The sequence below is a fragment of the Typopeltis vanoorti genome, chromosome 6 (genome assembly GCF_054136105.1).
Source record: "Typopeltis vanoorti isolate ZY-2024b chromosome 6, IOZ_Tvanoo_1.0, whole genome shotgun sequence".
Taxonomy (NCBI): Eukaryota; Metazoa; Arthropoda; class Arachnida; order Uropygi; family Thelyphonidae; genus Typopeltis; species Typopeltis vanoorti.
This window is the reverse complement of record NC_143554.1, coordinates 74596832-74654109: the sequence shown is the minus strand read 5'-3', so window position 1 is coordinate 74654109 and position 57278 is coordinate 74596832. Positions and strand designations below refer to the sequence as shown.

Below are 57278 nucleotides of genomic sequence, written 5' to 3'. Positions count from 1 at the left end.
GAGCACGGCACACCCGTGCACTAACCCGGTGCACTCTATTCTAGGCCCAGTGAGCGTATGCATACAGGTACTTTTATAAAAAAAAACTGTTTTAAGCAGTGGGAAAGAAATCAGCTTTAATTCCTGGGGAATTTAATACTAAACAATAATTTTGCCATGTAACAAACATCACAGCTGTGTATTTATGTTTACTTTTATGGCTGCTTTATATTAGCTAAGCGTAAATTAAGCTAATACATTACGTATTATGTCTGTGATTTAGATGCTCTAAGATTGTTTGGTCTATTTTTTGAGACCTGAGCTTTACGCTAAGTGAAATTCACCTACGTTATATCTGACTTCGTCAGTTCAATACTCTTATAGTCATCGAGGAATTAAAAAGGAACTTGCACGTTGAATACTCTTTGATATAGTCTAACGAGTAATGAAATTTTCAAAAAATTTCATTGTTCACAAAACATTTTCACAACTTCCAAGACGGATAATGATTGACACACTTTGTAAGGCATCCCATGAGACAGATGCATATAAGCAAGGCTCTAAGGAATTCAGTTCCATAATTTAACTTCTGATGAGTGGCCAGATACACGCATGCTCAGGACTTCCTTCCAAAATCAAAACACACACACGTTTCATTCATTTGAATACTTCACACCATAAACAAGCATGGATTCTCGATTAGACAAAAGACTTTCTTTGATTTCGACTGCTTTAGTAAATCTTTCAAATACCAAATGTCATTAAATCCCCGTCAGAGGCTTTGACCGAACACGTGTATTCCTTTTCACATTAGAAGTGAAACTGAAAGTCATCGCGTAGTGATGAAATCTGAATTTAGAACCCAAGAAACTTCGCCATCCACAAGAACTTAGAAGGTGAGGTCGCACATAAATTCTGATTTCTTTAAATACATACCTAAAGTGTTAGAATTTTCTCTGCGAACGAATTACTAGATATTAAATGTGAACTAAAAAAAACAACAGCTATGGACTTGAAATAGATTGTCATTGCTTACCCAATTATATGATTTTTCGCCCTCCTTTTTTTCCAATCTCTCCCCCCCCCCTTTCTTTCATTTCTCGAGCTTGGTCATGTAGATCCGCTTCCTGCTTCAACATACTTAAACTGTAGCCTTTTTTTTGCAAGCTTGTCTAAACAAAAACAGGAATAAGATTTTGATAATATTATTTTTTTATTATTTTCATTCATGAAATAAAACAAATTTACTTATTATAAATTATTAATTTAATATTACATCCCTTTAAAATTTTTTTTTCCTTTAAAAGTCAATTGTATTTGTAGTTCTGATGGAATGAAACTTGCTCATTTCCGAATCTATGCATTATAGAGAAAAACCAATCAACTTTCACACTGCACACACACACACACACACACACACACACACAGAACGACTTCTTTTTTTTTTTTTTCTCTTCTACCTCTCATTGGAATGCTTAAAGTTTTTCGGCTCTGAGCTAAAGGTGTATAAAATCTCCTCAGCATCTGGGAGTAAGTACTTTTAAAATTTGGATCCATTATTCTAGCAAGATACTTAAAGAGAGACTTCCCCCCCCGAATTCCCGATTTTTTTCCCTTCACATTTTCTGATTTCTTACATCATTTCATATACAGTGCGCGTTAAATTATTTTCATATGCAAAGGAATGTCTACAGCGGAAGGCATCCCCCCCCCCCCGCTAGAAATTCCCGATCACGTTAACTAGTAATCCGTTTTTTTTTTTTTGAATTTACATTCAAATTTTATCCGTTTGACAATGGCTAGTTATAAATGATTATCATAGGAAACAAGTTATGCGATACTTTTATTATTAAAAATGAGAGATAAAATGGGTTTGTCATTTAACAAGTATTTAGTCCCCCGGGATTGATCTAATTCAAGGTAGCCTCTTCTGTATACCGAAGCAACTAAGCTATGAGACGCTCATATCCTGGGGGAGGGGGGGGGATAAATACAAGTTTCCGAGAGGATCTTTCGTATGGATGCACTCGTTCCAGCATTTGTACTGTTGGAAGCAGTTTTACAATGCTGGTTTTGGTACTGTTAAAAGTTACTCCGATATTATTAACATCAAGACTCCTTCAAGGTCTTGATGTTAATAATCTTGATGTTATGTTTTAGCTGACGTGGGAAGAAGGCATTTAGCACCATTTCTGGCGAGTTTATGCCACCGAGAACAAATGATAAAGCCGGGATGAATTCGCCCATCATATTCAGTATTCAGTCGTACTGACTAAAATTTTTATCATTTTACGACCGATGTCCGTCCTATCTTTAACAGTTTAACTGGGAAATTCTCATGTGGCTCAGTGTATCATTATCTTTATCTTTATATCATTATATTATCTTTATACTACTTACATAAATTTGACATCCAGTTTTTCCTTTTATAAAGACTTAAATGCTAAACAACCCAAAACATGTCATTCATAATTAACGTCCAGGACAGCTAAGACTATGAAGTGTGTGTGATATACGAGTGTCTTATGCAGTTCTTGACCGATATTGTTAGCTTTGAGATAACGGAAAATACTTTCCATTGCCGTTTCTAAATTGCTTAAATCGGCGTCGTTTTCTAGGTCAAAAAACTCCTCACATCCTTAAGACGCGAACCAACCCAGGTCTTTTCCAATCAAAGGGCATGCGCATGTTAGTACTGAAGATCGACTTTTTTGAGCAAAGCTGGAGGTGCAGACATCTCGAAATGCGATAACAGTGATTTGCATGTAATAGAACTGAGCCTACGTTTGTAGGCAAAGTTAAACTGTAATAACTAGAATTAGCAATGACGCCAACAGATTATCATCATCTTCGTTTCTCTAGTCCACCCTGTAGTGTACAGAGAAAATTTATTTGTAACTCAAACGTCGTATATTTTGAACTATGATCTCAAATAATATATTATACTTACCGAATATATTATCGAAACTTTTACCGATAGGAATATTTTCCGTTTTGTTATGTGAATAAGACTTAATTTTGATTACGATCGTTTAGAACCTACGAAATGATTCAAGCATCACAGCGTTATATCTGCTACTGAAGAAAACCAATGAATTTGAAATAATGCCGTCTGTTAACAAAAAAACATTCATGAAAGGCGAAAATAAAATTTCGAGTCAAGTGAGAATTTCATAAACGCTGTAGAATCATATGCAATCACAAGTTCAAGGATTCAGGAACATCTCTGAAATCATGAATATGAAAGTGAAATTATACTGTTAAATGCTGCATGTGTCGCAGAAATACGTACACTGATGAAGGTCAAGCACCCCTCCCCCATTAATCACAAATTTTATTTCTTCTAACTACAGTTTTGATTTAAGAAAGTGTAGCACATATTTCTGAAACGAAGGTTTCATTTCGTTTAGGGGGGGGGGAGAGAAAGAGGCAATGATTACTTTCAAAAACGACTTATTGCAAAATAAATACACAACAGTGTTGCCCCTTATATTATGCTTCTTTGGGCCACAGGATCTGAAATTACAATGAGCGACTAGTTTATTAAAAATATACCGAATGGTACATCACTGTGCCTTCAGAGCAACCTTGATTTGCCACGACAGGCTCCACAAATACTCCACAGCTATCTCAAGACGGACCTTACTAATTCCTGTAGTTCCACTAATGGAATTACAGATATGCATCTTTAAAGATGTATGCCTGTCACAAAAACATCCTGTCACAAAAATCATCTCTCAGTTATCTGCACGTCTCATTGAACATCTGAAAGATGTTCAATGAGACGTGCGATAACTGAGATTCCAGCCAGTCCACTAAAGTAAAGTCACGACTAGTTTCTGGTCATGACTTTACTCTTGGACAACACATCTTATGGTATTGCTCGTCAGTCACATGCAAGGTAAATGGACAACATGAACGATACAGTTGGTAGGCAATCGATGCTCATGTTAGCTTCACTATTCAATCCTTAGTTTACTGGTATCAAAAGTGGTCGAGAAGCGCCAGTAAAACTCGTTCCCAAATTACTTCACTTCCTCGAACGTTGTTGTGACCAAGTACGATGGATGAACCATTTGGTTACTATCGCTATACTCTTGTTGTTCCATGAAATAAAATAAATATCACCCCCTGGAAAGTGGAACAATTGTAGAATGTCTAGTGGATGTAATGATCCTGTCAATCCTGTGTCCTCCAAGCGTCAATCAACTGTTTCCGACCACATGTTCGAGGATGACTTAGTTTTCCGCTTATCAGTTCACCGGAAACATTGCTCACATGTGGCTACTTCAACAGCTTTCGAGATTCATTCTCTTACCCGACTCACTATTCAGTTTTTATTCAAAGGCACTCAAGGTCTGTGCCCGTTATTGCACGTTTGAACACAGACTGTCTCCTGGAAGTAATTACCACCTGTTTATTGTCAGTACCTGCTGGTAGATTCCATTAAATATGGAAGATGTGTAATATTTTGGCTAATGAGTGTATATGGGATAATCATATTATTATAAACATCAGAAATGACAACCATGGCTGAAGTATACTTACATATTGCGAAGTATATTTACATATTCACCTAATTAGGAGAATGAATAGCACTTCTTTATTTTTGCAATGAAACTTCCCAGAACGCTAAATTGAATACTCAATTTTTGTCTGATAATACTTTTTTTAAAACTAGACAATTCTTTACGCAATTTAAATGAAAATAACATCGATTCTTATGACATAAATTGCATTTATGCTAATTTTATAACAACCCAGTCAGTAATTTAGGGAAAGGGTGTTACAACAAGGAGTTGTTGCTGGCAGAGCATAAAAAAAACATTACAAATCAAATAAGAAGCAACGCCATCAAAGTTTAATTCCGAAATTAGTTTTTCATTAAAATTAATTTTCGTATTAAAACCTGGACGTCTACTTCCTGGAGGTTCAAGTTAAGAATATTAATAAACGAGCTTATTTTGAAATAAGATTGATTTAGAATTAAACATCTTTCATATAAGCAATTCAAGTATAATTATTTGGTATGTTTAAATGTACAGTACAATGAACATCATCCGCAATGAGATGAAATCTTGTATAAATAAAATGTTTTTATTTTTATAAATATCTCGGTCGAACATAAAAGGGTGGGGTTTTCCATTAAATCACCGAACGCAACTAACATTTATTTTTCAATTGTATAGGGATGTATATTATTTTCTTTCAAACAGAATTTCAATTCTAGTTAATTAACAATTTATTATTATTATTGCGAGGCCAAGAGCACAAAAATATTTGTGCTCTCGGCACAAATTGTAAGTTTAGCAATGAGAAAGACAGTTTCCGGACAGGAAGGAAACCGTTTTGTTTATGAGATCATCTAATTCACTTTCAGATGAAAAGATTTCTCGCATCTTAGATTTGTTCAGCGGCATCCGATAGTGTTGGTTTACACGAGAGTGGTAAGAATCTACTCATCTCTAAAATTTGTGGAGCTGGGGTTTTAAAAGTTCAGGTTTACAGTGTTGATTAATCTGAATTTATACGCATACATAGGTCGTATTAAGAAAATTCTACTAAGAGAAACCAGTTCATAACTAAAATCGATTAGTGACACACCCCAATAGCTGGAGGGGAAATACCTCTTTTTTTTTTTTTTTTTTTTTTTCGAGACTAGTACGAAGTGGCTTGTGAGAATGTGGCCAATAACAGCAAAAATCAGCCTATTTATATTATCCTGTAAACTTCTTGGTAGAAAATGGTCATATCCAGCCAAGAAAGAACTATCTTTTGCAATGATGGACAGTTAGCCAGTTTCAAACAACAATGCCAGGATCCTTCTCCCAAAATTCTGATTTGTCTTCCATAAACTCGATTTCTTTCCCTCCATCGCAAAACTAATAAAAAGAATAAACACATACATGCATGTATGTGCTTATTCGTTCTGATAGCTACTTAGTGAAGCAAAAGTACCATTTAAAAAATCTTTTTTCCACCATTGTAAACAGCAAGAGTTTGGATAATATAGTTATTACCGTTTTGTCGAATTTCGTACAATTTCAAAATCAGAAGTTTAAGTACTTAAATTTATTCATTAAAATCAAAACTAAGATGCGGTAGATTCTGATAAATGCAAGATCAGTTTTATGAGCAGAAAGATACGCAGGTAGATAAGATCCATACATAGAAATGTAAGTGTATAATGGACCTCACAGATACATAAAATAACCGAATCGGCAATGTCGGGGAATGCTAATAGATATCAAAAGGAAATGAATCCAAAAGATATCCGTTTAGGATATAACGCTCGCAGTATGGGATGTGTTATTGCATCTGTTCCAGGGCTAGTATGTTTGTGTTGCAGAGAAAGGAAACCAAAAATTTCTGGTGTGTGTGTGTGTGTGTGTGTGGCGGGGGGGGGATCTGTCATCACCACATGAAGTAGAGAAACATGCAGTTCGCGAATGCACTATACACGCGCTGAGATATGGGAATAGTGATGAAACAAAATAAATAAGTTCAAGACTCGGACATTCAGCATTACCAAAGGCAGAAGATAATGTCAAACAAAGTGAAAAGGGCCCAAAGCATGAATGTTATATTAAAACTAATTCTGGATCCCAATGTGCATGTAATTTCGTAAGTAGTCTTGAAGAGCATTGGCACATTTTTCTGGAGAAAAAAAAAAAAACAGATTTTAGAGTGGAATAGAGAATATTTGGAATCAGAAGGCTGAAAATAATTATTTAAAGAAGGAAACAAAGATTCAAGATATATATATATATATATATATATATATATATATATATAAAAAATGCAAAAAACATAAAATTCAATGGAAAGAGAAATTAAATTGTGAACTGAATTGTTAAATGGAGACCAACACCATCTGGAGCGTGTGTATACACACACACACAGTATATAAAAAATTTATTGGTCACAGTGGCCACAACTGTTTGATATTCTAGCAGACATGTGTACAATTTAAATGATCGTTCGTGGCAGAAGGCGTAGGGGGTGAGAGTTGCGAACATTAATATCTGCGAGAAAGATGGCATCTCTTTTAGGAAATTTCGTCTAGAGAAAAACCACAATTTAAAGAAATAAAAATAGAATGATTAGAAATTATTGGATGCATCAGAAAAAAACAAACGAATCTGACAAAACGAGAAAGATTTTTAGCCAAAGAAGATTAAAAATTAAAAAATTAAAGAAGAGCGATTCGATGTTGGACATCGGGGCATGGAACAGGAGTGCATTTGCACATGTGCCTTCACCGAGATAAATGGGAAGTGGAATGAGAAACTGATCGATGGTATACTGGTAGTTGAATCTGTTAGGAAGATTAGTGATGAAAATGAACATCACTGTGACTAGGGTATGACCCGAAACTACATATATTGCGAAAGAGAACTAGGAAACTTGAGAAATTTTCGTTTTTTAATTCCATAAATCTATTCGCACTGATTTTTAATGGCTTAGGCATATGTAGCGAAGGATTCGGCTACCACTGGCAAAAACAATGGCAGCAAAGTTCGATTCAGTATAAACCCAATTCTCCATTTACACGGTAGATTGGTTCTAGAAAAAATCGTGTAAATGAAAACCGTGTAAAAAGAATACACTGCATATGAAAAAAGAGAAGAATGGTTCCAGATGTGAACCCGATACGAACAATAAGTTATTTTCAAAATATCTCTTGAAGAACGTAGTGTGTCACTAATAAAACAGAAATTCGAAAAGTCCAAATACACCCGCACATATGGTTATTAGTTGAATTTTATTCGCCGTCACTTTCTGACAGTAGTCGAATTCTTTTGTGTGAGACTGGAATTAAATCACTTCAAACACTTTAGCCGTCCTGTTCGTACTGGAATGACGAAGAGTTTCCTTCAGTAAAAAGGAACTAAATTAGCACTAATTTTCAATAATTCTGAAGTTTGATTTTTTATCACGAACTCTGTAATTAATCAATGAAATCCTGTTTTTGACAAGATCTTTGTATAATTCTTCATATTGCACCGTACATGACTTCAGTTAACGTTTAAACTGACTGCAATTTTACTAGCCATTTGAAACCCTTCTTTAATTAATCCTGAAGTGAGTGAAATCGCTTCATTATTTTTTTTTCTTTTTCATCAAGATTCTCAAGGACAGCTTATATTATTTCGTCATCACTAACAATCTTGTCAACCATCAATTCTTCAATATCTGCAGACGAAAAATCATCAAATCCTTCTCAGCCGATTGCACGTGCTAATCTGGTGATATTGGGATATTCAGTTGTATGCAAAGGTACAGGATTTTTCTTTTTCACACATTCTGGCCAAGTAGCTTTCCAGCATGCATTTAAAGTTGATGGTTTCAATTCTGATAACACCAACTTAGCAAACAATTGATTGCAATCTAAAATAGAAAATTTCTTCCTCATATCAATAACTGTCATTAAATTATCCTTATCTAGTTTATCCAAAATGTAGAATGTTCTTATGTAGAAGTTTTGAAGCTAGCGTCACACCCTGCTCTAGTAGTCGTTATTAAGGATGTTGTATTAGGTGGCAGAAAACAAAATTCCACATTCGGGTGTTTTAAAACAGGATGGCCAGGAGTATTGTCTATAATCAATAAAACTTTAAAAGTCCAAATTTTTTTCCATCAAACAGTGTTTAACTTCTGGAACAAAATACTGATAGAACCATTGAAATTTTCTTTTGTAACCCAGCCTTTTTTTGCCTTCCAGTGGTGCACTGATAACGTGTTAAAAGCCACACCTTTCATTGCCCGCGGTCTTAGGGATCGATTAATGAGTAATGGTTTTAATATACGATCTCCTGAAGCATTGCTGCAAAATAACAGTCACTGGATCCTTAGCTGCTTTAAAGCCACCAACACTATGTGATTTCTCTATATAAGTTCTACTTGGCATTTGTCTACATTCTGTAGCGTAGAGTAATCCCTAATATTTAAAACATCAGGGGGGGGGGTTCCCCAAAATTCAAGTTTAATTATACAGGGTGTCCCAAAATTCACGCAAGATTTAAATTTAGCGCCGTTTGTGCGGTAAAGTGTTGCCAACGAGAAAAAAAAGACAGCGTGACAGCTGACAGTTCAGGGTTATTAAAAATGACCACACACAGCGAAGAGAGTTCGTTGAATGGATTATGGAACAACAACAAGTGGATGCTTATTTTTCGAACAAAATCATCTTCAGCGATGAGGCTCATTTTCATCTTGATGGCTTCGTTAATCGACAAAATTGTGGCATTTGGGGTTCAGAAAATCCACGAGTGATTGTTGAGAAACAAATGCATCCACAACGTGTCACTGTTTGGTGCGGATTTTGGGCTGGAGGCATCATCGCTCCATTCTTCTTCGAAATTGCGGCTGGTAAGGCAATAACAGTTAATGGTGCTCGCTATCGCGACATGATAATCCAGTTTTTTGTGCCTAAATTGCAAGATATGGATGTGGACGACATGTGGTTTCAACAAGACGGTGCCACATGCCATACAACCCGAGAAACAATTCAATTACTGCATGAGTCATTTCCTGGTCATGTGATTTCCCGTTTTGGTGATCAGAATTGGCCTTCCAGATCATGTGACTTAACGCTGTTGGACTTTTTTCTTTGGGGTTTTTTGAAGTCTAAGGTTTATGCCAACAAGCCCAAGAACACCCACGCCTTGAAGGAGGAAATTGAGCGCTGTATCAACGAAATTCAGCCACATTTATGCAAAACGGTCATGGAAAATTTCGACAAAAGTGTGCGTATGTACCAGCAAAGCTGTGGAGGCCATTTACCCGATATGCTATTCCATACATAACCCTATACTGTATACACACACACACACCGTACTAGGAAATGATAACTATAATGGAAATACCCTTTTTAACAGAAATGAATTCAAACAGAAATTTTAAATATAAGCACCATTTGAACCGTGTTAAATCAAAACTTACAGCGTAAAAATAGAACTGATTATGTTTTCTAAACGGTATTATTTCGAATTCATGTAAAAAAAGCCTTGTAAAAAGAGAATTAACTGCACTTTGATGGGAGATCTTAGGAATAACATTTTAAAGATGTATACTAGAAACCAGGAAACTATAAATATTAGTCAGACTTTATAGTAGAAGATAAGGAGAAAAAGAAAGATGTGAAAACTTTACTCAGGAGTGCAAGCAAAATTTATCGTTACCGAGAAAATATATTCTTAGAATTAGATTCCCCCCCCCCCTCTCCAACACAATCTATGAACATATGAATCTGCAAGGGGACAACAACCAGCAGGTTTTTTATGCTAATCGCAAAGTTTAAATGATTTTTTTTCCCTAATAAATAAATGAGCATTATCAGATAAATTACTGTTTTACTGTACATTGTTTAGAGGTTGTCAAAAAGTCAAATTAAATACTGATTATACTGATATTTTAAATAAAAAAAAATCTGACGTGTTCGGTAATAGTAGATTAATATTTTAGTCCGAAACAGCTGTAGTTTAGTATGAAATAAAAATATCAGTTTAGAAGAAAAAAAAATCAAATAAAAGTTGGAATACCATTTTATCCAAGGATTACAAGATATATTTACAATAAAGAAATAGCGGCATATAGGGAAATAAAAATCAACGTTTCAAAAATTAGTTTATCACTTGCAGAAAAGACAAAATTGACAAAATATGATAGGAATAACATGACAGAATATTTCGGTGTCTTTGTCTATAAATAGAATGTCTGATCTTCGGTTTTAGCCCTCTGCAATCTTGATGAGGTTATAAACTGCATCATTCATTGAAGTAAATAATTCACCTCCTCCCACACAACTATAAACGTAGTACAAGGGATCGTTGGGGGGAAAAAATTAAATATCTATACGCTAATACAAAGCAAGTGAAGAAAACTGACATATCCTATTATCAGATATCGGCTGAGCCTGCATTTATTAATTTCATTTAAATTGACTTCAAGTTTCTTGCCTTACCAGGAATCACCAGTTGCAGATGAAAAATTGCTACCATTTATTCAATATTTCATTGTTTTATCTTTCTTTTGTTTCCCAAGCTATTAATCATGTTTGGGTGCTTATCGACTTGTCTTGTCACTTTTGTAGATGACCACTTATAAGGTCATAACGTAGGGCCTTAGTTCAACATAACAATGGGCACCGTCTTCGTTGCAAGAACCATACCTCTCCGTGGGAGACTCAAAGACCTGTCACCTGTGGGTTTCTGATAACAGACAATTCACTTGCTGGGAAAAGCCCATAAAACACGACAGAAGTTGATAAAAGGAATTCATTAGAGCCACCCAACTGACGTTCCGTTCGATCAATCCTTCTACAACGGGGGGGAAGAAGAAAAAAAATGCAAACACCTGGGACCCGACAGAATGACAGCCACAAGTTCAATCTGCAAAAATAAGTTCGGATCCTTTTGACAGGGTGATACGGGAGTGTTTTTAAAGCAACTTTCTTTCCACCGAAAAAAAAAAAAAACATACGCACTGTGTCACAATGTTTGATGGCATCTTGTTCCCATTCGTTAGAAGCATAACTTAGGTTGGATGTAATTTACTGCAAAAAAAAGTCCTCATTACAAACTTTGAGATCTTTATTAAACTTCGTAACATTTCAATTACGTCTCAAATGACTGCATAGCTTATTCTCCCCCCCCTCAGTGGTGTGCACTACCCCCCCCATTGAGGTAGCAGTAGACGCAAAGCCCTTCCACGGCGGTCTCATCAAACTGTAGGAGATTCGGCCTTTAGACGACAATTGTCAATGGCCAGACACCCGCCCTTCGGAACCTTTTGCCTATTAGGTTTTGGCGTAACAAGCTGTACAACCATAAATAATTTAATAAAACGTAACAATCGATTGGCGCGTGAGGCCGCTGAACGTCATTTAAAGCCACGCGTTTGTGTTTGTTCTCGTGCTTTCCCCCCTCCATCACAACACGACCTGTCGTTATCGAGCTGGGCTTACCACTGCACGCTCCTGTTACCTCAGTCTTTATCAAAGCACGCGAGAACCTGTCACCAAGGCAACAGTTTGTGACAAGGCTGCTCTGGGACAAGAGAAGGTAATGATCAGAAAATGAACGTTTTAAACGCGATTTCGTACCGAGATGTGGGATGGCTGTTGAAGTTCCACTCTGTATGGAGATGCCTCATTTCAATGACTTTAGCCGTGAGGTGGTGTCCAAATGTGGAACATTCATGACATTTGCACTTCTCCGATAATTCGCGTGATAGTGTGACATACGGTGACAAACATTAGCTTCATTAATCAGTGCCGACAATTGCATTTTATAAGATGGTATTTGCAAAGTTATTCAAGTCAACCGAAGGCATCTCTACTTGTCTTGTTTGTGGTATTTTAAATTCTTTCGGGTGACGGAAGTGGTTTGCATAAGATGGATTCAATTTATCAAGTTCTTTCAAGACTGGCGAAGGGAATTTAAAGTATATATATTTTAGGTCACGACTTTAGGTCGCGAGGAAGCATGTTTTGGTTATGATTTATCGTACGCATCAAAGAAAACATGCGACAGTGCAAGAAAATACATATCAACGAGAACATTTGGAAGCAATATGGGAAAATTACAATATTTGGTCATACATTTTACACTTTTTTTTCTTCTTAATCTTCCATCTGTATTGTTCTCATGGCCTCGCAACATGAATTGCTTCGGCTGTAAATCCAAGATAACCAACCAACCATCCAAACTCTGTGTGTGTGTGTATTTTCAATGACTATTTCTGAGGAAGACTTCAAAACCTGTCATCAGCAGTTGAATTAAATGCCGATTCGTTTTCTCTCCAATATTTTTTCCGAGGGTGCTTGGGTGTATGTGTGGAGGGGAATACTCAAACTGAAATAGAGCTCATCCTAAATCATGTTCTTTTTGTTTGGTACTTTTGGGTCCTCTCGTATCATACAGTAATAAAAGTTTCTAAACTATAGGAATGGCATTAGTGGGTATGTCATTCTAATGAGCTCAGCACACTGAAATGAACAGTAATACTAATGAAGCAGACAAGCATTTTTATTTTTTATTTCAACGTTTGTAACATCGACAATTATGAATTGAATGATATGCAACAGGATTCTACTTGCGATCATTTTTAAAATATTTTAAGCTGTTTTTCTAATGTCGAAAATTCTGTTTTATACTATGATATCATTCTAAAAACATGCCATTCCCATCACAGTTTCGCATCTTCCATCACCCTCCTTCAGTTGAAAAGTCCTTTTATAGGACTTTTTAACTGAAGGAGGTTCACAATTGGTCCAATGCGAAGACAGCGGAGCTAACCCTTTAAAAAAACATGTAATCGAAGGTACAGTGCATTATATTTCGCAACTGCAACAAAAATGCATTTTATAACCACGCATATCTGATTTCTAGTTAGCTTTAAGTTATTCTAGCAGTGAATAACGATGTATCGAGCGGCATAGGATAAGCTTAATGACATCTCTACCAGTTTGCAGTAATTACATCGTAGACATCAAGAGGTAATCGAATGTCATACTGTCACACCTTCCTTGAAGTGCAGATCCATTCGAAGTTCGCGCACGAAAAAGAAAGAGAAAAAAAAAAACTCCCCCATCTCCCCCCCCTCCCTCGCGTTATAGTATTACTGGTATCAATAAGGTTGCGTTGTTATCTATTCAGCCTTTTATGCCCTTACAACTTCGCTACTCTTTCTTTTGTGCACAAGAGTCAGCTTTGCCAGGTCAGCGCGTGACAAACGATAAGTGACACAGCGTGTTACTATGCTTACGTCGAGAACGGTATTTATTGGTTCGAAAGTGAAAGTGTTCATTGTTGTCTTCGCTTTCTTCTGATTGGGCAAAAAGAATGATTTTTTTTTTTTTTTTTTGCCTTTATTGTTGCTACTGTTTTTGTTTTCCTTTTGAACAAGCGCGAGCATGTACGTATGTGCGCGTGTGTGCTTTAATCTGTATACATTAGCGTTTTTGTTGTAGGTTAGCACGTAAGGTAAATAAAGTAACTCTGGTGGAGGAAAAAAAAACTTTTTTTTTTTTTTTTTTTTTGACAAACTGAACGGACTTATTAGTGAACTGTATTCAATAAAAGCACGTTACTCTTTATATGAAAATATGAAGTTCTCACGAAATACCAGCTGCCATTATTCAGCAACAAAAGGTCAGTCAACAGAGCATGTGATTGTCCTGAGGGGCTTATCCTTTCCCTCTTTTTTGGTTTAGTATGTTGACTCATGAATCAACTCAGGGGCCTTCAATGCTTAAGTAATCGAATCAGGAGGATAACTCGTGACCTTATTGGCCTCATTTAGGCTTTTATTTCTTTCTAAGCTTTTTTTTCCTTGTAAATCCGGTGAAGCCATACATCCTCATTTCTTTTGTCGTTATACCCATGATGTTTTTTTTTTTTCAAAATTATTCCAAATTCTTGCATTACTGAGTACACAGTACATTGAATACTTTTCCAAATATACTAACTAATTTTAAATTAAATTCTTTTGCGTCATCTAAATGAACAAATATACTGAAATACATTTTATTTCCAATACTGGTCCGCTCATCCAAAAGTAAGACAAACGGTGATCCGATTCTACTACTTCTTTAATGTTTGCTCTTTTTTTATGTTCATAGAAATCAAATTAGCTTTTTTTTGTTCCTTTGGTAAGGCATAATTCTTCTTTAAAATTGATTCGCGTATAAAATAACTATTGGCAGTTGCTCAAATTAAGATTCCAGCTACTGCAGTCCATCTAGACAAAATCTCATTTATTTATTTTGTTTTACAAAAAGCTTAAAATTAACTGATCAACCTTAATTCTTTTTTTTTTTTTTTTTTTTTTTTTTTTTTGGGTACTTGGAGGTTCCGTATTTCCCATAATCTGTAGCACACAATACTCGTTTTACTAAAATAATCAAAAATTGCGAAAATTATAATAAATTTGATGTTTTTCTGTTTCAGATTTGTAAATTTAAATTTACGAAATGTCTCGAGTTGCTTTCCCAGGTATTGAGTCAAAAAAAAGATGCGAAAATTTTCCGGGACAGAAACCCTAATCCTCACTAATGCATAAATTTCAAATCCAGTACAGATTCAACAATGTGATATACGAGTTTGAACCGAAGTTATATAACTGCTTATTGATTTAGAAGCGGCTCGCCAAAGTGAGTTTTATTTATAAGTTTCTTTCAGCAAGACAGCCTTCCACGCTTTAAAAATGATCAGTAAGTTTCGCCCACTTTTATTCGTGCACTGGTATTGGAATTTTACGTAGTTGCACTTAAATGTTACGAACAATAACTAACAAGATTGCACTTTGAGAAGTCCTGCTGAATCGCTTAACTCAACTTCTACAACTAATAAGAATAACCAACATCAGTTTAAAAGATGCGTTTCCTCAAAATTTCTTATAATTCATTCCTAAGACTGAATTAATATAGCAGAAAATGACGTAGTGAATCTTGTTCTAGTTACCGCGATTTTTCAGCCTATTTTGAGGAGAAAGGGATGAACAGAGATAAATTTCAAAATATTTAAGTTTTCCTCTTTATTTACTGAACACTATTCATGATGGTGAATTCGGTACAATGTAAGTGATATGATTGAGGTCAAACCGAACTAATGCACAATATGTTTACCACATTTCATATGTGAGATTCGCTTTGCATTCTTTGTTAAATGCAGTCAATTCTCTATAAAGTGCAGATCTGATTCTTAATTTCTGTATTGATAAGGGCAGGTATTCTCCGCGTTGAATTTCACTTCAACACTACTTTTGATTTTTCTCCAGCATACAACAGGCTTCAAGTGTTTTTAGAATTAACCCTACTTTGTTTTTTAACACTTTTTTTCCGCTAACGTACAAACGACCGATTTTGAAATGATTAGGCATGAACAGAGATAAATTTCAAATATACAATCTCAAGCCAAATCCACATATATACTGAGCTATCAGCCTTAACCTATCTGAAATAAATGCAGAATTCTGACTTAGTTCACGACCTTGAAAGCGCCCAGTTAATTAATAATCACCGATTTGTTCTTGTAGAACAGGTAACCGTTCAAATATGGACAACATAATTGAACACAGGAGATATATTTGAAAGTGCTTTCTATTTCAATTAGAGAAATTATTGAAGAGTTCTACACCTCGCCGTTTAGGAGGATGGTTTCTCTGGATGTGCATTGATATCGAAGTATCACAAAACTCAACTGAATCCTTTCACGTATTTATATAATAGGGAGATATTTGTCAATTGCCGATGATAGTACTGAAATAGTTTTTTCATTAACGATGCATTTCCAAACATAACCTATAGATCAACTCCCTAAATAAAGATTTCCATATTCCTTTTTAATAGAAAGGAAAGCAATCTGGCTAATCAACAAATTAAGTACAATAGGTAATGCACGTAAAACTAAATCAGTCTTCAAAACAGAAGTAGGATTCACTCCCCTTGCACATACAAACTCTCAGTAACATTATTTTGATGACAGTGACTGATATCCTAAACAAGATCGAGTTTCTCTACTTGGAAAAAAAAAAATTTGTTTAATATCTTTTTGACGCGAGCATAGCGTCTACTACTGAAGAACTATTATCAGTACAAGTCTCAAATTTGCAATTAATACACTGGGCATAAATCTCCCTCGAAATTCTGGTAATTATATTTAGACAATTTTTACAATATGCGATATCACATTTGTGAAGAAAAATTTCAAGCATGAAAAAAAGCTTTAAGTCAAAACTCATAAATCCTTTTTCTTTAGAATGTGAAAACTAGATCAATGTAATGTCCAAGATTATCAAACTTTACCTTTCTTAGTACACGTTATGCAATTATATTACAAGAGGGTGCCTACAACAAAACACTGAACCTCAAAATTTTATAAATCTTATAATCGGTAACATCATGGTGATTATTCATACGATGAATTCACATTACACCAAAGTAAATGAGGCTGTTCTGTTGTGCATTCTCCAGCCTCTGTTCGATTGGAAGAAAACCCTACCTATTGAATGCCTATAGGCGATGTCTGGACCTCGGAAAACACGAAACAAATAAATGTTAAACTAAGCAGTATTTATAAACGGTGATGACAAGTATTAAAAATAAATAAACAGCAATTATCAATTAAAATGTAGATTCTCACATTATGTGTGCAAGGAAGAAAAGCAGATTTTTTAAGAATGTGTGCTCCGAAGAATGTTGAAATTCGTGATTTACAGCGATTGCGTTCCCAGAGCTATAAATTTTACATCACGAGCATATTGAAGTCACGTTGCAGTAGCAATGTCTTCAGTACGACAGAGCCTGGATTGTAACATTAACATACGAAGAAAAAATAATAAAATAATATTTTGAACCGAAATAGATTTGAGAATTGGAACGAGTTCCTTCTTCCTTTTTGTTAAGTCAGGTTACTGAGTTTTTAAGATCAAATTATTTTTAAGTATTACAGTTTTAAATACAGAAGAGCTAAAGTTTTAATTATTAATGACATGATTGTTTCATTTTAGCCTCGTTTCGTAAGGAATACATGAATCCAGTCCACGATAAAGATGTGCTATGTCGGGTGTGTGGAGACAAGGCATCTGGTCGTCATTACGGAGTTCCAAGCTGCGATGGCTGTCGAGGCTTTTTTAAGAGGAGCATTCGACGAAATTTGGAATACGTGTGTAAAGAGAGCGGCACCTGTGTTGTGGACGTTGCTCGTAGAAATCAATGTCAAGCTTGTCGACTGAAAAAATGTCTGCAGGTTAATATGAGGAGAGAAGGTAAGATTGAACTTTGAAAATCAGTTAATATGCTAAATATTACACTCCAGTTAACATAGACTGCTTGGTGCGGGCTCGAATTCGAATCCCACTAAGGGTATAGATGTATAGGAATGTCTAAGCGTCGACAATTTTTCAGAGACTACTTCCGTACTTACTAAAGGTATGAAGTAGTTTGAAAAAACGTTCATATTTAGTCACTAGAACAGGGATTCTTGATATTTAATGCTTACCCCTCCCCACGGTTCTAATTCGCAAAAATATTCCATTTAATATAGCGCGATGTCTCGTTATGACTGATACGAACAGAAGAACGACCCATGTCCAGTAACAAAGACCTCGTTTAAAATCTCCCACAGGACGCTACGCACATTTAGGATTTATATATATATATATATATATATATATATATATATATATATATATATATATATATATATATATATATAAAATCAAGTTCAAGTGGCCGATCGCAGATGGAGATATAAGTGTCTTCTCCTAAACAGACAACAAATACTATTGATAGCTAACGGCTTTAGCCATCTCGGTGACGTAAAACAAAGTGGTCGTATGCTGTGAAGTAGGCAATCTCCTCCTTGCTCATGTGCAATATTCACTTCGTTTAGTTTCTCTGTATTTAGTTTGTATATAAACCGTTATTGTATCCTTGACAATAAATGGAAACGTTTCTGGATCAGAAGCAGTTAATATCTTATTTTGCGAGTTATCTATGACAAAAGTTGGATCACGAAAAACTGAAGCGGACAATGCAGAAAATAATCTACGAGCGCCGAAATGTCATTTCTTCATCATTAATGGAAATAATCAAGTCGTTTGCATTAGTCAAGTATACACACAGTTAATCAGGAAGAGATCTTTTATTTTTCTAGATTTTGGAAGTTCTAGCTTTACTCTTCTCACTGTGTCATTATTGACATACTGTCTTCTGTTTTTAAATTTTTTGGCGTTCTTTACCAGAGAAGCTGGTCATAATACAGTTTATAGTTTTTTGTAATGACAGAACCACCTCCACCTTTAAACTGGTGGATGGATTTGAACGCTGGATTAAATTTTAGTACGATTGGCAGACTGTTTCGTCTTACGTGGGCCGTACCTACACGTACCTGGGCCATAATATATGAAAAAATATCGTTCATTTATTGGGCGGATTCTAATAATACACACAAGTTCCAATGGATATTGATGAAATTTTGCATGTCAGTTTATTTATTTATTATATAATATTTATTATTATTATTATTATTTTTTAATGCGAATCCCATTTCCGGAAAAACGGTAAATTTACAGTACATTCATTAGTACGGTTTTGGCCTATATCGCGACCACTGTTAACCCCACCACCAAATTTGGCATGGCCACTATTTGCCAAAGAAAGGAAGTAAGCTATGTCTGGACCCAAACTTTTAATTATCGTGAAATATTTATTCACTATTTTTTAAATTATTATTATTTTTTATTTATATCGATGAAGCCTTCCACTAAATTTTGCATGACTTTTAACCTTACATACTTATACCGTTACGACATAAAATAGAAATCTTGATTGTGAAAATAAAGAAAAAAAAAAAAAAAATCAGCTAACGCCTTTTTATTCCCGTATATACGGGAGTAGGCGAGGCCATTTAGCCCTATCTAACTTTTTGGAGACTGAGTGGGCAGTTCAATCTCCACTGGTACCCAATCAGAGACAGATGGCCCAAGGCTATCACTAATTAAGCGGTACGCAGTGAAGAGAGGCGGCTCAAATGTGCCGCCATCTCGTGGTCTCTAACCCTAACACAATATATTTAATGTCTGAAATAATGTGGGTTCTACGGTCGATTTTCTTGAATTTACAGGACGAAAAACCCGAGTTTCCGGGAGGAAAAACCTGCTTGCCCGTGCCAGAGATCGACTAACTCGGGAACCGGTCGAAAAAAGGCTTAGAAAAATTTCCTCTAGTCGCCGACTAGACTCGAAACCAAGACTTCCTTCGTGCGGCCTAGCGCGGTGGTGTGCAAACGCCACATCCACTGAGCTACACAGGCTTGAAAATAAAGAAGATATCGATAAGTACAGAACACGCTAACAATAAAACAATGCTTAAATACCACTTCGAACCTTGAGCTTTAATATTTCATACATAATAACTGTTGGAAAACAACAATCTTCAGATTTATGTAATGTGTCAAACATACAATGAAGAGAAAGTAGCAGTAATAGTATGAGATTCAGGGAGAGGAGAAATAGGGCGACTGTCTGTTATGTTCATAGCACGGCTCCCGCGAGCCTCCGTAGTTCAGTCGGTATAACGAAGCCCTTTGATCGGAAAGACCTGGGTTCGATTCCCGTCAGTGATGAGGAACCTTTATCTGGTCTTTCGACTAAAAGTGAGTTAACTGGTCTCATACGGGGTGTGTGTGGGGGGGGTCATCCCGAAATTCGGGTTTTTCGTCGGGACCGGCATATGGCTGTAATCCATATGCCGGTCCCGAGCCCAGATAAAATTGGGGGGTAAGGGGCATGTAATGGTGAACTACCCTGTAAAAATCTCACCAGGAATACTTTGTGGGCAATGCCCACAAAGTCACATAAGGTCGGAAATGACTGAAAGGGAAAACCAGGAACCGCTCCTCGTTGAGATCAAATGGACAAGACGTAATGTGCATTTATACTCATTATAAGAGCAATTAATTCAATAAGCGAATGTACAGGTACTCCAATATAGTGCATGTGTAAAAACCTAATGATATACACTACTCAGTGAACATAAAAAATAAATGAGATAGCTGCATCTGCATCAATATCGAGTTAAGAAGTGATTGTCACAACAATTTGCTGATGACAGTATACTACATTCCTCTTCGTGCGCAATCATTCAGAACTTCCACACAAACACACAACCAACGACCTGAACTCTGATTTCCTTGATCTTCAGTGAGACAGGGATAATCTTGCGAACTAAACGTTACCAAAACACGGCCCTCGCTTATATTTACTTTCCTTCACTTTTGATAATACCCAGATTAAACAATGAGATCTCTCTTCTTGAAAGGACCTGCACTTTTGGCCATTCGCGACAAAATGACATATTAGCTGTAACTTCTTCAGTCTCCAAAAAAACAGCTCAAGAAGCCACTTCTCACCAGTGCAACTGATAATACGGTGATAAAACCCAAATCCACCAAACACCGGAATACTTCTCGCACATTTGAGGTGGTGCACCTAAAACCTCTCTAAGAATGCTTAATGCTGTACAGAAGAGGGCAATCCGATTAAATGTTCCCTCAGCCCCCCCCTCAGATGTTTTGCTTCCACCTTACATCTTACGGTCACCATCATTCTTCCACCTATCTTCCAAGATTATAAATATACAAGAATAGTCCCCCAATCAACATCCATTTACTATTCAGCTTCAAATATACTGAACTTACATCTCTCTCTTCCTTCTTTTTTATTCCATCTACCTCTGTTGTTTGGACAGCTTCTCTCACTATCTTTCCCAAAGAGTGCAACCTTCACTTTACGCCATATATATCTGTTAACATTTTCAAGAAACACGTCAGATTTCTACTCCTTTTCTCCGCCAGCACGGTATTGATGCTATAAGTTTTTGCAGCCTTTCGTATGTGGTCTGATTACCTAAAAAAAAAAAAAAAAAACTTCAGTAAACGCTGCTTCTGTAACGTTATACCAGCAACTTATAATTTCTCATTATATAGCATGAAATCTTTGAAAATTAGTGCTAATCACTATCATTTTATATTACACACCATCTTTGTAGAATACACGAGGATCGAGAGTAAAAACTGGGACAGATTCTTTTGTATGTGGGGGGGGGGGGGTACTAGGAATTACTTTTCATAATCTCTTCGGTATGATCACCAGCCATGTGGATAACGTTTGATACATGCATGATAAAAAAAAAATCTGTATATTGGTGTTTCCACATACGACCGACCCCAGTTATATCGGATCGCTTGGGGTTTCTGTGAAAAATCAGTTATGTCCAAAGTACGATTCGACTACATTTTAGGGTATAAAATATCGTTAAACTGGTGTTAGTTTTGAATTTTGCGTGGCAAAATCGACTAACAGTAGTATGTTAAACACATTAAAAAATTGTTCAGTCCAATTAAAATCACTTAATTTTGTCTGTTTGTTCGTATCCTTCAACTTGAAAAACACCAACCCATAGGACTTAATGATACGTGAGCCCTTTAATGGAGGTGACAGGGCTTTCCATCCTGCAAAATAAAAGTGCTATGCCAGATCGAAGACGCTCCAAATATAGACTAACTCGATCCGCTGCCAATCCCCCCCCCCCCTTGCAGTATGGCTATCAGAAAAGGAACTCTGGCGACACCGAATACTGCCAGTATAAGTCTAGCATCATTTAGTTCGAAGAAATGCACGATATAATCAATTCTGTAGAAATGCTATGAACGTAAGGTATCTTACTTACTGAACTACCCATAGCCAGGTTAGTATCCTGAAATGGGGAATTTTCACTGAATTATGGACTCTTCGGAAAATAATAATGGAACGAAAAAATATACTAAATACTGTGACCTGGAATATAGAGAGGAACAACTTATAAAGAAATCAAATTAGATAAAATATTAAATACAGGAAGGTTAAAATTGCAATAATACGGAAGGAAAGAAGAAATTAAGAACCATGGAAACAGAGAAAACTATACAGCGAAGTCTACCGACTTAGTAGAGACCAAAGGGCACCGGAAGGCATCAATCTATTTAAAAACAATGCTACTACGAATATTCGAACGACAGAATAATAGAAGTTAGATTAAAATAAACTGAGGCTAATAAAGAATAATTGCATTATATGCTCCCAGTAGAGAAAACAGAAGATAATAGCATTGATTTCTTTGAAAAAAGAAATATATCTAACATAAAAAAAATCTAATATTAGATTTAACTGAAGAAATGGAAAAACAAAATTAATAATACTCGCCGAATATATGGTGAATATATCGTAAACAAAAATGGTTCAAAAATTAAAAGGTTATTTTGTAGCATATAACAATATCAGTAAGGAATTCTTTCTATAAATTAAGATCTACATAAATTTAGATGGTTAACAAGAGTGGAAATCAATTATAGATTACTTTCGTTTAGATTTTAAAAAAAAATCACAATTTTCTTTTCTTTAGATGTTTGAGTAAACAGAGGCTGTAAAAGAGGCATCGCTGCAAATAAAGTTTGAATTAGTCGATGAAACTAGCTGAATCAGTAATTTATTTCTTTTTTCTTTGGAATGTATTTGCTGCAATTGTAGTTTTTGTTACGTATCGTCGTTTGGTTTCAGTAGAGAGACAGCATGTGAAAAGAATACAAACAGAAAGATTGATTGCCCAAACAAGCACTTCAATATAAACCATCCGGAATCTACCAGGTTGTCCGCTGAAGAGAGTTGTCGATGGCTTAAGGTTGAAACAGGACACGGCTTCATGTACTACAGGCTTGCAATTTTTCGCGAATGGAATTCACATTATGGGGATAATTATTTTAATTACAATTAGTTTAATATTAAAATGAATTTTTTACTTTACTGTTTATTTCTCATACTATTGCAGACAATACCATAAACCCCCGCAGACACAACGGCTGTGAAATATTGCAATTATTTAGTCAAAAAAAAAAAAAAAATATATATATATATATATATATATATACACACACACACACGAGGCTGATCCATGGATCTACTAGTCGTTAAAATGTGTTTATGTTCGCATGGAGACATTTTACGAACTGGGACGTGCTTTTTTTTTTTTTTTTTTGTCTTTTAGAAATTTTCAAAATACTTGTATGAAAGTCTATGTAGAAATCCGTTATAATAGAGCTTGCCTACACTCCCAGGAAAACGATCTATGACGCATAAAATGTATTGCTGAAAGCAAATTCTCAGAGATGTTTAGGTCCTGGGGACTGCTGAAAAATTCTATTGAATGGCTTCGTGCAGAACGTGCAATTGAAGCAGATTGTCTAAGATTATTTGTGTTTGTAACACTGTTGCAAACTGAGTACTTTCAGCACTATCTGCAACGCTATTACAATCACTGAGGATAGAAACTATTCCACACGCCATACGTATATTCTTATACTGGATTGGTAATTTATGGCAAGTTGACATTCCTAATTGTTCTCATATAACTAATGATTATTACTGTACTGAATTCACTTTCCTGATATGCTTATTTTATCACTCTTTCTTCATAGTAACGCTCCCAATTTCATTTGAAATCTCTCTCTCTAGAAAAATTGCATGATACAAGTTTAGGTTAAGTGACTACAAATCATGGTACGAATCCTATGTATTGATAGTTACAAGTCCGATCCTGTAATTATCTAGTAATTTCGCTTTATAAACTAACTGTGGGCAATAATATCGATTAATCCTATTCATACAACAGCTATATCTACCTCGCATGTTCTCTCTAGTATTAGAGAGAGAAAGAATGTGTTACTTAAAAAGTAACACAAAAGTAAACCAGTTGAGAAACGGAATTTATTGAAATAAAAATTAAAACAACCACAGAAAAGATATTTAATTGAGTATAAAACATGGGAATAAATCACACAATAACAACAAAAAATCAGAACAGAATCAACTTAAATATAAGGATCCGATAGAAGGAGAGAATAGCGATGTAAAATGCAGTGGGGAGAACATTAAGAAAATAGCGAAAGGATGCGAGAGATAAAATTTGAACTGATGTCGCCAAAAGCTTAGGACAATGATAAGAAAACGTATGAAAGATAAAAGTTTTACTTTAAGTGACGTATAACAGTTTAAAGTTTCTGAAGTGTTTTCCTTTAATATAAATCGCTTTAAAATTTTACACACTTTGCCAGTTTCTCTCTAAAAGGGGTAAAATGGCCATCAGCATCCTACCGTCCGCTTTATCCTCTACCTTCTTCTCCTCTCCCCCCCCCTTCATTCCCCTCTTTGCTGCTTCCACAAGCCGAGGCACTACACGATCTGTTACACAGCACCGTGATTTGGCCTCGTACAACGGATTGTCCTAAGTGGAAAGCGTCGTTCTTTAAAGATCTCCGGCTCGTTGCACTTTTCCGTCACTCGTGAGGACTGCCATGTGCTGTTCTAACACTCCAGTCAATCCCTGAGCCCCCGATGCAGCTATGACAGATCGATGAGTCGACCAATTAGAAGCCATTGTCGGGAAGGCGCCGACGCACGTGCAACCACTTGTGCTTTTCCCACGAAGAAGGTGTCTAGTATCGGCGAGCAACGGGTAAGCATACGGCAAAAAGGGACTGACGTTAGTGCGAGCGGAATTTCGGACTTCTTGTGTTGCGCTCGTATGACCAAGGTCTCTTATCTTTGGCAGATGACTGTGACTTTTTTCTCTCTGATATGATCCTAGAAGAATTTACACATTGGAAAAAAAGAGCAGGTATACACGATATCACAAGCAGTTTGAGACAGAAACCCCAAGAACCGAAAGTCTGGTTTTCCTTTATTTTATTATTTTCAAAATGACTATGTCTAGGATTTTTTTTTTTTTTTTTTGCTTTTGAAATTTTATCATTCGCATCAACATTTAAGCTTTTAAAGTTATCGGGGCAGTGTCATCCAAAACAAGGGGAACTATTTAAAAATAAATGTCAATTAAGATGAGCCCAAATCTTCTTGATTTCATAAAAAAATTATTAACAGATGTTAAAATTTAAGTACAAGAGTTCATAATATATTCGACCACACATTTTGCAATTCTTACTGGTCATTTCTAATACTGGCTAATAGGTTAGTAAATGCTAGTCTATCATCTTCAAAGTAGGGATAATAGAAAGATCCACCGACGATAAAAACAAAAAACAAAAATATATAATAAATACATAAGAAAAAAAGATACTGACATAATAGCATAAATTTATTTAAAACAAAAGATTACTGTAGAAGGAGGGTATGGAGAAGTAATAATTTAACTTGATTGAGCAGCCTTTGGAAAACATTGAAATACTAGGCGAAAACATCCCATCTGCTAAGAAAAAAAAAATATGCATGATAGCAGTATACTTCTTGCATGATATATGCAAGTCAAACATGGATCATCTTGACAAAAAAAAAAAAAAAGATCAACAAGTTAAGAGGTACACAGAGAAAAATGGCGCGTTCACTGCTTGATATCCGAGTTGAAGACAGAAAACGTAAAACTTGGGTTCGAGCTGGAACCAGGGTGAGACAACGTAACAGCTATTAACAGACCCTTTTAGCAATGGGCAGAACACAGTGTAAGATGCAACATTAAAAAACGGACAAGAATATCATTCTTCAATTTTTAATTCATTCGAATAGTTTCTCAAAGATGGACAGAAAGCTAAAGGAAAACGAGATGTTGGAAGGATGAGATCAAAGAGATGGTTGGAACTCAGTGCCACAGGAAACTTCAACACAGACGTTAACGAAGAAATTTGGAGGAAGACTTAGTCTACAAAAATGGCTAATAAAGAAGTATGTCATCTAATGTTGGGAGAAATAGTGTGGCAGGATATCGTTGTGACCACCTATATATTCACGTGCGTTACAGAAACATACACGTATCAATAGGATATTTGATATATTTTTAAAAATGAATTCATTTCGTATTCTATTTCTAGTTTTAAATTTGTTCAGTTTCATACGAGAAGCTTGATCGTAAATGTATGACAATGTTACAGAAAAAACTGAAATAGAAATAATTTGGCTGTTGGTTGATAAGATTATTTAAACACTCCCGCTTGAGTGATAGACAATTACACAGTGTGGCTATGAATGTGCGCACATTATTTAGCATTACATAATTTTATTTAATTGCTAATTTCTCGCTGGCCGGATAAAAATTGCTAGCAGTCACATCTAATGGAAGATATCGCACACAACAGTAATTTTGTCAGTAATAAATTATCATTAGTGTCTTGGCAACGTGAATATTTATGTTTGATTATTATGGCGATGTTTAATGTGCATAAAAAAAGTTGTTTACTGTAAAACATTTTATTGAAATAGGAATAATAGTTAAGTGCCAAATGACAATGAGCAACTTTCAACGACGCTGTCAGAAACGACCCACATACTAAGGGATCATTGAAGTTTATTTGGTATGGGGGTTGTAGTTAATGGTCGCTGTAATACAATGGAAGGAGATGAAATCAGACGTACGCTAAATGCATAACAAGTGAAGAGTCAGAAGTGAGTAATACAAGAGTTTAATTCACAATTAATCAAACGAGTTAGGAATATTATTTATTTTGAAAATCTGATAACTAAAATTTTATTTTTATTATAATGTAATAATAAAAATTAAAATAAAAATTTATAAAGAAAAAAGAACGCATAGAAAACCATTCCCAAATATCGAGATAACAAAAAATATTAAAAATGTCGGTTGAAAGAAAAACTAATTGATAACACAGAATTGCAATATAGAAAAATAATGAGTAAGGCGAACGACACAAAAATAGAACAAAGAGAGAACGCAATACAAAGCAATGGTGTCTGACTAAACCAATTGTTTAGTGGATTGGCTCTCAGAATGTTTGATGGTCTTTCTCCGCGTAATGTCGATATCATGTCAAGTATAAAGACCCTGGGAAAGAGGCTGCTGTAAGTGACAGGTGAGACACCACACGGCGGTTAATAATAAGCCGCTTGACCTTAACGGGTATTGTGAGTTGGAGAGGGATTTGTAGCCACCACAAAGTACTAAACCAATAGTTTCAGGTTTTACTCCCATTTTCAACAAGGTAAGCGTACGGTGAAAAATTGGTTTGTTTATCCAAATAAATATGAAGCTGTATTAACTTGTATCCAATGCAACAGTTGCTTCATAAGGGAAAGTCATGTCGTGTACCCAAAATACTTTGCAATTATACTGCCATGTGTTTGGTTGTGGCTATCAGTATTTTCGCATAATATTTTTGTTGAAGTTGCAGATCGTAATAATAAACAGGTAGCGTCGTGCATATTAATTACTGACCAAATCACTACCTTATTTATGTAAGGAATGAAGGTTCTTAAGTCATTTTTCCTTTTAATAAAATCATCAATCTCACGAATTCATCAGGAAGCCTAAAGGAAACAAGCCATGCTAAGGGAAGCCTTCATCATCGATTTCTAATGTGTGTCTTCAAGGGATGTGCAGGATATCATGATTTTTTTTTATTTGATTTATATTCTAAACAGCTGTCAGTAAGTAAAATTACTTTTTATTTTACAAATTAAAAAAAGAAAATTAAATATCGATTTTTTTTAAAATACTGGAAGTTACTTCTCCATTTGTTAGTGTTTAAAAATAGGTTACTATCCCTGCACATGTCCCCTTGTTTATGTTTTATATTAGTCACATATTCTATGATAAATTAGTTTTTTGTAATAATAATAATAATAATACATAACTGTAGTCTGATTTCTAGTAACAGTCCAAACAAGCTCGCATGACACATGCACGCACACAGATGCCTGAAATGTTTAGAAGGTAACGAATGTGCCAGCTGAATGGGTGCGAGTTCGAATTCCAAACAACTTGACTCGTGTTTCGCTTAAGCTTAATTCATTTAAAGCGGAAATAACATGCTCTACTAGGGAAGTATACTCAGTTCAAGAAGTGTTTGTTAAGAATTCGTGATCTAGCAGAGGACCAAATCATGAAGCACAAAAACGTAGCCTTTTAATATCATCTGCTAAAATATTCTTCTTTTCCGCGCTAATTCAGGAATCTCGTGTATATTCCGCCAAATCACGAGATGTGTCAAACATACCTTAAACGCAGAAGCTATTTAGAACAAAACAACTGAGAAATTGTGTTCTAAATTGCCTTTTTTAAAATAATAATAATCACAACAAATTCACTTAAGGTAAAGCGCATACCATCAGTTATTGTATTAATCCCAACGACCCATTTAGTTTATAAGAAATGAAAAACTACGATACAGTTTCATTAAATATAGTGCTTGGCAATCTCTAGTAAGGGCGTTGAAGTTGTGAAATCACATTTTAAAACTACGATTAGCGAGAGATAAAGGGTTAAGAAATAATAATAATACTATCCTCGTCAGCTACGATGAGCCAATTTAATCAATGAACTATTTAAGCATAAGAAAGCGATCTTATATAAGGTGAATTTGTCTCGTTTCCGAACAATATATTTCTGGGGACCTTAGGTTTTCTGGAAAATTTATAAAAAAAAAAAAAATTCAAAAAATCAGATTTTTTTTATTTATTTTATCAGTTAAAATTATCGTACAGAATAGTTTAATAATACAAACAACAAAAAAGAAAATTTAACGTATATCTTTAATAACAAGAGAAAGAGTAATACAAAAAAGCATTGAGTGGCTGGCAGAAGTGATTACTACTCCAGTCCTTTTCTAGTCAACAGTCTACGAGGCTACTGTTATAGAGTTTACATCCTTCTCCCCCCATCCCCCACACACACCGTTAATTACCATTTAATACAGAAACTACTACTTCAAAGTATTTACATTTTTTATATTAAATTAATGAGTTGTACAATTATTAAAACATAAAATTTTAGTACTTTTTAGTAGAATGTTGTATATGCAAGTGAAATAATTCTGTTTATTCTTTATGAAAACTTGGCTTAATCGTCTATCCTTCAGGCTAATTACAGTGAGAGTGCCATACTCCGTCAGTGTTGGGCATATTTTTTCCAATATTGCCACCAAGCAATATGATCGCAGCTGATTATATAAAAAGTAGATAGTAAACGTTAATTAGCTGGTACACTTTTTTTTTTTAAGCGATGGTCGATGATATTCAAAAGCTCTCCAACTGAATTGTCTGTTCCGTAGGAATAACAACCTTACCACGTCTTTGAGACCAACTAACCTTCAGGTGAAATAATTTGATAAGGGTTCCTCGTGGCCTAACGGATTTGGACCGGCTTTTCATGCTAAAGGACAAACGTCATTTGTGCGACTCGCAATGAAAGCATTGGCAGTATGGATAAAGAAAGTTATATTAAGAAATTTGACAATGAGAATCATCACCTAAAAGAGAACTCAAACATGAATGTCGTGAAGGAATTCAACTATAATTTACACGTAAAATTCAACTAAGTGGTAAAAGAAATCGAGAGATAGACGATGTCACAAAATGGTTTCATTAATGAATCGATGAGTTGAAGGGGGTTAACCACACTTTTGGCCTAATAAGAATACAGAAAAAAAAGTTTAAATATGTACGTGTCAGCATAACTCCATTATAAAGCAACACTAGCGTTTCTTATAGCTACTTTAGCTTTTTGTTTTATAGCACATAAATGTCTCTTCAGTTGCTTTTGATTAGTAAACTTCGTATTCCAGACCTTTACATTTTTTTAAACGTCCTCTAAGGCGTTTTATTCTCTAAAAGAAAGTAGCGAAGCGATTTAGTCCTAACTTTCTGACGACTATTGGGCAACTATCCTTCATCCGTAGGCAATCACAGAACATCTAGCCTAAGACTATCATTTTTAATTGGCATTCGTAATAAGAGTATGGCAAAACAACTGCCACTTTCTCGTGGTTCCTAACACTATATATATTCTCCAAAATAGGTAATAAGTAGGTTACAATATACTGTGTGTGTGTATCCAGGGAGAGGAGACAATACACACAGAAGTAGAATTCGTTGGATATGGTATGCATGTCCAACAAATTCAACATCTCAAATCGGCAATGCACACACTAAAAGTAATTTAAGGGATTTCGGTTTCCAGCGAAGCAAGGGTTTTGCCGATCTAAACACACTAAGGATTTACATCGTTTAAATAATTTTAATGTTTAATTTTTTTGGGGGGGGGGGGGGGGTTGCGTCAAGTGATCTCGGCGATATGATTCCTTGGACTACAGCATAAAATATCGTCATCAGTCCTGAATAGGCGTTCAAAATTTATGCAAAAATGTGTTCGTTTATCAATAACGAAAATATTGGTTTTAATATATGAAATGTGGTATTCGCATTTTTTTTTTTATGAATAAGAGATTCCGCCATTGTTATTTAAATTTTAAATTCAAAATGGATTGCAAATATGTCAACGTCCCAACCTTTAAAACCTGCTACTGTATACTAGACCAGGGCTTCCCAAACTTATGGATGTAAAGGCCCCCTTGGAAAAATTAAAATATTTCAAGGCCCCCATCGAAAAAAAAAAATCGTAATACAGACATATTATTATAATATTTATTGTTTTTATATTCAATACAAAACATACACAGCGAATATCGCAAAAATCAAATGCAAATATTACATTTTGAGTATCTTGCATGCAGATTTGATATGGCACACTTAGTCTTGAAACATTTTAAAAATTTGTTTTCATTTCACGGCCTCCCTCAACTTTTGTTGAGGGGGGCCGCAACAAAAGAAGCGCTGTACTAGACAATAATTTTCCAAAGTGAAACAAAGGGGTAGAAATATTTTCAGGGAGATTTTTTTACTAAAAAAATTAAAGCTGGATTAAATAGAACTGTAAGAGATTCTGAATTCAGTTTTGAAAGTATCTTTATAATTTCTTTATGCTGATATTTTTTCTTGAGGTATTTTATTCATTTTTTGCAGTTTGAGTCATTCGCCAAGATAGCATCTTCAACTGAAATAATCAGAATTAAAATGAAAGATAATACTCAAAAGATATTTGTCGAGTACTTCCTCGTATTTTACCAATGAGCACAGCAGTTGTATGGGAAAAACAAAACGGGTAGTGACTTACTATTATTTAATGACAGACTGATTCAAAACAAAAATTCACACTTCGGAGTTATGAGAGACACCATTAACAAACATGTATGTTTTGTTAATAGCATAAAGAAAGTCTATATGGACATAAAGAGCTGCACGTGGAAGGCGAAGCATGGGATTTGCTGATATAAACGAACTAAGGATTTGCATCGTTAAATACTGACTAATAAATGAAAACAAAACACAAAAGACCAAGAACTGCACACAGTCGAATGACAGCAACATGATTATCTGTTGTTTTATTTCCCCTCTAACCCATGAGCCCGACAAATACAAGTTAGTCGGGCTCATGCGTAGATGCAAGGCCACACACACACACGAATAAATATAGCATAACTATGGAGATAACATTAACCTTGCTGTCAAACACATGTTAATGAAAGTTAAGATACTTTATAATTTTTTTTATTATCCTAATGTCTTGATTCGTCCACAGAATATTTAAATAGTAATCCAGTGAATACAATTTGTGCTACATACATAATTGGTCTTTACTAGTAGTTTATCAAAGATAAAATTCATCCTGGTTACGTCAGTCAATCTTCATTTTCCTTCCGAGCAATAAATATTACTACTTCCTTTGGAGAACACAAAAGAAAATTTAAGTAGTGTGGATTTAAATTTTAAGACATATTTTCTTAAGGCTGAAGTTGTATTTGATTTTTTATTGTAAATATTGTATTTCTGTTAAACGTGATATTCCATTTGTATGCAACTCACTCATGAAAGGTTGTAAACTTATATTACAATAGAACCGCAGGTGTTGTAAGTATTTTTGTATATTTTTATTAATATAAGTCATCCTCCAATGAATGGGAGGTGATCTCCCACCTAAAGACAATCACAAACGTCCATGCCCACGATCGGATTCGAATCGGTGGCCTGTTGGCTGGAGAGCGATACCCTGATCCTTGACCAACCAGACTGTTCCCATTTGGTGTTTGTTTAAAACAGAGTGCGTTAACAACAACTTGCCAATCCAATCCTTAAATTGTCAATGTTATAAGGGTTTGAAAGCGTCGATTTGAAAATTCATAAATTACATTCCACTCAGTTTCCAGTCAAACTAAACTAATCGGTCAACAATAACTTTGAGTTAGTCATCTAATAATGATTTTTAAAAAAATATTGTTCATGTTTAGTATTATAATATAAAAGTGCAATGTTAAAATATTAACAAAAAAGATAAGCATATTCTTATCTCCCCCCCCACCCCAAATTATAAACTTATGAATTAAGCAAAACTCCAGACTCACTGACATTAGCATGCACTTTTTACAAACATAAATAGAAGCAACAGACATTTAAAATGTTTATCTTTGGGACTAGTTCATTTCATAACAGTTCCCTAAAAAAATATTCTTTAATTTAGTTCATTTCGTTCCCCGAGTTCTTTTCTCAGAACATCGAATTTACGAATGAATTTCGTCAAATGACAACAGTTTACAGAAGTACAAATACGTACCCATAGCTTTGTCCGCAACCTCCATAAAATATTTCGGTGTTCCCCTGCTCATCATTCACTTAGTTTTATATACCCAACATTAGTTCATGGAAGTTTTGTTGAAGTTAAGAGATTCTGTAATCTGGAGGAACTTATAACAATACACGAACATAATCGCTAAACTCGCAACAGACGTTTAAATAACTATTCTTACAAAGTATTTTATCGTATGCCATCAAACATCAATATAATCCAATTCAATTTCCTGATTTATAGGAAATTGAATTGGATTATAAAAAAATTTATAAAAAAATACTTTGATTACCTCAAAGGATTTACAGGATACTGAGGCATGATTCACTTTACATTATTACCAACCTCTTGTCAACAATTTTCCTCCGAACTTATGTATTATTTGTCGGCACTTCCATACGTATGTAATATTTTGTTCATCTAGAGCAGCGCTTCCCAAACTGTGGGCAGCGGCCCCCTTGGGGGTCGTTAGTTTTGTTGAGGGGGGGGTGAAATAATGAAAACAAATTTAAACTGTTTTAAGAATAAGTGTGTCATGTCAAATGTGTATGTAAGAGGCTAAAAATGTAATATTTGCATTTGATTTTTGCAATATTTGCTGTGTATGTTTTGTATTGAATATAAATACAATAAATCTACCCTATATATATAAAACGATAAGCCTTTTTATGCAAGGTTTTTGTGTCACGTTTTTTGTCAAATTATTTGAAACTCAGGGGCTACCGGCTTCAAAATTCGAGTCATCAGAATTCAAGGAGAACCGGCCTACCAGTCCGGAACTCGGGGGGGGGGGGGGCTGTAGGCGCCAGGGGGGGAACCCCTTTCGAGTTTTCAAAATTCGAGTCAGAATTCAAGGAGAACCGGTCTACCAGTCCGGAACTAGGGGGGAAGGGAGTTGGGTGCCAGGGGACGGAATCCCCCCCCCCCCGTGTTCCGGACTGGTAGGCCCGGTCTCCTTGAATTCTGATGACTCGAATTTCGAACACTCGACACTCAGGGTATCCCCTGAGTGTCGAGTATTCAAAAGGGGGGGGGGTATTTCGCTTCTAACCCAATAAAATCGATCAACTAATGCTAGTGTTTGGCTAATTTCTCTCTTATTCCATATAAATTAATATGCAATCTTCATTAAAAATGGTGTCTCTGAATAGGTGAAATATTTTGCGTTTTATAGGTTCTACATTGAGAACGGAGTTGAAGTTTTCCAAGTCCATGCTGATTTCCATAGTTTTGGTATTTTTATTGCTGATTTTCATGTCATATTTGTTACAGCTGTTATTCGAAATTTCATTAAAGAATCCCAGAGATTTACAATAGATTTACTTAGGAGTACATCATCTGCATAAAGCAAAGAGTTAAGTTTGATATCTCCACTTTCTATGTATAAAATGGAGATAGTGCACCTTGTCTTACATCCAACCATCTTCCTGTATTTCTTTCAACTATTAACTTACAACTTAAATATAAAGCGCCTTTTGCAGTTCCATTTACCCTAATGTAGCCTTGTCGCAAGCTTTTTCTTAGCCGGTTGTCGCAAGCTTTTTCCAGACATACAAAACATATGTACAGATCCTTGTGATATTCTTACGATTTTTTTAACTAAGCTTTTGTAAAATTCTGATCTTGACAACCATTTGGCATGAACCCAGCGTGTCCTTCTCCAAGTTTCTCTTCAACAATTTTTCTTAGCCTCTTCTCAAGTATTTCTGCGAAAATTTTATCTGGAACATTCAGTGGAGTATACAAGGTAATAAAATTAACACTCATTCCATTTATTTCCCAATTTAATGTTGGGAACCATACCTACTAAATTATGCAGTGTAACGACTGAAAAACTTTTATACGCCCATATTTAAGCATTTTTGGTTGAAAATCATCTACTCCAGCTGCCTTTCTAGATTTCACGTTTCCGATGACATTTTTCTACCTCATGGATATGCGGATGGATTACACATTCCACTTGGACTTTTCCCACCACAACACAACTTATTCACCATGTGGATAGGTTGTGTTGGATGGCTCAGAATTACGGCCAAAGCATCTAAGGCTAACAGAGGTCAGTGTGCTGAAAAGCCTGTATAAAGATGGAATTCCGTAGATGGGATTCCATCTTTCGAATCAAAAGGTATCGTTGTTACAAACTTAAGCTACAAATGTATTAAGAGTGAGCAACTTGGGCTATCTTAACTAACTGAAATACCAGTTTTCGAACGGTGGAAGTTTACAATAATATTAATGGACCAATTAATGAAGAATTTTTCATTCGCATCATAGCTCAAGCATTAAACTGACTTCGTTTATATCATCATCTCTTTATAAACTACATTACGTGCATTTCCCTCAGAGTGTCCCATAAGTCTTGGAACCTTGTAGAAAGGGTCCGTCTTTGTGAAGCCCAAAATGGAAGGCGTTCACTTGACGTGGTTTTTCATAAGTAATAAAAAAATCTGGAGATGTTAAAAACTTATGCAGTTGCTTCACAATGACGGGTCTTTCGTACGGCATGTTCCATGACTTATGGGCCACCCTGTATGTGAAGAGCGTTACTGCTTCTCACCCTGTACACTGTTTGGAAAGAAGTCGCCCCGATGGCAAGGTGGATCATGCCATGTAACCATCATGCGTTTGTATCCGGCATGAATTGGAGGATTCTGATGCTCCCAAGTCAGTGCGACTGCATCCTAGTGAAATGGCTGCGAGAAGGGAACTGACGGAGTGTGAAAGAGGCGTTGAGATAGGATGTCATGTTACAGGTCTCTGTTCGGCAAATTGTTGATAAATTGGGCCATCCCAGGTGTCAGTTACACCACACTGTGATGGAAGGTCAGGGATTCAACTGCAAGTGCTACTCGCAGTGGACGACCCACCACACTCACCAAATGTGACCGTAAGGTGCTTCGACAGATAACATGTAAAAACCGCAATTCATCGACCGACACGTTGAATGCGGAGCATCGACTGAAACACGAATCTCACAAAATCATTTAGAACCGAGGCTCACAACATGGGTTTCCATGGTAGGACCGCAATATGCAGGCCCCACATTACCTGAATAGACAAGCAGAGTCGTTTTCAGTGGTGGAAAGAGCGTGTACAGTGGAGGCTTGGAAAACTGTTATGGAGCAGCGAATCACGCTACCGAGCAGATGTGGTGGATGCCGGTGAACGTCTCTTAACGAGTGCGTAACCACAACAATGAAATTCGGAGGCAGGGGTGTGATGGCATGGTCCTGTTTTTTCCTGGTTTGGCTTCTAACCTCTGTTTGTGGTGCCACGAACATTGAAATCCGAGAAGTATCTGAACAATGGAATGCTTCCTATTTTGTGGCATTTCTACAGAACTAACCGTTGTCTCTTTCACCAAGACAATGCCCAATGCTGCTGTAACTGAGCCCCCCAAGGCCTGCACAGAGCCCTGCTCTCAACACTATTGACCATCTGTGGGATCAACTAGAGCGTCGGGTGAGGTCAATGGACGTCAGCCTCACAACAGTCCAATACCTCATTACATGCCTACAGGATGAATGGTCCAAAATCCCCATTGAACTTTATCGCGCTTGAGGAAAGTATGCCCCATAGGATTGCTGCAGCGAAAGGCGGTCCTACATCTTATTAGGGTGGGCGCCATGGCTGATTGTTCCTCACACTATGGTGTCCGTTAATTTTTTTCCAAGCAGCTATGAATATGTAGTTTAATCTGCTATGGGAAAAGATTACATATTTGCCATTTTTAATCCAACATTACATTAAATGTTAAAAAATGTTAATTTTCTTGACCATAACAGTTATAAAAAGACTTCTAATGGGACTATATTGATCAAGTATATATAATAAACAACTATGCTTTACCAACTAGTTTCGCCAACTAAGGCTGTTGGCATCTTCAGGGTACATAACTGATGTAAGGCACTAAAAAGTAAAAAAACTGTTACAAACTATAATCAAACGATTCAAATTATATTAGACAAAAAAACATAGCGTAAAAACATGCATTGAGCGTGCATGATCTCACTTGTTATTTAGGAACGTTCTATGGTTGGCACCGTAATTCAATACCTCATTACATGGAAGACCCTTATTAGATCTCTTAACTCACCAGATCACGGGCAAGATTAGTCCTTGGTTCCTGTTAAGGTTTTGTGTACAGCGGGCAACTGCTGTGGCTTCTTTAATAAATCGGGAGCGGAAGTCCTCCTCTATATAAGGAATTGTGCTTCTATCCCACTCTATGACATGGTTCGTTCTTGAGAAGGGAAAAGCTAACCCCTATTTTTCTTCTCTGTTATTATTGACGCGCCAATGTGTTCTTTTTGCCTAATTTCAAGGCTCCTTGTAGTCTGGCCGATATAATTCAAGCCGCACGAGAAGGGTATGTTGTAAATTCCAGCATATTTGAAGAAAGGATGATTATCTTTTGGAGATCTTAAGAATTGTCTAATCGTTTCTGTAGGTTTAAAGGTCACTCTTATTCGAAACTGTCTCTAAGTATAGAATGACGATGGTAGAAATATAACGTATGTCATCTCGTTGTCTTTGTGGGGAGTCAGAGAAAAAGTATCTTGTGGACGAGTCTTCGAGGAAATCCATTCATGGTAAGGTTGTTAGATATCAGGGATAGTTCTTCCTGGAGGTCCTGTTTCTCTGTTAAGGAGAGCAGCACGGTTCTTCAGTATGTGCACAGTGCTAAGTTTCTGAGAAATATGGTGGGAGGAAGTGAAATGCAAATAACGTCCTGTATTGGTTGGTTTGCGGTAAACTGAGAGGAGGTTGATACCACCATTCGTTAGCTTCTTAATTAAAGTTTTTTTTACCAACATTACATTGCTATAATTTTAATTACTAATTATTTCTATTATTAAATACGATGAACTCGCTATAGTTTCGTATATGATGTTTAATATAAATCCTGAACCAAGTTGAAGAAATATAGCCAAATTACGAGTTTCTTGGCCGTTATTTTGTTTCATGATGCAGACGAACTAATCCAGTGCACTAAGATATATATATGAAAGACCACCCTAAACAAAGCTCCAAACTTTTATTACGATCCATTCAGCCATCTCTATGTGATGTCCGAATAAACATCATTTTGCCAAGAGGAACTTTGCTTAATACCCGTTTGTGTGTGTGTGTGTGTGTAGTTAAATGGTAATCCATTTTATTTATTTATTTTTTAGCTCTTCGTAAGAAGAAGTTAAAATATTACAACAGTTTTGCTCCAGTCTTCTATCTTAGTAAACAATTCATGAAAATCTCTTTCAATAAATTGCTTTATCTCCCAAAAATGAAGGGCAAGCAAATAATTGACAGTTGCCGCGAAGGATAACGATGGTATATCCAGTAACTTATCAATATTTAAAAAAAAATAATAATAAGTATTATTATTATTATCTCAATGACTCCGTGTTCAAAGTGAGGAGAACATATTTGCCACTCCTATGTTTTCATTATGATTTAAACACACACACAAAATAAAAATCTTAGCCCCGCGTTACTAATATACTGCGAATAGGCTAAAAAAAAAATTTTTTTTTTCAATTATTTCAATTTCGGAAGAACAACGACATGAACAAAGGTTGTAAACTAACATACTATAGGTTTATAATCTTTCGTTTGTAGGGGGGGGGGTTCGCATAAAACATTCCCCTTCAATTATCTTTACATAATTATATTACTTTAAAAAGTGTTGAAAAAAGAAATGTAAAACAGATATTCAAGTCATTTTTAAAGTGGATTCGGATTTATTTGGCCATACAAGCTCTCACCATTTCTTAAAAAGCAGAATTTGCATACATTAGGCTACATTAATGTGTCACCCTATTTAAATGATTAGATTTAACTTGGATTTTATTCCATGCAAGAGACCTCAACATAATTCAGTTGTATACCATTTAGATTAAATGCTTACATTCTCAAATAATTATATTTAGTGATTTTATTTAGCTGTTCAACATGAAAGAGCGTCCAGATGTCAACCACGAAAACGGTCTCGCTTGGTGTCTAGCACTTCTGAAGGGGGTCCTCCATCTTTTGTAGGTCCAGTACCACAAACTTGCCATCGTTCGCCACTCGCTGTAAGTTTAGCAACAAGTAACTTGTCCGCTCTGGGTCCCTATTATTCTGCTGCTTCGGATCTCACTATTGCTAGTCTAAGACGTCTACAACCGGCTCCCATTCTGCCTCCAGTCCCGCACGTTACGTCGAGTTATGGGATGGTGCCAATATCATTTAGAAACGAAGAGAATTCAAGGTTTTCTCATGGACAAGACGTGATACGAGGAGGTAAGCTGCATTTCTTTTTATAGACGCGAGGGAGGGAGACTTTATATATTTGAAGATGTTATAACGATAATCAGGTTTGAAAAACTACCAGAATTCGATAATGCTTACGACGATCTTCAAAACACATGTAATTACGCACAATTATAAACAAAATTGCAGTTAAATGCGATTACAACTATCAATTTCATACTTTGCTTCATCCGCAATTACTTTTTTTTTTTTTTCACTTTATATGCATCCTTCCGGTGTAGGTGAAACGCGGGCGTTTCACCTACACCGGTTAGTAATCGCAAACACACTTAGAAGAATAAATAAAAGTATTATACTACATTTAAGATCCAACGTTCTTCTATAAATATATGCAGCTATCATACACAACGTCAAGACATTGTGAGCTGACATTGTTATTTTATGAGCGAAAGATTTCCATGCTATTTCAGGACACTTCGTTATTTATAGTTCAATAAACTGTTCTTAATGCCAAAGGGAGAAAGATAGTTTCTTCCCGAGAAAATATGATCGTTTGGTCAAAGTGCATTTTCAACAGAAATCAAGCTAAACAAAAATGCTCATTTAATGTTAACGCTATTCATTGACTATATTACAAAGGACTGTTTTCTGATCATGACTAAAATATCATCTGAAGAAGACAATTCTCTTTTAAAACGATTATAAAGAATTGCAGACAAGCAAGATCTGAAAAGTTGAACAAAAAATAAAAAGAAACACTGACCAATAGCTTAACAATACTTTTTTCCGATAATTAACATGTGCTTAGCTCATTGTTGTGCGCAGCAGTGAAACTGAGAAGGGTTTAAATAAAGACTTTTTAAATGAGCTCATGATACACGCACGTGTGCGTGTTACAGGTTAAAAATAAAAGAAAGAAAGAAAACAGAAAAAAAAGAACGTACATGTCACTAAAACTCATGCGTTTTGTGTCGGACAGACGCATCGTCATATTTGATCAACGTGGCCTCCTTTTGACAGGTAATAATAGCAGGTAACACTAGATAGGCACAACCACATAAAGGTCATGAATATTAAATGATTTTCGCAGTGAGAACAGAACTGCTGGACCACCAATGACTTTAATGAGGTTGTGGCAAAATGCGAAATAACTGAAAAATAACTGCATTTATTGGAACCATAACATAATGCGTAAAAAAAGCTAGTCAGTTAATGACAAAGAATATTCGCAGAGTTTAGAAGGGCTTATGTTAGTGGAAATCAATTCCTATTCAGCGGCCGCGAATTAAGCGTTGCTAACAAAGATTCAGCGGTGCCATAATTTTCCAAATTATCAGATGCATGAAGAAGTATCAAACTTTATATTTTGCAGCATAAATGTCAAGCCTTAATTAAGACGGAACTTCATTTTGGAGAAGAATTTGTTCCGACAATTTTTTTTTTTTTTTTTTTTTTTTTGCGAGTTGCAACTGTGGGTTAATCTCCAACCAGTGTCCAGTTTTATTACTGAAAGAATGGAGCGTTTCAGTGACAAAGCTGGGTAAATCTAAGAGGCATGTAAAGATCAATTTTTTGTTGAACGATGTTACCAAAATGCACACTCCCCCTCTTGACTAAATGTGACCATTTCCTTGTTCAGTTTCTCGGTTTTATGCACTGAGACACACGTTTTGTTTTGCCTAATTGTTTTTCTAAAAATGACCCGATCAAGACCGAAATTGAGATCTGCAAACAGATTCGAAATATATATTTTATTAAATTCTATCTAACCAGATCGGCTGAAAGGCGAAAACCAGTTATTGACTTTGGACTTGAAACCCAAACCAGTTTTCGCTTCTAATATTTACATATTTAGAATAAAATGTGGCTGGGAGTATAATTATTTTCATTGATTTTTAAATGCGAAATAGGCTAGAGTTTTAACTTACTCTTGCTCGTTTTTAAGCCCATCACTAAAGAACTGCCATATTTTTAAAGTTGAAATAATATTAACTAGGTGATATCAAGTTCTATTGAGTAATTGTTAATTGCAGATCCAACTCCTTCGAACTCTCACCGTAAATCACTTACGGACGACAGCATTTCAAGTGAAGACTCGAGAGATTCTACAAAACCTTCACTGAACTTAGAGGGATCTCAGTTGTCTCCACATGCAGGAAGCAGCCTCCGAAACATCACCACCTCAAGAAGTGACATCTTATGTTCAATATCCAGGCCATCTTATATAACTTCACTAGACAACAGCGAATGTACTGCAGGTGGTAGCACTATCACTACATCAGTGCCGACGACAGCAAACCTTCCTCCGTATCCTCCAGCCCCTTTAGAAACTATTTATGAAGCTGCCGCAAAGTTATTGTTCTTCTCTATTCGATGGATGCGTAGTATTCCATCATTCCTTCATCTTCCTTTCCGGGATCAAGCAATCTTACTGGAAGAATCTTGGAGTGATATCTTTGTACTTAGTGCAGCTCAATGGGGATTTCCTGTCCAAGACGGTAATTATATATATATTTGCACTTCTCTTAGACTATTGTGTGCATTTCCGATATCTTGTGGTAAGTCTTTTAATCCCTAAACATAAATAAAGTTTATTACACTTGAATTAAATAAGCATATTCCTCTTTTCTTTCAATACTCGAACTAGATTTTCGGGGCGCATTATCGCAACCACGTTTTCAAGCAAAAAAAAGGTTGGTTTCGCAAATGAAAGTCACTTACATAGGCGAATAATAATTTTTCCCTGTTGTCATGGAAACGGAGGCATTAGATGATCTATCCTAGCCGTCAAACCTAAGTATAAAACAAATTCCCTTACTATCATCCTGGACGCCAAATCGACAGCCATCTCAGCACTTAGGATTGTACGCCAAGGATACCGTATCTCTTATTTTCTTAACTTGTGTCACGGATGGGTTTCTTCTCTCTTCCAAGCCATATTGGTTACTCTCTTGACACAGCCACTGTTAATGCTATAGCCTTCGCTGATGACATTTATACTCTACTAGAGAAGGCTTGTAGGAACTTCTCACAACCAAGCAGTCAACTTCAAGTTCGAGGCCTAAACATCCATAAACAAAGTCGAGAAATTGAAGGTTGAGAACCGAGTTTTTCCTGTGTGGCATGTCCTTGCATTCTATCAGTTCTGGAGGAATGGAGATACCTTGGTGTTTTCTTCTCTCCCACAAGCCCTTCCCCTTTCCCATCCACGCTAGGATATTTTCTTTCCGTAAAGCTCCTTTTATATCTCAACAGTGGCTCTTCATTCTGAATTATTTCTTCTTAGCCTCTCCCATAGGTTAGTCCTAGGCAAAATCACTCTATAGCAGTTCGTTTAGCGGTCTGTTCGTTGTTACGTCTTACTGACGATGTGCACTAGCATTTTCCATGCCACTGTAAGCCACGGAGGTCTGGGAATTCCCTCGCTGCAATGGTTGGTGCCTGGATTACGCCTGTCCAGATTACAGAGAATTTTCTTTCTCCACTTCAGAAGTGTGTCTTGCTGCCTCGAGGCCTTCATGTTTTAAGGATGATTATCGACGTACCTCTGGATGGGTGCTTGATGGAAGAACACCGATTACGAATACCTTCATTCTTACACTATTCAATCAATGGAGATGAATAACAAGAATTTAACACATTTCCTCTCAGCATCAATGGATGAAGGATGGGACTCACCTCCTGTCTGGTTTTGAATATATAGATTTAATTAGAACAAGAATCGATGCTCTGTGACTGGAGTCCGTACAAATCGGGGAAGAAGTGATAAGAACTGCAGGGCAGGCTGTCAGAGTACAGAAACTTAGGCTCACGTGCGATAGCAACGTGATGTTGCAATCGCACACATGGAGTAAGTGTCAGAAGATACAATGCAACAGTGACGGTTATAGAGAATAGGTTAAAGGTTGGATAACAGCAGTATAATCCCCCCCCCCAAGTACAGGAGCTGCATCCTTTAAAAGTATGAGGTGTCAACAGAGTCATGTAGACTTACCAAGTTTATCAGGCCTCTTCAGTCCTCCATGTGGGATCATAGTGCAGAACAAGAAAAACGAAATAATTTTTTAAAAATTATGACTTTTCGTGGATGGGATCCACAAAAAGTATAGGTCATTAATAATGTGGTTGTCTAAGGTCAGATAATCCGTAATCACGTGCGATATTATATTTGCTAGTGAAAGCGAAAAAATATCATGGCAACGTCATTTACAAACGCTTGTGAATGGTGATTTGATTCAATACAAGACTTCTTGAAAGTGAATGTAAAAGCATGCCAATAGTTTAACCAAATCACGAGAAATGGAGATGATTTTTGTCCTGACTAAAACACTTCGTTATATTTATCCATTCAGAAGTCTTCTGATGATTTTCCTTTGATTTATTTTTTCATTATTTTGAACCTCAGATGACAGCGAAATGCTTAACTTTTCAGAGGAAGTTTGAATTTCTACCTTCCTTTCATAATGAGTGATATCGGAAAAGGTTAACAATAAAATCATGAGAATGAAACTGATTAGAGTATATACAGCTGCTGGAAATAATTAAACAGAATAATAACTTTCGTACTTTAATGCAAAATTCATAACCAAAGTTTTCGGTTATCATTAAGTGTAAATTACAACTGTAAGAACCTAAACTAGGACAGGCTGGTAGTTTAGGTTCTTATTTCGATTAGGATGAATAATAATAGATTCACAACTTTGTTTATGCAATTTTCTACTTTCAGTAGGATACGCTTCATGCATGACGTTAGTTCTTTTTTAATGGACCCTATGTATGGAAGAAATCGCTTGATGAACAACAACAGGTTTATCCAGACTTACTGTAGTCCCCTATGTTTTTCCTTCTAAGGAAAACGATGGTATTTCGGATAGTACAGTAAAATTTTGGACTTGCAAATCGGATAGGACACTTATACGAAGTAACTACCTAGACAACTTTTCTGACAAACGGTTATGCCAAGAAAAGAAACTAAGACTATTCTCTTGTGAAAATCGATACCATAATAGTTTATTATTACTTATCTATAACTGGGAGCTACCACCATGGAGAGAAATGTGTATTTATATACAGGGTTAGCTTAAATTAGGCATAAGTAACTGAAGTTACGAAAATCAGAATATTACAGCTATTAACGTTTTTTTTTTTGGGGGGGGGGGGTGGAGGCTGTTTCGTTTGTGCAATGAAAAATTCAACTCTGCCACCGCTGAAGGAGAACTGTACTTGAGATCTAGCGATATTAAACGAATTGATATCATATTAAAAGAACTCCAAAATAACACAATGTAAAAGTGAATCTGCTTAAATGAAGTGGGTATGCTTGACAATTCGTCATTCAGCTCTAATAGATCAGTTTCCACACACTCTCAAGAATTTTTTTAGTTTTTTTTCCTGATGTTGAAAAGATTATGAACATCCGAATAGTCACCTACAAATGCTATATTTTTAACTGGAAAAGTTGATAGAACGAAAGAATGTGTATCACAGGTATTCCGCTAGTGATAAGGATACGTGTTTCAACAGAGCTACTGATATAGCGAGCCATTTTTTCACAAACAATAATTCAGGGTAGCAAATCCAAGGTGCCCCAGTCATAGTATCTGAATTTCCAATTTGTATTATGAAAATTATATTTTTTTAAAAGCTTTTATTTCTCTAATAAAGCTATGAGTAACGTGTATGGATTTTTTCGGTTTACTTTTTTTTCTACCGTAAAACAAAATTGGAATAAAAAAAAATTACACCAACAATTTTTGCCCTGACAACACAATTAAGAATTCTACAGCGAAATCGCAATGATAATTCATAATCTTATTAACAGAACAGGATGGTAGTACACGGGAGAATGCTTCAAATTCGCCATATTACAGTGGCATACAGTTATCAGGTGTATATATTAGACATGGATGATTAAAAAAAATCCCATAATAAGCGGAATTAATTTCTGAACGATTCCTAAAACATGAGGACATATATAGTGCAAAGGTTGTCTGCGACACATGTTCCAAGTAGGAAAATTATGGAGACAGTGAAATAAAAGTCCCCACTACTCATTTTTCCGAACATCTGGATATCGGAGAAGACAAGACAGACGAACTACTGAGTGAAGTTGTAATTCAAAATAACTTTTAAAAAATGTTGGATTAAAGGGGCTGCTGAAAAACTCGCTGACTTTAAAAGCACGATTTTCAGTTTTAGAAAAAAGCTCCTCAGGAATATGGCAACCTTATGTAAACGAGGCATCAGCGAATCTTAAGCGCAAAATAATGTGGCAAGTGCTGTACGCGTTTCGTGATCTAGTGTACATCTTATAGCATCAGTATACAGTACTAATCGAAACACTGTCGAACTAATAAACCTACAGAAAAGATTAAAGACCAGTCTTCGACTACAGGAAAATGAATGATGACGGTTACTGAAACCATATGTAAACTGATCGATGAGGAAATTTCAGATCGCGAGATGTATGTATTGTATAAACGTCACAACAAAAAGCAGTCGCAGTCTGTATGGTTGAGACAGTATTTACTCAATAACTTTGATCTATCAACCTTATTTAGTAAATAACCATTTATTATTATTTACAGTATTTCATGAATTAGTTTTTATATTTTTCGGGTGTTTATGGTTGTGTTTATATTGTTATCCTATATTTTTGTTAATGAGTTATCTTAACTCCGGCTGCATCGTATTTTTAAAGTTACATAAATCGTTGAATTTCTTTTTATTTTATTAGGGATAATCTCAGTTAGTAATGTTTTAGCTCCAGAAAGACGCACTCTGGTGGTCTCTCAGCTTCAGCAAATGAGAAATGTCATGTCTCAACTCGTAGCACTTCAGGTGGACCATACGGAGTTTTCTTGCCTCAAGGCTCTGATGTTGTTTAGACCAGGTGAGAGATATTCTAGCACATACGGATACACGATTTAAAAATTTTGTTAATAATTATATCTTAACTCCGGCAGCATCGTATTTTTATAGTTACATAAAATTATTAGTTTCATGAAAAAAGTGTAGAGCAAATATACTATTCGAGTATCTAATGGTATTGTAAAATGAAGTAAAAATTAAGCTGCTTGGGGGTGAGTATTATCCAGATCAGAATGCAATCCTATATATTTTAATTTTCGGCAATTTAATACACACTCTTAAAAGCAAGTAGTGCACGGAGGGAAACGTGAAATGAAAAATAGTGTCGAAGATGCACTGAAAAACCCTGTTCGCCAAAGAGTAAGGATATTAATGAATAAAAAGCCAGGTCCCGAGAGAATCCTCGTAACTACTGGCACGGTTTATTCCAGGAGGGAAAACTACCGTAATATGAAATGTAATGGAGAGTCCATCGTGCAGCAATCTTGAGCACCCAAATCAAAGAAATTGCTGCTGATATTCTAAATGGCCGATATAATACCATGTTCGTTTACGATGACTGACGCTAATATACGAAGAAAAATGACTTTACGGAAGGGGGAGGGATGTATCTCTTCATGACCCAGCTCAACTTCCCGAGATGGGGGGGGGGGAAACCACAACAAAATTTTTCCTCCTATTAAATAGGATAGTCTAATCGACCAGTTTTCCCAAGCATGTGATGTTGTACTGTAATGTATAAACAGTGTTAGCAAGAATGTTGCTACGTGATTAAAATCGCATCAGAATAAATCAGGAAGAGAGTTAAAATGTTAGAAGAGACAAAACTTTTTTTTCTAGATATGTGTTTATGAAAAATACATGAACGGTATCAGTCCTACCACCAGGCTCTGACAATCTAATTTTGTTTTTTTCCACCTGAAACGTAGTTGTATCGCACATATTTTGGTCATCTCGAAATTGGATGTTGATTTGGCTTCTGCATCTCGTATACTTAAAAATCACAAGTAATATCAAGTGATTTTCTGGCCAGATATTTCAACCGAAGTTAAAATGCTTGACAAATTTTAATCAGATTACATAATTCATTAAAATCTGTTCAACTAACTCTGGGTTGGTATTTATTATTTAGAATTAGAGACAGAAGGATACAATGAGCCGAGATGGCCATAAATTATACAATCCTAGTTTTAGGATTTTCAGGTATCGTCTCTTTTTCCGGACCTACTGTCAGAAAAGATCGATCCACATATCCATTAGCATTAATTCATGAAAAAAAAAATCCTTTCCTCCATGACAATTTATATATTTACTCTACTGTACCGGGCACCTAAAATTACGAAAGCTATGGTAGCATGCCGACTATCAACAGTAAGTTATTTAGTACTAATATGCATATAGTCAGTGCGCTACATTAGTAAACAACACTACATGCTAATTATATGTTATTTTATTTACAGAAGCCAGTGGTCTACGAGATCCTCTACAGGTGGAGCTATTACAAGATCAGACCCAACTAATGTTACACGAGTATGTTCTTACGAAGCAACCCCCTTCGAAAGTTCGTTTTGGCAAGCTTCTCCTCATTCTTTCAGTGGCTCGTCGCGTAAACGGACACATTGTAGAGGAAGCGTTTTTTCGAAAGACGATTGGCAGCATTCCGATTGAAAGGTTACTATGCGACATGTTTCAAGCTGCTTAAGATTCGAGTCATGATAGCTTGAAGCTGAACAGACTACTAATTGATCTCCGTGTTGTGTCTTGAGAATGCCTGTGATCAAGATAACACGAACATATTTCAAATGCTCATATCTTGAGAACTGTGGAAGTGCGAATGTGGATATCAACAATTCCCGGTTTTTAATCTTAGACAAATATTCAGATGAGACTCTCGAAAAGATATTTTGAACCCTTCACGAAATTCAGCATGGATGTAAATCAGCGTTCATCAAGTAATTGGTCAATAATTTAAGCTATAAGATGTATAAGGTTGTAAACTTAGCTGAAATGTTTGCTTTTCGCAATTACACCATTTTGCTTCGAATCTCTTCCTACTTCTATCAGTCAATAAAATGTCATTCAATCAACTTTAGCCATACTTCTATTCTCGGTTTAGGGGCGCAGTTATTTAACAATTGGAATAATCCAACGAGGGCACATTTTAAAATAAATGTGAATTTTTATTATTTAAGTTGAATAAAATTTGTAAAAATCAGAAGTATTAAAATTTTTTTAATTCATTATTTCACTAGGGCCTATGCATCTTTTTTTGCTGAGTATGAATCCAGTGATTTTCACACAATCTCACTTTGTTCCAAGAGAAATTTGAATAGGAATAGGAAAGAATGTTCTACGTAGATTCGTGTACATGATCTGCCTTGTACAATACACAATCGACCGTCTTACCCTTTATACAAAAATACTTTTCCCCCCCTATTAATTGAGCGTGTTCTGGCTAGTTTTATTTGCCTATTTTGCTCTATGGAAAACCCAAGTTTTCATTAGAAGAAACTCTTCTACCTCTTTGTGAAACCAGCTAGCTATCTTCAGCTAAAACGATTCCTGGCGTTATGATGAAATCGAATAGCGCATGTCTCGACAACAGTTCATGACAAGAATAAGCAAAAAAATATCACCCTAATTGAAAAAAAAATTTAACTTTTCTTTTCACTAATCTGATTGGTCTCTAATGATGAAGACGTCGCTGCTGTTTAACCAGTGAAAGTTATCATATGAACATGTGTGTGTGAGTGAACGAATACTGAGCTCGCCTTGAAATTTTGTCAGGCCTTCGTGGCACAGACGGTACGACACGTTGGAAATAACGAACCGAATTCCCAAAATGAATGAAGAGAATTTTCTAGGTTACTATAAGCTAGACTTAATTTGTCTTAAGCAGTGATCAGCTTTTCCGTACAAAACTCGGAATTTTTCTTCACACCAAACATGTCATGTTGGTCTAAGAACAACGGATATCTATTCTCTTCCCTCTCGTACCAAGTTGGATAGAAAAATTCCCATTAAGCGGGAAATTATCCAATCCACTTATATAGCTGCCGGGTAATCATCACTGAAAAGTTCAGTTGAGTAGTGAGAGAGAGAGAGAATCCTCGCAATAAAATTTTATTTCAAGACAATTGAGTAATCCTTGGAACGGTCTACTTCACGGCCTCTCGTGGGCGGTGTGATTAAAAAAAAAAGTAAAAGTGCATAATACACGATTTCGAGTCTGTACTTTATTCGGTGGAAGATGGTGTACTGTGTGAGGATAATTGGGTCTTCTCAGGAATATTCAAATTCAGTTCCGGTACGAGGTTTTTTTTTTATTATTACTTTTCCCTCCTCCCCAATATACAGATTATGACAGAAATCCTTCTCTGGCATGGATGCTTGTCTGCAGGCACAGACAATTTTCGTCACCTCGGTATCGACAGTGCGCTTTGATTGGAAGGACTTGGTTCGAATCCCATCGAGGATGGGAAGTACTTTTGTCAAATGAAGGCGAGTTAGCCGGTCTCATAAGGGAGGTGGCAGAATTTTTCCTTCCTGGTAACCAGGTGTTTTTCATCCAGAAAAACAGGCCAGAAGAACACACGCAATATCCTTTATCCATTTACATTACTCAAAATGCTATACGTACGAATACACACACACACACACACACATTGAACTTGGTACGCTTGCTAGAACGTTTCTCTTCGAAACTTACTGGAGAAATTCTTTTTTGCAGTATACAAGCTTTTTTTTTTTTTAAATTCAAGTCAGTCAGTCAATCTCTCTCTCTTTTTTTTGTACAAGATATCTGTATCCGCTCATGATCTCTATTGTCCAAAGTAAATAAATCAGAGCTTAAGCTATGAAGGAAATAAAACCATTCACTACATATTTAATATCACTTCAAAGTCAGACTTTATTTACAAAAATAAATAATAAAATAGCACTGTCATGGAGCTCACACTACGTGTATTAGAGAGCTTGTTTTTGGTGTAACTGAGTGCATAACGAAGTGAAGAGCACAATGTGTGCGTGTTAAGAACAGCGCCTTAGGATAGGTTTTATTTCTCCTTATTGGAATTTTGTTTTTATGATATCGGTATTTATGTATTTTTGTTATAGTCTGCATCTTTCTCCCCTTTTCTGATCATTGCTTTTGATGGATTGAAAAAAGCAGGGCATGCAGTGATGGGATGAAAGACTTCTAAACGTCTCCAACCCAAAGAGCACCCAGTCTCTCGCGTATGGGGAATCGGCAGTACTTACTCCGGACAGGATCTGGCGGATTAAGCGACAGCTGGATTTCTAGACTGCACAGAAGTCTCCTGATGGGTTACAGGCCCAGGTCGTACAAATGGCAATTTCCCATGCAGTATGTTTAGCATGCCCTTTAGGTTAGCCGCTCTGCACGTAAGAGAAGAATGAGAGTAGAGAACAAACTGTACATCATGTCTGCGGTTGAACATGACAATAGCTACTTCAAGCCTCAAACATATGAAAAGTATCTATCACCTATAGCAGTGCTTCCCAAACTTATGGATGCCAAGACCCCCTTTGGAAAAATTAAAATATTTCACGGCCTCCATCGAAAAACAAATCGTAATATAGACATATTATATTTATTGTATTTATATTCAATACAATTTATATTCAAGATTTTGCGTTTGTAATCTTTTTTGTGTTTCTTATCAATACCTTTGAAATGAAACTTATACGAATAAGCATATATTTACTAATATTCATTAAGCGCCGAAATACGCAGTAAGCAAATGTGAACCTGCACGAATGAGTGATTTTTTCATTAAAAAAAAATATATATATATATAAACAAAGAAATAAATAATAAAAATTAAATATTTCTTTTAAGATTAAAAAAATCTACTTAGTCTTAAAACATTTTAAATTTGTTTTCATTATTTCACGTCCCCCCTCAACAAAACTTAAGGTCCCTAAGGGTGGGGGGCTGCGGCCCACAGTTTAGGAAGCGCTGACCTAGAGGACTAGGTGGCACGGAATCTAATCAAGAAGGTGTGAATTTTTGGTTGCAATATTCGCTTGTGAGGTATGGTTTGGATAGAGGTCGCATCACGGGTACGATCGATTTGGCTAGGGGAGGCCAAATGTTGTGCATATCCAACCCATTAAGGGCTGGATTAGTTAATCTTAATATCTGATAATATTTGGTATATTCTGAATATTTATTTAACTATCTCTAATTTAATTTATAGAAGTAAACATCGGTAGGAATAAAATGTCAGCACGATTTGTATTACACTAAAATACAATAACGCAGTACCAATGGAAATGTGATAATGATGACCATGACTCGACAAATTATGCAAAATTCTACTCGCCGTATAATAAATGTATCCCCCCCTGCTTCCCATGACTGATATTTTTTAATGATACGACTCAATAACTTAAGCAAGAGTTTCATAAAATGATCAGTAGTACTGTATTTGTGTTTTTTTAAGTCAAGACTTAGTTTAAAAAGTTATTTTTATTAAATAAAAAATATTTCTTGTTCTGTCTTTAAGTTACTCGCCAGCAGACAAAATCCAATCACCATGAGCGAAAGTATTCGTCGAATCCTGTGTACGATCATCAATAGAACTCCAATTTGCAGTATAAAAAAGTAACCGTAATGATGGTGCACAAAAAAAGACAAATTATTCCTATATTCATCAATATCATGTCTCTAAGGCAGAATTTTCGGAATACATAAAAATACCAAAAAATATATAAAATTACTAAAAAAAAAAAAATATATATATATATATATATATTCCCAATATTTAAACGTTTATAAAATTCAAGCCTTCAGGATTAAATTTCGCAATATAAAAGTCGTTATTTGGAATATGAAATTAGTTCTGACTGTCAAAGGGATTAGACAATACAGCCCAATAGCAGAGTAATTTGCGGAGTTATTGGATACTGAAAAATGGTTTTCCGTAAGTTTATTAATTATGGTAATTTAATTGGTCGCTATAAGTAATGCTTTATCATTTCGGAAATATTTGGAAATGAAGTTATGAATCAGTTTTTCATCTAAAAACTTCAAAAATTGCATTAAGCATTTTTCTCTGTTGCTTCCATAAAATTTCTGAGTTTATATTAGCAATGAATAAGCTCTCGTGATTTTATTAACTTTTTGTGTGACAATGATTTTCTAATCAAAAGGCATTAAGAAAAGTTGGCGAAATTACACACCAGTTTGTTCAACATGAAAATACAGCGATATTCTCTATTAGTCCTCCTTCGAATATTTCGTTCTTTGAAGAAAAATATATTACCTCATTTGGTTTTCTGGAAATTTTTAAAATTTCATCGCATCCGGATAGAATTCTCAAATACGCTAGAATGGCCAACGGATCTGAGTTTGGGTATCCATAAGAGACTTTGGTATTCAGTCATCGGCTCCATCAGTATCAAACTTTGCTTAAAACACGTTTTAAGCAAAGACTACGCACTATAAAACAGCTTGCAGTGTTACCATCCTGACACAATGGATCCACTGATTCAGAACGCTGTCGACAAACTACAACCCTCCAGTTAACAACTACTGAACTAGAACCAGAGTTTGATCAGACGACCTTTGTCCTATATTGATGTTTTTATGTTTACACAGCTGCTTGCTTTTAATTCGCAGTGCGATCGTTTTCTGTTTTACATCCATTAATACGAAGGAATCCAAAATACTGTGCTATATGTTCCAGAAGGCTCCTTTACAGATAGCTGCTTTTCGTGTGTCTCTATTGACAATTGTAATCGTCTGTTGTGCTCCTCAAAGGAACACGCTATCTTCGTCCAGAACAGTTTCGGTAGTTGGATTTTTCTACTTGGATTACAATTATTCTTAATACAAACTCTGGAACACTATCAAGCAGGAAAACCAGAACGGGGAAGCAACTTCCGTGACGCTTGGACTCGATTTATCTGGAAAAAGCTTTCGTAACTCGCTCACCATCACTTCGGTTGCGTTTTACAGAGATTAAAGTGTGCATGAAAAACCGAGTAGAGGATTTTTTTTTTTTTTATTGCGAATGTCTTTTTTTCCCCCACTATGGATTTAAAAACATCAGGCGATGATCTTTTTAGATCACTTTTTTTTTTTTAATCTATGAGATGATTTTCTTAAATGGAGGCCACTTTTTTTTTGAAGAAATAAGTGAAAATCGAGGAATGAGTGGTGCAACTTGGTTGAATGACGCGAAATATGGAAATAACTGCAAAGAAGAGAGAAAGAGAGAGAGACAATCCCCCCCCCCCCGCACACACACACTCCATGCTGGTATTTAAGGCTTACATTCATAATTCGGTTTAATTGAATGCATACAGTACAGAGAAATCAAACACAGGCTTAATCGTTCCAATAATTCGCCTCTCAGATGCAATACTAAATCTATAATACAACACACAAAAACGCAAAACAATAAGTCGAAGAATTTAGACTAGAAGCCTAAACTCCTATGAGGGATCCTCTATGGGTGATGGTGACCTTGACTAGAGAAGTAAGTAATTCATTAGGAGAGTGGATAAGGGTAGCCAGCTTTAAAGAGATTATATTTCTTTAAAGTTCTGGCTATTTTTCTGAGGGGTCCTATCATAAGCAATAGCATTACAATATGCTTGTTGAGAGGAATAACTATTTTGTTAATCTTTTTGGCATTGTAGCCAGTGAACAAGAAGGTATTGAGAATAAGGAGAGTTCAGCTAAGAAGTAAAGCCGGGTTGGAACAGAGGCTTGGGATTGTTGTCAGGAGTTTTTAATAAGACTGTACTATTGGGAGGAGGGATAATGATAGGGAAAGTTTTCTGTAAAGTGAGACAGAAAGAGTGCCATTAGTGTCTAGAAAAGGCAGGCTAATTATTATTTTCATTTTTTATAGTGCATTTGGTTCTGGGTGTCCTTCCAAGTGAGGTAAGCGGTATGAATAAAACATTAAGAGATCAATGATATCAGGGAGGGAAACATTTTTAAGTGTCAGAAAGAGGGATATTGGAAAATAATGTCGAAAATCACTATGATATCAGTATTATTTAAAACTTTAATGTGGATTAAAGATCTGAAGTGGATGGAATTTTTTATAAGATTAATTATGGCCTGTGAAGAAGGGGAGGTTAAAATTTAACCGTTTGGCCAGTTTAAAATAACGGGAGTCAGTAGCATCTACAATGGGGAGGAACAGATTACTTGGTTTATGAATTTTAGGCAAATCATATATCCGAGAGGGGAGGGGGGAGAAGAAACTAAAAAAAGGTCAGATGACCAAGACGTGACATTTTTAAAAATGTCATTTATGTATTTATTTTTTTTACGGGAATTAGTGCGGTCATAACCTAGTGGTTAATTTAACCACTAGCATTACCCTTCTCAGCTCAAGTAAATATATTTTTGTCTTTGCATAAGACAAACAGAAACAAACAAACAAAAAAAAGTTCCGCTTAATTTTAATTTCATTCAAGTTGTTCGTCGTAGCTGATGTTTTGCATTGGCAAATATTCATCTCATTGTAGTTCCATGCTTATCCAAAGAAAAGAATCGCATATGCCGTTTATGTTAGCGGTGTTCCTAATTTTTTGAAGTCGGAGTAGGTGGATGAGGACATCGGGAACGATGAGAAAAGGTTCTTCTGCCCGGGAAACCTCTTATCTTCTTCATTCATTGAAAAGTAGAAGAATAAAGCTAGTGAACCTTATTAGATGAAGACATAATAATAAAAGAAATTATCACTTTGTGCTTAGCGGACTGCGAGCATACACGGGTCGCCTTTCAAGCGATCTCTTAAAGAAGAAAATCTTAATTTAAGTTTCGATGGAGGGATTTTTTCTTCTTTACTATCAAAATGCTACTATTTTTGCAGAGGGATAGTATAGTTCCATAGAGTTAGCAAAAATTTATCTCATCTAGAAGATAAATTTTCTTCTTTGTGTACTGGTATTAGTTACGCAAAGGGGTTATGTTACGAGTTGAGCATATCACACAAAGGAGCCATAAGACGCTGACTGACATTCTCCCGGGGGAAAGGGATTACACACACACAAAAAAACAACTTGCATAATGAAACTTTGTTTAGTATGCAATACATGAGATTAGACGGTATACTTAATTATTATAAAACAGCCTAACCAACTAGGCTATTACTGCCTCGTAGATAACCATTTCAAACAGAGAATGAGAAAAACGCTACTAATTCGTTAATATGAAATTTATTAGCGTTTGTTTCCATTAGTCAGTCAGAATGCGAGCTCCGCAAAGACACATTTACTAAGAGATTCTGTGTCATCGCGGTGTTCGGCGAAAATCTGACGGTGCGACGAACTCAGGAATTTGAGGGTGGAATAGCCGCTTCTAAAAGCTTACTATTCCGAACGATAGTTACTTGGTGATCGTAGCTGGAGGGAACTATGGAAATCAGGTTTAGTCTGTTTTTAGTAATGAATAATTAATTATCACAAACAATAATGTGGTTTACCTGATTTTGACTTCAAAAATAAAGACTGAACTCTTGCTTCCAAGAACTGGTCGACGTACAATTTCAGTCGACTTCTACAGTAAAGTTACAAATTCTCTTCATCACAAGATATTTGATCAGAATAGATTTGAAGATTTTAACTAAGCTCGTGTTTTGTTAAAAAAAAAGTACTCACAGCTGATATTATTAAATGTTTAATTTCAAGTTTCTCAAGCTATATTAACTGTCATTCGATCTTGATGAAGTGGGAAATGGCATTATACTGCGATTAGAAAAGAGTTTTACGGGAATCCCCCTCACGCGAATCTGTGAAGAGCCAACCCACGGTTCCAATGTACGCAGATAATACAAAAACCACCTTCTTGAGATCTTTTTAAACTGCTTACACACCTCCACTAAATTTCATCGCTGCGAACGAAATTCATTCGCAGCCTGCCTGTTAGATGTGTTGGCTAAAATGCAAATGCAGAGTGAGCTCGTTATTTAAATAAATATCATACATACACTGAAAAGAACTTCATTTCTTCAATTTCCATTTACTTCATAAACGATTTAAATTATACCATAACGATTAACTATTTCAGAGAGCAACTTAATAGATCGAATATTAACTGGCATGAGAGTTACTGAGTGTAATTTTTAACACATCGAAGAAGCTCACGTTCATTGCATAAATTGAGCTGGTTTCGCAAGACTCGTTCGACGGATATTAACACATGGCTCCTCTTTTCCACTAATATACGTTGATTAACATGAATTAAGCACTTAATTGTCACAAACAATAATGTGGTTTACCTGATTTTGACTTCAAAAATAAAGACTGAACTCTTCCTTCCAAGAATAAACTGGTCGACGTACAATTTCAGTTGACTTTTACAGTATGATATGGCAGTACACAGTTAAAATCTTGAGATGCAAACTTGGCTTGTATGTAACCGAAGTAACATTCGAGAAAATAAACTATTAATATTTATATCCCACTTGCTAAGAAAAGGTGAATCATAACTGCTAGCTTCACTCTACACAATGACTACAAAGAAAAAAAAAAATCTTGCTTTTCTGCGCATGCTTCAGTTTACCGTTGGCGCTCTTGGTAAAAAACGGTTGAAAATATACGCCTTCCAATGTGAAATTATGTATACTAAGTTTATAAAATTAAAAAAAAAAAAAAAAAAAAAACCGACAAATCTCATATATGTTACAGAAAAATAAAATTCATTGATTTTCAACATTCACATTTCAAGATTAAATCCATTTCTGAAAGATCGACTCCCCCACCACCAAGAAATAGAAAATTATCATAAATTTTTGCCCTATAGCATCGGTTTCCAACCGGAGATACGCGACCCCCCCCCCCACCGGGGATACGCGTTATTGATTTTAGACGTTACTGACGCGTTATTAGTTCAGTTATTTACTGAGTATAAGTAAGTGCGTTACATTAAGATAGGCACTGAACGAAAGTGTCAGTATTTAAAAAGAGCTATTTTAAAAACAAGGGGTACGATTTATAGAGATGGGTTTAAAAGGAGTACACAAGTAGAAAAAGGTTGAGAACCACTGCCCTATAGTAATAAAAACAAACAAAAAAAAAATATTTGGCTTTACAACATAGAGTAAACAGAAAAAAAGAAAACGACGTAACTGTACTCCTGGATAGGGAATAAAATCGATGTAGATCTCCC

At 35.8% G+C, this 57278-nt stretch overlaps 1 protein-coding gene across 1 annotated transcript; it reads left to right on the top strand.

Moving 5' to 3' along the window:
• Window positions 1-4133: 4133 nt before the first annotated feature.
• LOC150105580 (photoreceptor-specific nuclear receptor-like) lies at window positions 4134-47856 on the top strand. Its single transcript, XM_090393983.1, has 6 exons — window positions 4134-4335; window positions 17494-17751; window positions 38942-39280; window positions 41284-41748; window positions 45987-46142; window positions 47581-47856. The coding sequence occupies exons 1-6, from the start codon at window positions 4134-4136 to the stop codon at window positions 47820-47822; spliced, it is 1662 nt and encodes a 553-aa protein (XP_090250109.1). The 3' UTR covers window positions 47823-47856.
• Window positions 47857-57278: the final 9422 nt, after the last annotated feature.

What these genes read in the sequence shown, in the direction of transcription:
- LOC150105580 (XM_090393983.1), top strand. Translation starts at nt 4,134, where the DNA reads ATGTCTAGTGGATGTAATGATCCTGTCAATCCTGTGTCCTCCAAGCGT. An exon ending in GGGATTTCCTGTCCAAGACG is followed by an intron (nt 41,749 to 45,986) that starts GTAATTATATAT and finishes TTATTTTATTAG; the next exon opens with GGATAATCTCAGTTAGTAAT. An exon ending in TCTGATGTTGTTTAGACCAG is followed by an intron (nt 46,143 to 47,580) that starts GTGAGAGATATT and finishes TTTTATTTACAG; the next exon opens with AAGCCAGTGGTCTACGAGAT.